The sequence below is a fragment of the Pelecanus crispus genome, chromosome 1, assembly GCF_030463565.1.
Source record: "Pelecanus crispus isolate bPelCri1 chromosome 1, bPelCri1.pri, whole genome shotgun sequence".
Lineage (NCBI taxonomy): Eukaryota > Metazoa > Chordata > Aves > Pelecaniformes > Pelecanidae > Pelecanus > Pelecanus crispus.
The window spans coordinates 125,606,051-125,678,139 of record NC_134643.1 but is presented as its reverse complement, the minus strand read 5'-3'; the positions used below and the strand labels follow the sequence as shown (position 1 = coordinate 125,678,139).

General features: G+C 42.1%; 1 protein-coding gene across 1 annotated transcript; it reads right to left on the bottom strand.

Annotated features, from left to right (window-relative positions):
* Positions 1–14,773: 14,773 nt before the first annotated feature.
* PCP4 (Purkinje cell protein 4) lies at positions 14,774–51,497 on the bottom strand. Its single transcript, XM_075713421.1, has 3 exons — positions 51,480–51,497; positions 50,603–50,654; positions 14,774–14,901 (listed from the first exon to the last, which is right to left on the bottom strand). The coding sequence occupies exons 1-3, from the start codon at positions 51,495–51,497 to the stop codon at positions 14,774–14,776; spliced, it is 198 nt and encodes a 65-aa protein (XP_075569536.1).
* Positions 51,498–72,089: the final 20,592 nt, after the last annotated feature.

The following is a 72,089-nucleotide window of genomic DNA, read 5'->3' as shown; positions in this document are numbered from 1 at the left end:
AATTACAACAAAGAACAGATGACAGATTACTTGTTCATAAGAGTACCTCTTCTCTAAAAAAAAATATGCAAAATTATTTAATTCACAGCCACACATTTGTTCTCAAATAGCTGGATTCACATTCTAATTTCTGAGAGGAAAATTTTTGTTCACTATTTGAACTACATTTTCTGAAGGAAGGAAAAAGATGACTTTGAAAACTGTAGGCAAGTGAAAAAAAGGGAAACTTCTGATTGATTATGTTTGTTTGTACCATGTATGTGTGAACTGAAATATTAAGTAAAGCATGTATGTATGTTGGGGAGGGCATCAGGAATCCTGTATTAGAGAAGGTCAGGTTCTATTTTCAAATGCCTTCATTTTTCAGAATTCTAGCTTTCTCTCACACTTAATAATTATGTTATTTGCTGTGTAAATTCCTAACTCAAGTATATCAGGATAAAGATGACCTTGCCAGATTGCAGAAATATGCTAAATATTAAATCCCTTAAGGCTTTGGCTTTGCTCACACTTGCAAAGAAGTTTCAAGAAATGATTATGAAATGCAAATATGCATTACAGTTACACTGAACTTACATAATATCTTAAACAAGAAAGTAAAAGTTTTTAATAACTGAATTGTACATGTCACAGCCATAGGAAAATTCAGAAAAAAAAATCCTGGGATGCTAAAGGAAACATACTTCTCTGAAGGATCCCCTCTTTTTCATGCTGTCCCTTATTTTCACCCAAGAAAGGCAGTACCTCTCTTATCAAAGATCTCCGTCACTCATTTCTCCTTAGCCAGATGCCAAGGCAAACAGATCAGCCACCGGTTCCTGCAGCTATTCCTCTCCAGGAATTCAATTAGAGAAAACAACTGCTTGGTGAATATACTTCCCATTAGCTTCCCCTGGACCTTGAACTAAGCTTCATTTGTAAAGCAGAAATAACCCACTCAGGAGGGTTCTCCAAAGAGTAATTTCTTTCAAAGGTCACGCATGCACTTTTGAAAGAACTGAACACCTGCGCATGAGGAATTATTAGAGCTCTTACATGAAATGCAGATTTTGTACGCATCAAAATATCAAATCTAAATGCTTTTGTCTTCCAGAATTTTTAAAATGTACATGTGTTTGTACCCACATAGGCAATACGTATAGCTAAACACGACAGCTGGATGTGCTGACCAGAAACTCACCTCATATTCAAATACCTCACATCTAGCATCCTTTTAAATTGATTGTTTGTCCACAGAAGAGAGCTGGAAAAAAAAACTGTTCTCTGACTGACAATTTAGTTAATGAACTTAACTAGATAATTCTGTAAGGTCTGATGTTAAATACCATAGCTAAGAAAAGGTATTACCCCTGGCTTTCTCCTCACTCTGACTTCACTAAGTGTAACAGTTCCAAGACAAAACACAAGAGTTATAGTCCAGCACCCAGAAAAAATCCTAACTACTTAAATTGTTCCATTACTGAAGTACAAAGACAATCATCCATCAACATGTCGAAAAAGTTTTAAAAGGTGGCTCCTCATTCTTTCCAGGAGAAATAGTACTTTCTACGTGACTCTGGAAACTATGCTAAAAAAACAGAAAAAAAAAAAAGAAAAAAAAATTTTAACCCCTAAGACTGAGACATGCTTCTTATTTTAGCAATGCAGCTGTTACCAAGGTTAGGTAGCAGAGACGCAGTACACTGTTCTAAAACTTCAGCTGAATGCAGAGCCTCTCATGTGCACTAAGTGGGAAAATAATACAGTTATTCTGCTGAACAGGGTATTTAGAAAGCAATCTCTCTTATGTCAATTAATCTGGTTGATTGTATGTAGGCGAGAAACAGATTTCTGTAAAATATTTGGTCCTGGTTAATCAGAGAAGCACAGTGTCAGGCTGCAGCAATGAGCTCTTTTTCCTTCTTTCTTTTCAGGTTAGAGGAAAAAAGATTCTGTAAAAATTATCACTTTCTCACTGGCAATTTCCAACTGATTTTTGACTGTAGAATGAAAATCCCTAAATCTCTGTGAAGTCGTAAATATCCTGGGTTATATAACAACAGCCTCATATCCTCGTTAAAAGTGATGTCTTCAGTATCATTTACTAATTTCTCATTTTTTCCAAGTTTGGTGAAAACTGGTTTGCAAGTAGTCCACCTCCAACGCCTGGCCTCTGTTGTTGAGGGATTTATTAGATGTGTCTCCAAGTCTCCATTAACTGTGACTTTCCAGTCTATTAACTATTTACATCTGGTATCACATAAGCATTTCTAACATAAGCACTGCTGTAGTGAATGTAGATGCTATATAAATAAGGAAGGAGTAATGGATTGGATCAACTCCATCTGGAAACAGGATAAACTCCTCTCTGTTTCAGGCAGGAGCAATTTCCATGGGACCAAACCGAGGTGAGCTTCTTGCTGGGAAAGAGGCTGGATACTTTCAAGGCTGTGTTGGAAGGCAGCTTGCTGCAGCCACGGAAGCCTGCGGCAGGACCTAAATAGGCAATGGGTCAGCTTGGTTTGCCCTCCAGAAAAGGGAATTTCAGCGCCAGGAAAAGGGCCTGTTCCTCCAGAGAACAGCTTTAAAGCTGGACTCTACTGAGCAGATGTGTCCCGTGTGGCCGCAGAAGCTGAGAAGGACGGGTTCCCTCATCGAGCTCAGCCGTTCCTAATAGAGCAGAGACGGCAGCAAGGATCTCACAGGAGCACATTCACAGGCACAAAGATTACCAGGCTGCTGTACTCTTCCCCTGATGAAGACACCTGACATTCATCTTGCACTTTGCAGTCCCAGAAAGATGTCTCTAGTAGCTGTACCTCAGCAAAGCTATTGCACCTGCCAGGAGTTAGAGGCACCATTGCTCTGAGCTTTCAAAAGACGAAGCAGGTTTGAGATTCATTCAAACAGTAGTGAGGAAAATACATGTTCCATAATATTGGTTCTTCCTCAAAACTCTCCTTGCAGGCAAATCTTGCACAACTGCTAATAGATGCAGATATGTAACAAGACAGAATTTGTTTGCTTTTATTTTTGATGCAACAGACATATCAAAAAACAATCAGATGTCACAGCAGCTATGTTTATAAATGGATGGCTAATAACTGGAAGCTGGTGCAAATTAAGTCAGATTTATTTTGCTTTAGGTGAGAGCTTGTTAGTAACAGTGAAATGCACTACGAAGAGAGGCGCTGCCAAACCTCCCTGCTTGGCAGAAACCTCATCCATCACGGAACTGCTGCAGTTGAATATAGCACATTTACACAGTCTGTGAAAGATTTGCAAAAGCACCCAGGAGATTAAAGTGCATAAGTGCCAATGACTTTAAATGGTACTTACTTCTGCAAATTTCATCCCCTGAGACTTCAGTAAACTTAATAACACACAAAAATACAGTCTGAAGTATGATCCAGCTTTACTTAAGCTTGGCAAGTCTTGCTTTTGTTTTAATTTGACTGATATTGTAAGAAGAAAATAAAAATGACTGCTTTTTCAGAAATTATCAGACTGGAAAGTAGCTTTTATAATGATACTTAACGCCTAGGCTCACTAATACAAGCATTCCTAAATGCCAACAGATGAGAGATTTTTAGTAGCAATCAACATGTTCGTTTATGTCAGGGAAGAGACAAGCAAAAGGAGTTAACTGGCCTTGACTAATCATCTCACCTAAAGAATACCACTGCTGACAGAGGACATGAAAATGCCTTCACAAGAGGGAAAAACATAGCCTAAAGTGCACAAACAAAAGTAACCTTTTAAAGTTGATTTGCATCGGAGGCCTGGGCGTATTGTCTAAAAAGAATAACGTTGACTCCAGCAACCCAATCAAGCCTTATCTGTAGTGTATCAATAGAAAAGCTATTCATCTGGGAATGTTTTAGCAAGAAACATCGGGAAAATCGAGAGAGTGAAATTTGGGTGCTAGGACAAAGAAAAAGCAGCACAAGTGCATGCCTGTTCATGCCACAATAGCTAAGGCACTCCCTGAAAGACTCGCAGCAGCTGAGAAATCAACTTTCTGTGTAAGTGTGTCTTCCTTGACCACGTGGTTTTGTATTCCTGAGATGCAGAGCATTTTTCAGTGGCATTTGGCAAGTCTTAGATCCATTACCTACGTATTGTCAGCTGTTTCCAAGGCAGGGAGTTAGAAGGACACTCCGGAACTGGCAAGCAGGCTGCTGCTCTGCAGCGATGTGAATTGCAAAGGGCCCTGGCTGATGTCTTCAAGGTTTTCTGACGAATATCCATTTGAAAGAACCAGTCGCTTCCCCCCCAACACACACTTTGTGACCTGTTTTGTTATCACTCGGGTCTTGTTGTGTGGGAACACAGTCCACCTCCCCAAAGCTGCCCGTGGGCTGCCCACTCGTGCCTGCAGGCATGCTGCATCCACCAGCACAAGCAGGCTGTGGGGAGGCTGAGTTTTAGGAGACTCTCAGACAGATGTGGAGTGACAAATTTTGAGGTGATAACTTTCAGTACCACCAGTGGGGAAGCAGATCCAAGAGTTTTACCTCACCTTTATGCAGCACATCCTCACCTGTGCTGCAGTCCTGCAGCCCAGCCCCCTGCTCCACGCTGCTGGGTTGCTTGCGTAGTGAGGTGGCACGCGATGCAAATAAAATTCAAGGGCAGAATCAAAGTGTAAGTCACGCTGGTGCACCCAGGGCTGCTCTCCAGTGCCTGCCGTCCTGTGTAGCAGCTGCAGATCTCTGGTGTATGTTTGAGCCACAGCTCTGACTGTGCTTTGGCGCTGAAGGAATGCTGCAAAGATGAAAAAGGGATGTTTGTCATTTTGTGTTTGTTTCCTCAAAGGAGAACTGTCTGCTTCCATGCAGGCAAAAAATGTCATCACGAGAATTCCCCTTCTCACTGGATACTTTCAGGATTTCCTTTACTCTCTCTCTTTTTACTCTCTTACTTTTTTCTTTGTTGCTAGTCCTAACTTTGAAGCTTTGGCAGCTATAAACTATAAATACTATTGAAAATTACTTATTTAAATTAGCCTTATTGACTACAAAGCTTGCAGCATTGCAATTTCAATGTGCAGCACAGAATCAAGATAATGGACTTTTAATTCAGATGATGGGTACTAACTCATGTATATATGTAAGAACAGAGCAAATGTAGGTAGCTCTCTAATGCCAAGAAAAACTTACATTAATGGAAAGTGCTTCTTCAACGATGAAACAACCATTCACTTCTTTTGTATAAAAGTATCTAGAATATAATGCATTATGCATGCTTCTCCCTTGTGCGCATCCACACAGCAATACTGAAAAAGAGCAGAAATAGAGGACCTAATCATCCATCTTTTTGCTATGCAGCAGATGTCAATAAACTGGAGTTTGTGTTCCATTCTATTAAAATCCCAATGTCCCAGGCAATAACCTATCTTTCAATAAACACAGGTCTCATGTCCATTGAGATGTGAGCTAATGCAGAGTGGAAAATGACTTCTGTGTTTACCTACTTCCAAATTGTATTTTATCCATTTTCATTTACCAGATAAAAACAATTGATTGCCTTAACTTATCCTTTGTAAAGAAAAAGCCGCTGTGATCAGGGGAATATTGTTGGCTGAAGAATTCTGGTGGAATAAAATTTCTTTCCCTCTGAACAATGATTTTAATTGCTCCAAATATGATGTCTCCCAATTCACTTTTTAAGCCCTAGATGCAGGAGATGTTTCGGGCTTTCTCCAGCAACTGTAGGTACCACATGTCAGGAGAAAGTCTAGAGGGCAAACTACGGGATGACTGATCAAATACCGAGATTTTTATTTTTAACTCTAAGACAGAATTTACGGAGCACAGCTGTGATCCCTAAATGCCTGCCAATTGCCTTGCATAACTTGAACACATTGCAATGCCTCAGCGCTTGCAATGTTGCCCAGGTATCCCCTAAAGACAACACTACACTGTTTAGTTTTACATAACTGAATGGGAAATACCTAAGTAATTCATTATATCAGCAAAAGAGTGAGCGGGAAATGAAATGCTCCCGCTCTTCAGCATTAGGCAATCACCTCCCTTCCCCACCACCATTCCCCCTCCACCCACTCTTCCTGCTGTAATTCTCTACCCACACCCTATGCCTCCTCCTTAATGCACTCTCATTGCATATGTCCCCTTCACCTTTCCCATAACCCTTCCCTTTCCACTACAGCAATCACCTTCACTCACCCCTGCTCCCATGCTTTGCTACCATCTCCCACCAGTGTGTCTGATTTGTCCCCTTCCCCGGTTGCTGGGGCCTGACAAGAGGTGCCCAATGCTGGGACCACTCTGGGCTTTAGGGGAGTGCGTTGACTCCGCAGCCCTGTGGCTGATCAACTAAAAGGCCTAATGCTGGTGCTTATTTTTGGCCTGCCTGGTGTTTTGGCAATGAGGCTTGCCTGTTCCGGGCAGCCAGCCGCCCAGCTAGGCAGGCAGACGTGTGCTCCCATCAGCTAATGGATTACCCTGCAAGCAAGCCCCACCTTGAGGCTGTGCAGGACAGGGCTGAGTTTTGCCTAAATATCTGATAATCAAAGATTTAAAACAAACAAACAAAGTGTAGTCCTACAAAGGGGACCCCTGTACCTCCATGTGATATTAAAGTGGGGGCCAGACACATTTCCCACGTCTGGCTTGCGGGCAGCACTGCATCACCTCTGCAGAAGAGGGGAAAGTGGGACTGCACCAGCCCTGGGCAGGGGCACGGCGAAGCAGGGACGCGACCAGCAAGGTCCCTGCTGCCGAGAGGAGCCAATTTGCTGCCACCACAACGACAGAGTTTGGCCACACCAGGAGGAGGATTATAGGTATGCCCATGCCACATGAAGAAATGTGCCACTGTGGCTTGTGTGTGTGATCTGAACTATTTTAATGCATTTGGGAGAGATGCCAGTCTTCTGCAGGTGCGTCAATTTTCCCCTTGCTGTAGTTGTTTTGTTGTTGTTGTTGTTATCAATCATTGCCACCATCTTGTGGTTACTTTTTTAGATCGTTCACTATATTAAATGTGGACTTGGCTCCCAAGAAGAAATGACAACGGTTGAAGAAAAACAGTGATATCATTTTACCAAAAGCTGCAAACTAAGTACAGAAAGTCACTATAGTACTTTGTGTACTTGATGAGGCCAACAGATCACCCGCTCCCACACCCTCCCGCTGTCACATTAGTCCTGAAGAGTTTGCTGGGAATATTTATGGTGGAAACTACTGCTGAATGTGAGTAACAGTATCAGTCTGGCCTTTGTGAAAGAGCATTAAATCACAATGCACTGAGAAGGGGCAAGAGTCCTCAGGCTTATTTCAGGAGATATTTTTAGATATGGATATTCAGACTTTTCTTATCAAATAATTAGTCATCACAAGTAAAGGCAAGATCACTTCTGAAAATAAAATAGGAAGTCATTGAAACCTTTTCTGAGCTTCCAAAAAAGTTTGATTTAGAGATCATTGAAGCCTCTGCACCTGACTCTGATAATTTAGTTATAGGAAAGGAGAAAGCACAAAAAAAGTCTGAACCAATTACCATTCCTGCCTGATTTGAAGGCCAAAGAACTGCAGATAAACACATTTACCTGGATTTCTGTATCATACCAGTATTAGAGGTGCAGTGGGACTATAAAATTAAGAAAGGTGTTTTACAGCCAATATAGTCTCTTGTAGAAAAGAAGGGGAAAATTCTGACTAGACAGAGACACTGCAGAGAGGTTCCATATTCATGGGAAATGATGTTCTGACTATTAGCCAACAAAAAAATGCTGTTCCAAAAAATGCCAAAAGCCATATGCATTTTTGGGAAGGGGATCGTCACTTGTAAAATAGTCAAGATCATTATGCTGCTGTGCTTGCCACTGGTTGCATTTCATTTGGATGGATGCATTTCTTTTCAGGCACACAGATAAACTGGCAGAGTTCAACTGAGAATAACAAAAAATGAGGAAAAGGCTTGGAAAAGGAGACCTACGAGACAAGGTTAGGGAAACTGGGTATAGCTGGTCTGGAACAAATTAATCTAAATGGCAGGAGGAAAGATTTAGGTTAAGTACAAAACCAACCTTTATAGCTTTAAGAAAAGTTCACCCATGGAACAAGCTGCCAAGGAAGGTTTTAGCCTCACCATCACCAGAGATAATAAAAGGCAGGAGACCATCTGTCAGGGAGAGTTTAGGGATTAAAAAAAAAGCAAAAAAAAAAAAAAAGCACTGCCACAATTTAAGAGTTGAGATAAATAACCCATTCATCACCAGGCTTCAATGGACTAGAAGTGGCATGGCTTCTCTTTTTAGGGCAAGTTCCTAGATCTTTTCACTGTGAACATTGTCTTGATCGTATAAACAAATACAAGTCATTTCTGCTGGTTTCAGATTGGGAAGGATATCTGCATTTGAATATTTACAGGAGATAGACATCTAAATATTAATTTAATCACATCAATAACACACTCTCCTTTTTTTTCCATCAAGCTTTGAACGTGTGTATAGAGCCGATATTGAAAAAAGAATACTTAATTTAGGTTAAACCATAATTAAAGCCTGAAGTTTGTTGTTTAGAATTAAAAGTAAATAATGGGCCAGCCCAGACCTGTCCAGTGACCTGGGGCTTGTGATAATCACATTCAAAAAGATTTCAGATCAGGTGAAAATTGTGGTGAGTGGTAAATGATCAATAATGGATATAAAGGTGTTTCTATGTTGCCATACGATTATGTCACTGGGACAACACTGGAGTCTGAACATCTCTTGCAGCCTCACAGCAAACTGCTGACTGTCGGGAGTCACCTTCAGAAGCTTCTGCCTGCTGCAAGGCATCTGCTAGCCTGTGGGTCTTAAGGAAACTTTAAGCAACCTAGCCCAAATGGCCTTCAGTGGCGATTCCACTGAACCATTGGGACCTTATTTGGGAAGTTTCCACAGTCAGCTGCCAGGGCTAAAACAGGAGCTGGCAGGTAGTGACTGAGGGTAGCAGAGGGCACCTAAGACAACCCTCAGATACAGAGGCCTCTGGTTACCCCTACATGAGAGGACCCCCATGGAGGGCAAGCTGTGCACCACAGCCGTCTCCCAAAGGTGGGCTGTTATACTGCCTGGGTGAGCACCGTCTCCTCCCTCCTCCACACACCCCCCCAAGCTTTGGTTTTCATGAAGGAGAAACTGTGACAAACTCCAGTTGGTCTTCTGAGGTGGGTGAGCAGGGACCATGGCCACCAGCAATGCTCACCGCCTCACGTGGGAATGCCCCACGTTCCCTTGGGATCCAGTGGGCTTCGGACTGGTGTTTGAGAAGTGCTGGCTGGCAGGTAGGATTCACTGGGCTACATAAACACCTCCTGGCAGCGGCCAGCTTCGCACCGGAGAGCCTGTGCTCCTTTAGGTGTGAGCCCTGAAACAGGCTGGGCACGAGGAGTCAACTACCTGAGCTGAAGAGAAATCACCGTCAGATGCCTCAGTAAGTTTTGGCAGTGCTTGCCTTTCCCAGCTGTCCCTTCTTTTGCTCGGAGGTTTCCCTTCCACCTGTCTGCCTCCATCGCGTACCCCAGCAGATGCCTTCACTGACACATCTGGGCTGCTGTGCTCGGCCGACGTACTTTGGAGCAATTTCAAGCAGGCTGCAAGCTGAGGCGTTGCGCCAGGGCTGGAGCAGATGACAGAGCGGCTGCTGAAGCCCCTTTCAGTGAGCAGGCTGGTGGGCATGCCCCGCCGCGAGGAATCCAGCGGGGACCCCGCTGGACGTGCCTGGGGGATCCTGCCGATTTCTTGGCCTCGAAGCATGGCATGGATCTGCATTGTGCTGCAGCTCGGGTGACTGAGGGCAAATAAGCCAGGGGAGGGGAATGCCGCTTGTTTCCACAGGGCCTCTGACCTCCATATAGAATCATAGAATCATAGAAGCGTTTAGGTTGGAAAAGACCTTTCAGATCATCAAGTCCAACCGTTAACCTAACGCTGCCAAGTCCACCACTAAACCATGTCCCTAAGCAACACATCTATGTACGACCAGAAGCTATCTACATCCCTCTCTCCACCCTGGGAGGGACGCTGAGATATGTGGAGGGACAGAGCCCTGATGTGGACAGGGAGACTGCAGGGCACAGTGGGGCAGCCAGGGGGCCCCAGGGCAACTCCAGCCCCAGGCATGGGACACCTCCCTTGGGATGGGCCAAGGCCAGGACATGGGCCCAGGGGTGGGTCCATCCCAGCAGGGCCCGTGGCCAGGCAGGGAAGGGTAGCTGGATGCCTGCCCTGCTGTGGGGGTGCTGGGGCGGGAGCTGGTGGCCCTGGGAGGCTGACATGGGGTCCTGGGTCATGGTCAGGGTCGGGGGAGCCCCAGGGGTGGACAAGGAGAGTCAGGGCTCTCGGTGCCTTCATGGCCTTGACATGACCTTCTTCTCCTTGTGGGTCTCAGGAACCCTTCTGTAAAAATAAGTAGCAAGGAACGGGATTTTTCATGTAGAAAGAATCGATATAACAATTTGTCATCTAATTTTTCATCCCTCTTTTGAGGTGATTTGTAAGGACATTGTATGATAGAGATACTGTTGGAGTCCCACTGGTGACACCCCACTCCTGTGAGAACCTGACACACCATCCCACCCTTTTGGCTCCTGTCCCTTAACCATTTTTTTTTCTGCAAGAGGACCTGACCATTTGCTCCCAGACCGCTTAACTTCTCTAAGAGGCATTCACGAGAGTCCTTGTCAAAACTTGAAAATCCAGGTGCACCTGGGTTACCTTTACCCACCTGTTTACTCCATTAATGACTGCCAGCAAATTTGTGAATCACAGTTGCTGTCAGGCTGCCTTTGGCATATTACAGTTGTATCACATCATATCATAGTTTCTCTCGAGCCACCTAATGAAGACAGTCTTTGTAAATCTCTGAATCCTCCTAGAGCCCTTCCTAAAATCTGTTATTAATTCACCACCACCTATTCCCCTGGAATTGAGGCCAGCATGCGCAATGGGTTGAACAAGGCTGCTGCTGTGTATCTGAGCTCCTCTACAAGATGTGAGTGAACCTCATCCAGTCCTGACAATCTGTTGTTATTAATTTTGTCAGTTTACTCCAAACTCTCTTCTACTGACATTTCAGTTTGACAACGAATTCCTCAGGTTGAGTTATTACAAAAAAGACCCCTATTGTGGGAGCCTCTGCTCTGAGCGTTAACATAAGATTGATTTCTACTTTCTGCAAGGCCTCTGCTTCCCCACATCCCCACAATTCTCCAGTAGGCTACCAGTCTGAGGAGTGTTGAAAAAGGTTTCATTTATAACTCTGTACCTTCAGCAAGCCGCAGGTTGACTTTGGCTTGCCTTTCTGTGTTTAACTCAATAGAATTCCTGGCCTTTGCTGTTTTCTTCATTTGGGCATTCTTGTGCTTTCTGATGGTGTTTCTTTACTTCTAACAGTCTCCTTTGCTGTTTACTTCTACAGGTTATTTTACAGTCCAGGCAACGATGTGAACAAAGGATTTGTACAGCTCAGGCAATTGTTCTGATCATTCAACTGTAGGTTATTCTTTTTTGGGACAATCTGACAGTAATTTGGAGCAGAAGCAGTATGGATGCATGTGAGGAGGGTGCGGGTGTATGTGGTGGGAGTAATAACCCTGTTTCCTGCGAAAGCTACTGCTCCGAATAATTTCATATTACCTTCATATTACCTTCGGGAACTTCTGCTTTATCAGCACAGATATCCACCTAATTTAAATTTTGCTTTCCATGACTTGGTTACTCCCAGCTAGGTAGTGCCAGTTAACCAGAGAGCTCAGTGAGTCTTTGGAAAAGACCCATATAATACCTGGAATGTGTAAGTGTCCCCTTTTTCCTATCTTAGTGAAGCTCCTGGTTGAATCAAACTCCTTTCCCCACCTCAGAAATATCCAGACAGGTCTTTGAAAAATATGAATTAGTGGTAAGAAAGGAAATTAAAAACTGCCACCTTGGATATGAGCAAAGGATCAATGAAAAGCAAGACTCAGGAGCGAGAAAGCTCTCCTCTCCTGGGAACATGAACTGAATCTGTGAGGCAAACACATTTTCATAAAAAGGAAATTGTCGGACAGGGGCAGCCACAATTAATCCAAATTTCATGCCAGTTCACTACTTCCTCATCAAGTTTCACTGTATATTAAGACTGTATTTGTAAGATGCACTCTGAACTTCACATTAAAGAATAGCCTTGCTGCTGGAAGAGCTATAATTCATTTACTAACAGCCCTTGTTGCTGTGCTTCAATAATGTAATCATTTTCTCTGTGTCCCAACCATATGATTATTCCTGTTGTGCAGGAAATTGAAGTCCAAGGAATGTCAGATCAACTATAAAAGCCTAGTGCTTACCCATAGTTTTTATTCAATTAAGTAGCCATTACAGAGCTCATGCTATTTCAAATGACATAATGCAGAACGCAAATGCAGTCCTTTATTACAGATATATGTTCATCTAAACAAAATGGCACCAACACAATCCAAGCCCATTACAATTTTTAAATTATTATGCTAAGGCGATTATTATATGGCAAGCAGTCTCCTTGAAAGACAAGTGGGGAATCCGTGGCCTCCACAAACCATATTTTGAGCACAGCAGCAGTGTTATTTGAGGTTTATTTGCAAAATTCCTAAATGCAGAGAAACAGTGCTGCTAAACTACACTCCTGGAATGAAAGCACTGAGCTGCAGCTTGGAGAACTCTGACATTACAGGTGATGTGTGGTAAGTCATGCATAGATAGGGCTGGGACCTGGTACAGAGAGAGGTGCCTAAGGCAGGGTCTGGGCAGCGTTTCAATGTTTGTACCCAAACTAAGACCTAAAAAGCCCTGTCCATTCCCACCCAGTCTTGCTGTGCTTATTAAGCAGCTCACACGTTGTCTCTGCACATGCACATGCCTTCTGCACATGTCTCTGCACGTGCCTTCTACATTGCCCCCAGGATCCATAAGGCTTCCTCTGCCCAGCATCTCTGAGGGCTCCTCCTAACCAGCATGGTCCCAGAGCTCCTGTCACCCACCCTCAGGCTTGGGCTCCTCACTAAATTGTTGCCCAGCACCCTAAGTGCCTTAACCTGCATAAGGCTGAGGGCCTTCCCTTTGCAGTCCCGCAGCCCGCCTTTCGGGCACAGCTCTGCACCCCTTCAGTACTGCTGCTATGGTGGGCTCTCATGGGAAGCGATTGCCACCAGCAGTGAGATCCTTCCTTTCGCTCTAGTCCTACCCTTGGTGGTAGCTTTCTGTTTACAGGAGGGGATTAATGTGTGACTAAAGGGACGATGTGTCCTTTGCCCTGGTGATTGGAATACTCCTGTGGGAGGTGGGAGAGGAAGAAATTAATCCCTCTAGGCAGAGCTGGGAATTATACTTGAATCTCTCCCACCTGAAGGAGCCCCAGCTCTGGGCTGTTCAGTTAAAGGCAGGCAGGCTGTCACCACTCAGCACGCCTGCCCCTGTCAGCCTGGAGGTGAGGCTCACGCTGCCTTCTTGGAGAACCACTGCAAACACTGGTCCTTCAGAAAACACTTCTGTCTCTGATTTCCCTAGAGACAAAGATGCCTGCTGGAACCCCTGAATCTGCTGACGAAGCCAAGAAGATGAGATTTTTTTTTTTTTTTACACATCTCTGTGTAGTGTGTGTCCCACTTGCTTCATCTAAATAGCTCCTTTTGCTGAGTACAAGGTACCTGTTTAAACCTTTTCTGAACCTTCCTCCTATGCTATATGGGCAGCTTATTCCTGATCAGGTCTGAAGCCAGTCAAGATCCTTACTTAGATCCAGCCTGAAACTGGTCTGTTACTGTTTTACAACAGGGAGAAAACAGAAATACTTCCCAGTTTAAGACAGACATTGTTGTGGCTCCAGGGCTAATACAGTGATAAAGTAAGGGGCTCATATAAAGTTGAATACAGAACAATGCGAATGGAGACAGGGAGTCTGTTATGATTTACTTATCAAATACTGAAAATAATATGAAAAGAGAGATGGCATAGAAATAATTAATGATTATGTACAGAGTGAAAAGCTGCATCAAAAAGAGATGTCAGAGGGTCAGTTTCTATTTTTACAAATTAAAAAGAAAAAAAAACTTCCAAAGTTTTCTGCTGGAATTGGGTTTCCTATTTAGTGTCTGACTTTTTCCCCGCCCCCCCCCCCCCCCCCCCCCCAACAGTCAATGTCATCCAAGCTGGGTAATTCTGAACGTTATCATGCAAAGAGGAAGGACAGGGACAATTTCCCCCACTTCAGCCACTTTATTGGCATAATTGCAAGACAAAAATACACTCCTCACTGCTGCCTACACCTCTTCCTTTCATGCCAGCTTCTGTCTGCAACTTTTTACTTTCAGCTCATTACAAGAAAGTAATTTTATTGTCACATTTAGCTGGCAGCTGGAGTTCTCCGAATGAGGTAAGGAGGGCTGAGATGCATGCTCTCATCCCTCAGCAAAAACCTTGTAACATACGGTGCTGTTATTGTCTCCAGGCTTTACATGAAGAGGAAAACAGACATCTGGGCTGGGTTCATTTGTAACGCTGTGGTTGCTGGATTAATATGAAAAGACAGATGAAGGCAGACACTTTAATTACTTCACCCTAACTTTTTATTACAACATCAAGTAAAATGGTGAGTTACAGAGGATAATGGGCGTGGAACATCTGGGATGAAGTCACACACAAGCTCATGGTTTGTTATCTGCCAATGGGGTTTTAAATATTGATAATTTCTGTACATGCATCTTTGTGTTATTTCTGATTTTCTTGATAAATCATTTCAGGATTACTTTCTTTTAAGCTGTGAGGTAGTTACTAAGACTGGGACCCCGCTTTTTTCTTCTGGAATTTTCTGAACTGGGACTGTATTGCCACAGCCGCCCGCTCTGTCTCTGGCGCGTCCATGTCTATGTCAAATTCCTCTTGAACCTTCTTCTGCCCATCTGCTCAAAGAAAACAAAACAAAACATCAACAGATTTTTCAAACAGTGATAATCACTGGACAGCACAGGTGAAAAACCCTGCCCCTCTCTCCTTCACAGACACAGCCATGACGATGGGAAGGATATTCAGAAAAAAAACCCGGGACCAGTTTTGGCAAACAAGTTGATCAAACCCCCCACCCGCTCCCAACGGCAGAGTCTGTGACAGCCCGTTGGTAGCTAGGCACTGAGGAGTGACATCCAAATGGTGCTCAGCAGTCACGGAGCATCACCCTGACATCTGAGCAAGTCCTCTCCTGCCTGGGGAGCTAACACTGAGGGGCAGAGGGACCCTCCTGTGCCACCCTGCAGGTAGAAGTTACTCATATGCCCATGTTTACTCTAAAACAAAGGCAACTTAAAATATTTTAAAGCAGGGATTAAGACCCTGTTCCTATCACACCTCCTGCATTAGAGAAAGAGATAATACTTCCTAAGGCAAATTTCCGTCCTTTTCACTTGTTTCCTGCCTCATCCCCTTCAACACGTACCGCTCTTCTGCTTTGAATCATTTATGTTCAATCTCTCTGCCACTGTGCTGATTCCCCCACTTCTCTCCAGGCTCTGTTGTTGCCTATCAGCCTCCATCCTTGGCTCTTTGCCTTCCTTTATTCCCAGCCCTCAGCTTTTTGTTCAACCGCATTCGGCCTCCACGTGGACAACCCAGCTGACTTGGCTGAATTTTCCTTCATGCACCTACGTGTTAAAAGTGCAGCCCTGGGAAAACTCCTGCCCTCATTGCAAAGATAACCCTAATCTGCCCGAACTAACAACGTGAGAGAAGGCATTCACTCTCCTAACCTCATCATACCACTAAGTTTCTCTTCTCTATAAACTTGTGTGTTAAACTCACTTATATAATCATTGTACCCCAGTCCTGCAGTGAACATCATGTCAGGAGTCTGCAGACAACTCTACTTAAAACAGCTGTGGGAATTCACCCATTCTGAACCACTTTGCTTTTTATTCTTGAGATTAATACCTCCAGGATGCTCATCCCCAAGTACTGTTAATGCAAATCAAGGGAAACACTTTCAATGTGTTATTAAAAGAAACTTATTCCCCACTCTCTCTCTCCTTCCCACTAGAATACAGGGATACCATTTCATGATTTTAGCATGAGTCTTGCAGTATTTCTTGCCTTTACTTCTTGTTCTTACTCAGAACTCAATTTTTCTGTCCATTTTCCCTGACCAGAATCCACTCTAAACTGGGCAAATATTTGAAGGGAAGGTTTTGGCATATTCCATACTGATTTTTTTTTAACTACAATAACCAAATAAATGTAGCTATGTTAACATAAAAGAAATGTGCACTTAATATTTTGTTTTACTTAGAAGAACATTTAAGAAGAAAGATCACAGAATCATAGAATCTTTTAGGTTGGAAAAGACATTTGAGATCATCCAGTCCAACCATTAACATAACACTACCACGTCCACCACTAAACCAATTAAGTGTAGAGTAGTAATTTCATGTTCCCTGGCTTGGTGGCTGGATTATTTTTTACTGAAAGTAAATACTAGGAATTACTAAGGTTGGAAAGGACCTCTAAGATCATCAGTTCAACCATCAACCTAACACCACCATGCCCACTAAACCATGTCCCCAAGTGCCACGTCTACCCATTTTTTGATCACCTCCAGGGATGGTGACTCCACCGCCTCTCTGGGCAGCCTGTTCCAATGCTTGACCACTCTTTCCATGAAGAAATTTTTCCTAATATCCAATCTAAACCTCCCCTGATGCAGCTTGAGGCCACTTCCTCACGTCCTATCACTTGTTACTTGGGAGAAAAGACCAAAATGTAAGAAGAAAGAGAAAGTCTGGAGAGGAAGAATAGCTTGAGAGCTCTGTAAAACTTTGATTATACAGCATAATGAAAAGTTAGGTTATCAAAGTGAAGATTTTGTGGAAGAAAATAAATCATACTAACATTACATCACGCTTCCACAGCCATTAAATCCAAGAATCTGCATGGCTTGTCTAACTATTCAAGCAACACAACCACCTTAAGTACAGAAATACAATTTTTGCTTTATTTTTCATGGGGAAAGGGAGGTGAAGGTCGGAAGTGACTTTCTTATGCTCACAAGCTGTTGACATAGCTGAGGAGAAAACTGAACTCTCCCATTAAAGCCATGTTCTATGCTGAAACTTAGAGTGGCTTGTTAAAGAAACAGAAATGTCTGTACCTGTTCCTAAACTAATAACTGCTTGACCAACCTGATCTCCTTTTATGACCTGGTGACCCGCCTGGTAGATGATGGAAAGGCTGTGGATGTCATTTACCTGGACTTTAGCAAAGCTTTTGACACCGTCTCCCATAATATTCTCCTTGGGAAGCTGGCAGCTCATGGCTTGGATGGGCGTAGTCTTCGCTGGGTAAAAAACTGGTTGGGTGGCTGAGCCCAGAGAGTTGTGGTAAATGGAGTTAAGTCCAGTTGGCAGCCGGTCACGAGCGGTGTTCCCCAGGGCTCTGTTTTGGGGCCAGCCTTGTTTAATATCTTTATCGATGATCTGGACGAGGGGATTGAGTGCACCCTCAGTAAGTTTGCAGACGACACCAAATTGGGTGGGAGTGTCAATCTGCTCGAGGGTAGGATGGCCCTGCAGAGGGACCTGGACAGGCTGGACCGATGGGCCGAGGTCAACCGTATGAGGTTTCACAAGGCCAAGTGCTGGGTCCTGCACTTGGGTCACAACAAGCCCAATGCAACGCTACAGGCTTGGGGTAGAGTGGCTGGAAAGCTGCCTGGCCGAAAAGGACCTGGGGGTGTCGGTTGATAGCCAGCTGAGCATGAGCCAGCAGTGTGCCCAGGTGGCCAAGAAGGCCAACAGCATCCTGGCCTGTATCAGGAATAGTGTGGCCAGCAGGAGCAGGGAGGTGATTGTCCCCCTGTACTCGGCACTGGCGAGGCCACACCTGGAATACTGTGTCCAGTTTTGGGCCCCTCAATACAAGAAAGACATTGAGGTGCTGGAGCGTGTCCAGAGAAGGGCAACAAAGCTGGTGAAGGGTCTGGAGCACAGGCCTTATGAGGAGCGGCTGAGGGAACTGGGGTTGTTTAGCCTGGAGAAGAGGAGGCTGAGGGGAGACCTTATCGCTCTCTACAACTACCTGAAAGGAGGTTGTAGTGAGGTGGGTGTTGGTCTCTTCTCCCAAGTAGTTAGCGATAGGATGAGAGGAAATGGGTTTAAGCTGCACCAGGGGAGGTTTAGGTTGGAAATTAGGAAAAATTTCTTTACAGAAAGAAAGAAAGAAGTGGTCAAGCACTGGAACAGGCTGCCCAGAGGGGTGGTGGAGTCACCATCCCTGGAAGCATTCAAAAAACGGGTAGACGTGGCACTTTGGGACATGGTTTAGTCTAGTCTACCCTTGATTGGTTTAGTGTGGACTTGGTAGTGTAGGTTAATGGCTGGACTGGATGATCTCAAAGGTCTTTTCCAACCTAAACGATTCTATGATTCTATTCTACGATTCTATGAACTTATAACACAACAATGCTTTGTGAAAATTTTCCTGTTGCCAGATATCATCTCCTCCAGATTGCTGTGTACACAGCAGAGAAATTGAGATTATTTTTTTAATCGAATTTCAAAAGGAATTATCATGTTCATAATGACTTAGTACCATTTTTTGGGGGGTTGGTTTTGCTTTGGTATGTATGGGTTGAAGGGAACTAAGACAAGAAATCACAACATTTTATATGGAAACAAGCCAAAAGGACTTTAAATAATCCTGTAAAAAACTAATAATTTTCAGTCAGAACATGTAAATCTAGACTTTTCATTTGAAATTTTTGAGGGAAAAAATATCAATAGCCTGATCAGCTAGTTCTAACAGTAACCACTTTACGATATCAGTAATAAGAAAATAAAAACTGATTTACTTGTCCATATGTCAGAATCTCTCCTCTATTAATAGGGTCCTATTAACTTATTTTAAAGAAAAGACTTATGGAAAACTTATGGAAAAATACTCTTATTTCTCCTGGAGAAATATTTTGTCAAAATGTTTATACTAGTAATGTAATAAACATTTAATCATTTTTGAAATTCATGAGACTAATGTCTTCTCATTGCTTGATGGTTTTCTTTTTTGTTGTAATATTCTGAGTTTTAGGTTCCTCCCTAGCCACAGCTGCCAATCTTAACAGTAGAAAACAAAAGTGGAGTTTATGTATCAATTTTAGCTTTCCAATATATAAATTACTGTCCCTTGGAAATGTCAGTAGGGAAAGCTAGATGGATGGATGAGTAGACATAATTGGTTTCATACCTCTTGATTAAATCTGGCTTGTACAACTCATCTCCTATTGCAGCTAAATCTTAGCAGTATGTTAACTTGCAGTAGTGACTCAGCAATCTTACATTAAAATTTTATAGACTTAGAAAACCCAGCATTTAGTATAATTTTTCTCTAGAACTTCCAGGCCAGATAATCTTTGCTTAATGTGAATCATCATCACTGCCTTAAAATCAATTGTACTAAATGATTTACCATACCTGAAGATCTACAATAATTTACCATAGCTTAAGATCTATCTGACTTTTTATTTTTTGACCCATTCTTGTTGAAATCAAAACCAAAATTCCTTATGAACTCTTTCTGTATTTCTCTTTTTTCCATCACTAAGGAGAAATGGTAGGATGAGAGGTTTTCAGTCATGATTTAGACTTGTAGATTAAGAAATTAGAAGTGTTCAAAAGGGCCAAGAGATTTATATGGGTAAGAAAGAAATTCATGGTTAGCTTACAGATGGTATGGAAATATATATATATATAACGATTACACGTGTATGCACAGTGTACATTATAAAACAACATGTATATTATATATATATAGTGTGTATGACATACCCATGTTTTCTTTCTCCTTATGTCCATCTTTCCCTTTCTCTTTCTGTATACATGTATAGTATACCCGCATTTGAATATATAGAGAATATATATGAATATATATAGAAACACACAGACATATTTGCTTAAAGAGTTTTAAGTCCTGTGTTAAACTGAAAAGAGATGGATGGGGCATTTCCTAAATTTTGGGAGTGGATTTTCTTGGAGTTCTCCCCAAAACATTTTCTATTGATGATTGTCACAACACAGATACTTTAACAGATGGATTGTCAGTCTGGAGAGAGAATTAAGTCGTGTGCCTTCTTTGGCTTTGTCTATGCTAATGGAAAAAGATTTTAGCTTTTACCTTGAGTTGCTTTACTAAAAGTAGCCTAATGATTTAAAATATATCACACCACACTAACTACACTGTTTTTGTTTTACTGGTTAGTTAGAGTTAAGAGCATGAGTCCCAACCCCTCATGGCAGGGGGGTTGGAACTAGATGATCTTTAACCCACATCATTCTATGGCTTTATGATTCTATGAATTAGGAATTGACCCACTTAATTACAGTGGAATCCCAGCCTGTGCTCAGGACCTGCACTGACTAGAGATGACCCCTCTGCACCAATACGAGTGACTGAAAGCCTTTTTGCGCCTTTCCTACTATACATGCACCACACTAGCTTTTACCTGTCAGTAGTTGTTCACATACCTCAAACATGCAGGCTATTAAGTATGAATGCTCAAATTATGAAATTTATGTAGAGAACTGAAAGCAAGCCCATAGAAATGTCCCTGTTTCATTCATTATCTCCCACTCCTAGCTTTCCTTTCACAAGGGATCACTAGCTCAGAAGTGATCTGAAAACCCAGGAAATTTTCACTCTCAGCAGGCCAGAGCATCGATAAGCACTTGTACAGGCTTTACTCTTGGACTTGCTTTTTTCATTCCTACTGGTGTGGGCCAACCATTCTGTCTGATAGCAAGCCACCTTCTTCTAAGCTACCTGTATGTATCAATAAAGGTAGATCTGGATCCACTCCCCATCCTCAGTCACACGCACACACTTTTGTTGATATCTACACTTTCTAGTCTATGTGCAGATTTCTTCCACATGGATATCTGGGGATCCCTGGACTACCACAGGCCCACATGAGGAAACTAGAAGGAACAAAACAGTTGTCAGTAGACATCAATTCACAAGCTACTTGTGATTTTGAGGGACTCAGAAGTAAAAAAGGGTTGATAAGCACTGGCCTGCACTTCCTGCTTTCTGAGGCAATTTGGTTTCATTAGCACCATAAAAAATAAACGCCCTAACCTTTCTCACTGCACTCAGCTATTTCAAGGCTTTCCCTGAAAGATTTCTTCATATTTAGTCCAAATTCCCTCTCCTAGATAGTGACTCCCACTCTTCTTCTGAACATGCCATGACAAGCCGAGGGAGTCAGCATGTGTCCCTGCTGGGTTCTGATCACCACCGCCAAGGGAGGTGAACAGAACAATCCCACACCCACAGTCATGGATTGGCCATAACAGAAGTCTAGTATCTGGTGAGTTTTTCAAAATCATGTGTGAATCATTCAGAATCATGACTGACTCTGGATGTGTGTCAATTCAGGCAAATCTGAGTTGTGGTGGAACAAACTCCTTGGAGCACAACAGCAACTGCAGGAGAGCCTGAAACAGCATCTAATAGTTGCCTTCCGAATCTAACACCCTGAAAGCTCATTTCACATCATTGCAATTGAGAAAGATCTATTTATTCCATTTCCAGATGAAACATTGGAATGCTGTCTCTGTAATCTGCTACAGTGCCTCATAATCTATTGCAAACACTAGATGGATAATGAAACTGCCTGTAACAAGGAAAACAATCAAATCTTACACACAAATCTACCCAGCAAACTCTCAAGAAATGTGGTGCAAGTGTAATTATTCACAAATATGCCTTCAGCTATTTCTTTCATTTACTTTTCAACTATAAAATAAAATTAACTGTGACAACACTGGAAAAAGAAAAAACTGATTATTCCATATGGGCCAAAAGCCTAAAGCAGTCTTTTGTGACCTTTGAACACAGGCTAAATAGACTAGTCTTTCCTAAAAGTGTTCATGGAAGGGCAAAAGCTGGTGGGACGCACTTGGGGGAAAAGAGGACTCACTATTCTCAGAATTTCTCCATCCTCCAGATGAAACAGAGATTACTTGTCAACTTCTGGAAAAACATTCACGATGAAAAATTGCATGGGCTGGAGCCTCTAACTGGCATTTCACATCTTAAGTGCTATCCTCCGCCCCTGCTCACCCAGCCCACACCCAACAGGAATTACGGGACTATATTGAAGATGGAATATACTCATAAAAATATTGCATTTTTCAGGGGCTAAACTGCTGCATTTGGAAAAAGACTAAATGAAGTGTGGGACAGAATCACAGTGCCCCATAACACGCCAGAAGCAGTATTTTGCCTCAGGCAGGATCATTACCTCCCACTGCTCAAAAGATCATTCAAGCTGTGACAACCTTTATGCTACTCTGATCCCAAGCTATTACACCAGTCTGTCCAATGAGGCAGAACAGTCCCTAATTAAAGAGGACCAAAATGGGCAGGAATCTCACGGATGTTGACATTCATGTGGAGCATTATCTTTATGTGATGGGAAGAGTCATTTTATCTGACTAGAGTCCACAAAGCAACCAGCCAGCTAGAGAAAACATACGGGTGCTTAGGTGTGTGGAGGCCAGATTTAACTCCTTACAAGTTTTGAAAGCCAAGAGTTGATATGACCATTCTTCCCACTCTGTATTCAATTGAGGGGTGAGGAAATGAAAGACAGGGTGTCCTCTTCTTCTAGGGGAGTCAATCCAGCCTTTTCCTCCTGTGCAAGATGAGGAAAAATAACACCCTAACTGACCTTGTGGCTGAAGAAAGGAGACAGTCTACTTCTCAACCATAAAAGCTCTCCAGTCAGTTGCCAGGGCCACATTACCCAGCAGGCTGGCTCTGAGCCTTTGTGCTGGTCACCCTGCTGCTCCCCCCACTTCACAAGGCAGCTGAAAAGATGGCAATGCTGGTGGAGTGGATGTTGCCCAAGCCCAAGAGAAGAAAGGAAGGTAGTACTGGCATGCAGAAGAGAGCCTTAATCTGACCCTGCCTCCTTTTATTTATTTCCTAGCCTTTTCTTTTGCTGAACGACATGCCAAGTAGAGGCCTCTCTGAGATCATCAGCTCAGGAACTATAGTTTGTTGCTCTCTGTGGTATCAGGAACAAACATCTCCCAGAGCCTTGAGCATTGCACTAGTTTTGCAGCCTCAATAGCTTAGTGGATATGGCTTGCAGCTGTGGTTTGGGGAGACAGGCTGCTGTGAGGACTTTGCCCCAGCACCTCTCCAGTGATGGGAGGATCTGAAAAGAATTATTTATATGGGGAGCCTGTTATAGCACAGTGTGCTGATGAAAGCTCATTAGCAGAGTACCTATACATTTTGAGGGACAGACTCCATGACACTGCTGGTGTGATGCAATATTCCCACTGTCTAGAATGACCTTACTGCATCAGGATATTGTTGGCCTTTCTGTTAGCTCTGTCTGCCTCCTGAGTTAGTGTCTAGGTACAAGCCTCTCACAGATTACTTTTTTCACGTGCATGCTCCTGATGTCACAACACTAAACTCTATGAAATTTTGGTCTAACTTTCCTAGATTGATGCAGTAATTTAAAGCCGTTGGTTCTTGTGATATTACTGGCTAGTCTCCAGTTTGGTGGTCATTTGCAAAAGACCTGAATCCCTGGGAGCCTTGTAATTACTTGCTTTACCAACACACTAGCATAATGCTAATGCAGTATCAGGCCCCCGTGGAATTACCTCAGTGTGACGGTCTTGTGGCCCCATGGCCTCCTCAGCCACAAGAGGCACAGTCCTTTCAGTCCTCTGAGCAGTGACCATGGGAACTATGCAAGACAGAAACTCTGTCTTCTTCCCCTTCCTATCCATATCTGTGCAATGGGGTATCACTATCTGACTGTTATATAGATAACCCAACTCAAATGTTCAGCTATTTCATTTTCAAGGACAGAAATTTTCTCTAATTGGCTTAGGTATAACACAATAATTTTTCTTCCTACTCATTAAAAATGCTGCAGGGTGAGATACTTGTTTTGTGACAAGGACTAATTCACTACATTTGTTCTTGTTTCTTCACTCCATAATGAACTCGGACACTCAAGGGCCACCTTCCAAAGTCAAGGGCTGCCTGTTTTGTTTGAGTGTCAGTAGGTGGGCACTTGACGGTAGGGGAGGTTATGGGTTTATACAAGGGTGTTCATTTTCCACGGTCAGTTATTTGAAGGTGGTAGGTGCTGGAGAAGTATAACATCCACAGAGCAACCATCTCTGAAACTGAAGAGCAAACCCTGGAGCTCAGCAGTCTCCTGTGACTTCAAAAGCACAGTGTGAAGGGAAATAAAGGTTATCATTAGTGATCAGATTAAATGTAACAGCTATTTTTATCTGACCACACCAACTGTCCCCTTAATATCAGTCAAAGCAAGCCAGAAAAGAATTAACATCTTTCAATTCAACTGTAAATTACAATTTGGTATAAAGAAGATGACTTCATTAGGCAACCAGAATCCTTTCTTCTTCAAATTGACCTTTACTTTTGTAATGCAGTGTTTTTATCTCAAATTTGAAAAATTAGTTTTGTTGTAGAAAATAGTGGTTGTTCTTTTATCATTTTAAAAAATGTTATTTCAGCACGAGGCTTCTGAAGTGTCTGATCAATCTTTTTTTTCCTAGTTGTAATGATGTTGGAGAGTAGCAATACTATTTCTGACATAAGATAAATGAAGTAGCACAAAATTATGTATATTGTTTCATATATGTATATGAAACAGAAAGGAATAGTAATAAAATACAGTTTACAAAAATTGTATTTCCAACTAACTGGTAGCCAACTACAGATTAATTGATTTTCCTCAGCAATTAATACAGAGACAAATATTGTTTTTCTTTAAATGCTAATATTATTTAAGCAATCATTCCTTATCTTCAAAATAATTAATGTATCATTTAGACTTTTAAAATGGCTTACAAATGCATAATTGATGCATAGATAGGTACTAAGTGTTACTGGGGATCTACGAGGTATTCTGGGCATGAAACTAGAGGCCATAATTCACATCCCCACGTGGAGACCAAACTTTCTGGAAGTTTAACTAGGAACATAGCAAATTAAAATGGCCATCTTAGCTGTATAATCTATTTTGTTACTAGCTAAAGCTGCATCTGAGGAGTGCTAGACTGACTAGCAAATGCAATGGAAGCCTCTGGGAGCTAAAACGAAGTGGTGCTGGGGATCAAATGCTGGCACAGTCAGGTCCCTCTGTCACTGCAGAATGATGCCCTACCAGCAGGGATAATATACTTAGCACTAAGTCCTCTCCTAAGGAGAGAGTGCCATGATCCTCCTCACAAATTCAGTCCCCAGTTATGCGAGTCTCTTTCTGCAGCTGCACGCATGCGATCCCCTATGTCCCAGCCAAGTTTTAAATGGGAATTATTATGATGTCCTCTGCAATTTGCAGTTCTCACTTCCTCAGTAAACACTGTGCCTTTAAACAGCTTTGCTGTTCGACTGTGGAAAGAGCTGCATTTCAGCAGTGCGTGAAGCAAGCCACCCTCTTGTATTGCTAGTCAACTGCTTGATTAATATATGATCAGTTACTTTCCTATTATGGTAGCATTCAGGAGCTCCGAGTCATAGCTGGGAACCCTAATGTGGTTGCAAATGCTGAACAATAAATTCACCCCCTCCGCCACCCCTCAGTACTATGACCTTTGCAAAAAGTGTCTTCAGCAATAAAGTTTAAAATAACAAGAGGAGAACTTCCTCAAGGCTACCTCCTAGGCTATGGCTACACCAGCACGCTACCCAAGGCCACGGTATGGCTCAGGCACCATCCACAACTTCTCTACAGCATGCAATACTCGGCACAGCCACTGGCACGGCTGGGACTGTTCCTGCCTGCCTACTGTGGCCGCGCAGCATGGCCAGGACCCTACCTTGCAGGCAGGGTGGATGAGAATGCCCTGAGTTTTTGAGGGAGAGTTTAGCCTTATTGATGCAAGCCATGCTGCGCCACTTGGCATCAAAGTCAGAGAAAAGGCTTTAGCCCATTTTATTTTCTAATAGAGATGCAGCCTCCAGCACTTCAAAACACTTTGTAGCTCTAGACTGCTGGGGAACTGACTCAAAATGAGTTGGCGCTTGCTATTGTGTGATGACCAACAGTACCTTCCAAGGAAAATGTGAAAGAGGGATGTTCGTCTTATGGATGTTCATCTTCCAACGTGATATTGCCTCCTTTGTGTTGTATAATGGCCTCGCTTTCCAGGAATGCTTTCCCCCCCGCCCCCTCTCCCTTTACAGTTTGTAAGAGTAGCTAGGGAATCAGCTCAGAGAAATGGCAGTGATCACAATATACCACACAGAAGTAGCAGAAAAGGGGGCTCAAATTCATGCACTGCTAAAGTGAGATGAGCTGGGGAAGATGGCATAGGTTACAGAGGAAAACCTGTCAATCAGAAAAAGAAGGGGAGTCAATCAAAAGAACCATGGTATGGAGTCAGAAGGTGTTTCTCTTCACACACAAAATGAAGAAAACGAAGAGAGAGATTTTGCCCTGCTCATCTTCAAAGTGGAAAATCAGGGCAGTTTCTAGGCATCATTATATGCCGGCAGATCTCTGTTACCAACTAATGAGAGCTATTTTAAGTTTTCACAGTAACTTTAATAAAAACTGTTACATGAGAGCTTGGAAAGTCACAGTGAGAAGATATTCTCCCCTTGTAAAATCCATCACCAGGTCTTAATTACAAAATATTCAACCACACACTTAGCAGTGGACAGTGTAAGCTATATGAACTGAGCTTTGCCATTCAACATTACACTCTTAAGCAAAGGAGTTATTTCAGTATCTTTTATGCCTTACCACATGGTATCAAAAAACACCTTGTAAGTAAGATTATCTGTAAGAAACATTTACTTTACTGCATAGATTCAATGCAAGGAACAAACAACTTAAATATGTCCAAACACTGCAACTTTTATTTGCATGAACATGGGCACTGTTCTGTGCTGGTAATAGGATAATCACTTTTGACACAATCCCATCACTGCTTTAATACACATATGTACCTTGTGTTTTTAACATTTTGCACTACGTGCGAGCTTAGGGGTGCTTTTGGGGGTGGTTGGGCCATTCTCAAAGTCTCGCAGATAGAAGTGGAGCTTGTAAGGTTAAAAATGCCCAAGGAAGCATCTGGAGTCCTTTGGAGACAAAATTGTCACGGGGTACCTGATCCCTCCCACAGACCGAGTTGAACAATCGTGCTTTAAGAGATTCTTTTGGGAGTGTATTTGGCAAAAGAAAGGTCATCACCCTTCCATAAAACTAAACGCATCCCATCAGTAAAACCCCAGAGATGAAATAGATGTAAACACTAGGCTTCTGGAGCAGCTCCAAGGTAGTTCAGTCACAGTCTGAGGAAAGACCAGCATACTCTGACAGGCATCCATTTACCATGAGACTTGGCCTGCCAGTAGATCTTAGATGCTCCTGCATCAATTGGCTTTGTAACTTCTGCTCCAGTATCCACAAGTACAACCAGATGTAGTGCTGGATTGATGCAGTCTGGCCAGTAGTCTTACTGTATAATGAAATTCTCTCACCAAAGGTACAGAATTTTAATGTCTCTGACTCCTGAAAGCTGTTACCCAGCCGTAGTTTTCCACCATAAAGCAAAGAAATTCTGTTGCAAGAGGGTTCTAGGAAATTTCCGCTGTTTTCTTTTGCTTGGGCTGTTATCTGAACAGAAGCATTAATTTGAATTTACCATGTCTCCACTGAACACAAAAAGCCACATTATATGTTTATTTCCCCTGTAGGCTAGTTTGCTTAACTTTCTTAGGAAGAGAGGGGCACCTCAGGAGAATGCATGATAGCACTGAAATAGCAGTAAGGGGGAGACAAATGAAGATCCTGTGGCAATATAGCTCTGAAAGAGCGCAAAACGGAATTATATGCTGGAGGGTGTTGTCAGTGTATTCCAGGCTGTCTTGCCGAATAGCCATGTGGAAAGCCATGTTACATGTTGTGCAGAAGCTCATTAGGCTGAACATTTAAAAACTGGGTTCTAGATAAAAAGCTTTGTCCAATTCCTGAGAAGAATTCACCTAACCTATCTTAGAATCACAAAATCATAGAATCATTTAGGTTGGAAAAGATCTTTAAGATCATTGAGTCCAACCAACCAAAAAAAAAAAACCTGCAGGTATTTACATCAGAGCTCATCAGTTTGCTTTAGAAAGAAACCAATGGAAAAAAACAGGCGTTCTGAGAGTGCAATTCATCTGACCTACTTTAGGCAGACATTTTAGGATAGCATGAATCTCACCCTTGAATCCCCTTCCTATACTGGCTAATTCTCTATTAGCTATAAACGGAGCTCAGGGTGACTAGTTCAGATGTAGATATTGATACTTAATCAAATGAATAACATTCCCTGAGCCTGAGTGGTGCCTGAACTACACATTGTAGAATTTAATATGAACACACTTATCTGCTATTTCATGTGAAATTATTTCTCATCAACGAAATTATTTAGCCCTTATGAAAGGTACTACACTGAAACTGTAGCAGCTAAGAAATCTTGCTTCAGGAAGGAAGAAAATAAAATAGAGGCATACCTTTTCACACTACTCCATCTGTGTGCTTCCACCCCATTGCTAGCAAGGAGAGAACAGCTCACCTTCAACAGAGGGTCAAAACGAACATTTGTTCCCTCTGATGAGATTGCCAGTGAAGCTGCCAGTTGTGCAGCTGATCTGGATCCTCTCATGTTCCCTCAGTAGCTGACCGAACAGTCTGCCTACATTTCTCTTTTTATAGATATATAGTTGAACAGACAAAAAACCTGTGTCAGCACCTCTTGCTATCCTTCCAATTTATTCCAAGGATAGTGAATTTTTGTGCATGTATGTGTGTCTGCATGCTATGGAGAGATTATTTCATGCTCAAAAGCCTTTTTCTTTTTTTTTTTAAGTGTACATCAGTAAGACTTCTTATATTTCCCTAATAAGGGATTATAGTTAAGACCATGACAAGCAATATCAAATGCTTCATATGAACAACCAGCCAAATGACAGTTGCTGTGAGAACAATAATTGAATTTGCAAGCTACTGCAAACACCAAATCTCTGCTCTGCTGTTTAGGTAATAATGAGCCAGGTGACGGCTGCTGCCATTCTGCTGAAGAGTGAAGATGCTCAAAGGAACCTTGTTGCACCTAGCGTGTGTCAAAGGCAGACATTACTTGACTGCAGGACTGAGATGACATAAAGGAGAAGAAAAAAATGGGCAAGTCAGATGTACTGGATGTGCTGGAGAAGACAAGTACCTTTTGAAAGGTATTGCTAGCCATGCTTCTCATTGCTGATCCAAGCCAAGGAAGGCCCCCGCTGACATGAGATTATAGTCTGCATGAAGTGCACAGAAAACCATAGTGACCACTTCCTTGTACAGTTCCCCAACACAAATCCCCTCTATTTCCTTCCTGGGTCCTGTGCAGCACCTGTGGGTAAGGAGGAGGCATGGGCCACGGCCAACTGTATGAGGTTTAACAAGGCCAAGTGCTGGGTCCTGCACTTGGGTCACAACAACCCCATGCAACACTACAGGCTTGGGGTAGAGTGGCTGGAAAGCTGCCTGGCCAAAAAGGACCTGGGGGTGCTGGTTGATAGCCAGCTGAGCATGAGCCAGCAGTGTGCCCAGGTGGCCAAGAAGGCCAACAGCATCCTGGCTTGTATCAGGAATAGTGTGGCCAGCAGGAGCAGGGAGGTGATTGTCCCCCTGTACTCGGCACTGGTGAGGCCGCACCTGGAATACTGTGTCCAGTTTTGGGCCCCTCAATACAAGAAAGACATTGAGGTGCTGGAGCATGTCCAGAGAAGGGCAACAAGGCTGGTGAAGGGTCTGGAGCACAGGCCTTATGAGGAGTGGCTGAGGGAACTGGGGTTGTTTAGCCTGGAGAAGAGGAGGCTGAGGGGAGACCTTATCGCTCTCTACAACTACCTGAAAGGAGGTTGTAGTGAGGTGGGTGTTGGTCTCTTCTCCCAAGTAGTTAGCGATAGGACAAGAGGAAATGGGTTTAAGCTGCACCAGGGGAGGTTTAGGTTGGAAATTAGGAGAAATTTCTTTACGGAAAATGTGGTCAAGCACTGGAACAGGCTGCCCAGAGAGGTGGTGGAGTCACCATCCCTGGAAGTGTTCAAAAAATGGGTAGACGTGGCACTTTGGGACATGGTTTAGTCTAGTCTACCCTTGATTGGTTTAGTGTGGACTTGGTAGTGTAGATTAATGGTTGGACTGGATGATCTCAAAGGTCTTTTCCAACCTAAACGATTCTACGATTCTATGATTCTGCACTGAAATCTTAGCTGATGTGCACTCAGTAGAGAATTCTGATTTTACAGGACAAGTGCACGCACATGTTCTTTAAATGCCAAAGCACACAAGTTACTGCTTCATCATTTCTTACTGGAAGAAATACAAACCCCCCCCATACATCCTTATCGTCGTCTTTTTCTATTTCCCCTCCCCTACTGTAGAAACTGATGCTGAGGTTAATATGACTATTGGCTCTGAGACAGAACATGAGCATAGCTCTGCTCTTCCACAAATTTCCTCTCACAGAGTAATAGAAAAGACCTTATTGGCACATAGAACAATTTACTGTTTGGCATAAGGGAGTAAAAAATGGCAATGAACAGATTCTCTAAAAGAGTGGGGAATTAATCCAGAAGGGCAAGATGTCCTTCTCAGCAGCTTGTTCATTACTTATAGACAGTTACTGTATTGTGAGGCTAAAGCTTGGAATTCTAACAAGTCAATACCAAAGCTCTGTGGGATTTCTCATCCCTGACTTTAGTGTCTGTATTTATTGAGTGAGGACTGATGGTATAGGGTAATGTAATTTTCCAAGCCTTTTCAAAGTAGCAGAGATTAATGAGCAAGGTCAGGCACCAAAGGCACTAGACAGTACTTCAAATCCTGCTTCTACTTTTTTTTTTCCTTTTCCTAATCTCATAAAAAAATAAAATTCCAAACCTTCCAAGTCCCAGGCACTGACTCAGCAACATCCTCTTTTGAACTTGATGCTATTTCAGATAAAGGGTAGAGGGGTTGTTCTCCCATAAGAATGCAGTTATATGTTCCAACAAGCATCTGACAAGCACCCGACTAATGTGTAGATCATTAAGGCTGGGTTACAGTGGGCTTATTCTCAGGTGTGCAGCAAGGAGAAGGAGCATCCACTATTTTATAGCCTATGTATTGATTAATCACACCTACATCTTATTTTTAAAATGTTGGTAAAAGCAAGCATGGTTTTCCAGTAAAGTACCAGTGAAAGGAGAAAGTAGACCAATATTCTTAGCTCTTTATTTATATCAGGAGGTTATGGAGCAGGGAAGTGAAAATGGTCTCATTATCCTGACAGACGGTGCACTTAAACCCACACAGTACACTGAGGACACAAAGAAAGGTTGTACATGCTTGATGCGCAGTGCATTTCTGAGCTGCCAATGAAAGTGATGGCTGTGAAGTACCACACTGGCCCACCACACAAGCTGCCTTCCAGCCCTCAGAGCTGTAACAAATTACTTTTGTCACCTGGAGCATTCCCTGCCTTCTCCTTCTCCGGAAGGGACTGTCAACCCTTTCCTCCCTCTCATCCTGGTTCAGCAGCACCTCCTTTTGCTTGGCAATCCCACCTAACAGGGTTCACGCACAACCACCCCTACTAAAGTACCCTTAGTGCAGCCGCATTCAGCTTTACAATACACATGGCCTCAAGATGGAGGAATAGGAGAGTAGGAGAGCAACGGTGATCCGTGTGCAACTTGTTCCCCTGTATGTCTGTGACTGGCTTTGTGCCCCTGTAGATCTCTGCCTTGTGCTGAAAAGACTTATAGTGACAGTGAAACAGAGAGAAATGGCATTAAGCTGTACAGAGATTTTGGCAGGTGGTCATTACACACGTTCATTCGTCAGAGGTTTTTTGTTTTGGTTTTTTAATTAAAAAATTAGGAGTGTGCGTAGGTCCTTTATCTCAAGCACAATTACAAAAAAAAACTCCACACAACTTCCAGGCAATGAATTAGGAAGTAAATGTCAGCAAGGTTCAAAAAGAAATTCTTTGGTATAAATTTATGGTAAATGCTTTGTATCCTTGCAGATTCACAAGGTCTCCCTGAAACTCAGAAGCTGGTGGAGTGGTTTGCTTTTAAATATAAAATGTTTTAAGTACAAAAAATGCAAAGCCATTTTAAAACCAAACAAAACAAAAAGCAAGCTTTATTGATGTGAGGTTGTCTGGAAGAAAAGGAGGGTTCCTATTCATTCTGTCTTTGTTTTCACCTCACTAATTTTTCACCTGGTGCCTTTTAACAACTGCTATTTAAAAACAATTTTATCAGGAAGGGTGGGCATTGATTTGGCTAAGTGCTGCAATTGCAATTAGAGAGTTATTAAACCCAGTGCCAGATAGTCTAATTGACATGAAAATCTAACTGAGGCCAGGGAATAAAGGGCTCCCTCCTGCTTCAGTTGTATGTTTATTGCACACATAAAGCTATCTTAAAAGAATATTAAGGTTGCAAAGTTGAGCCTGAAAAAGTCAGTAAACGACAAACTACACTGATACCATCACACAATTAATTCAGTTAATTTTGCATAGACAACTTTAATTCCAGAAAATCCTGTTTCAAATTCTTGACTTTGCAACTTTCATAGTCTTAGGAGCACGTTGTGTTTCCTAGATTTAAAGAAAAAAATTATATTCTGCTACAACATATGGACACCCACATGGTTCCTCAGCACGACTGCTTGGAACTGTTAGATCCACCACATCGACCTCTTTAATGAAGTAACTGATAGCGGTAGCAGGCTGTTGTCCTCTACTTGAATCAGCAGGAAATGGGATGAGTTGCATATTTTGCCCATGGGTTTCACACGGCTGACAGGAAAGGAACAATGAGACAATGGAAGGTATGGGCTGCAGGCTTGGAGACTTCATCGCTCATTAATGCCTTCAGATGTGGTGGCTATTTCTGTTCCACCTCATCTGTATAAACTGAGGGCTAGCCCCATCTCTTCTCCAGCCTAGATCCTCATCACGGTTCCCATCAGACCTCAACAACGGCGTTTCTTTGTTTGGCTAATCTTAGTCCCCAAAACTGTACCAGGGCATCCCCTAACCTCAGAACTCCACCCCAGCCCCCTCCCACACTAGCTGGCTCCTGGCCCTCCTCTGGTTCTCGCATCCTAATTCATATTCCTCCCTCCCAGTCCCAGTGTCCATTCAAAAGTATCAAACCCTCCCTAATACTCTGGGATTCTAGTATCCTGATGAGACTTACCGAACTCCTTTGTCATTCCATCCTTTGACCTCCCTGCTCCAGCTTCTGTGACCATCTGGTTCCAAGCAAGGAGGTACATTGCCTCCTAAGCAACTATGGTGTCTTGGGAACACAGAAGGGGCACTGCCATGCTCTTAGTTTCAGTTCCTGGCCAAAGCATGCCTTACAGAAGCATGTAGCAGCAATTACTGAAAACTATAATTTCCTTAAGCCTTGCAAAGACAGTGTTAGTTTAGTTGTTTTAGTGCTTACTATTTGACTCAGTGATATTCAGTTTTCATCAAAAAAAAAATTAACTGCTTCACTAAACACATGCAAACGTAAGACTTGTCTTTCTAAACATTTATAACTTGGCCAATTTTGAAGATAGAAAAGTCACATCCCAGATGGCAAATCTTACAGTTCTCTTCAAAACGACAAAGGCTCAAAACAGTCAAAAAAAAGGCCACTAAAAGTTGTTTTTAATTGCTAGACATGCTAGCATTTTGTTCAAGCCTCATTTTTGGAAACAACTGGAATGACTTTGCTGAACCCTTCCAAAATAATTCTGCTTGAGGCAAGCAATCAACATGACAAATTTCAGCCTAAGCAATTGGATTTTGGCAAGGCTGTGTACAACTGAAAAGGGAGCTCTTAACCAGCAGAGTTCAGCAGCTCTGTTAATTGGCCTTTCCACCAGTCCAGATTGTAATAAACAAAGTAAGTGTATATGATATGAGTAAAAGAATGTAAACTAAATGAAATAAAAATAAAAGCTATGGATAGCTGGAAAACCTTTAAAAGGGGTCATAACTGGAGTGTGAATATTCCTATGCTGCTGTTTTTAGAGTTACCAATGATTTCTTGAAGTTTTAACCTCAGAAAAAAAACAGAAAATAGTTCAGTCACTTAAAATGATTACATGGAAGACAAAAATTAATCAAAGCTCTCCCTTATACATTCTGTGTCTGAGGATTTCTCTAGCATGTAACTCTGCTATTCAACTAAAACTTTTCTAGAAAACATTTTCCCCTGTGTGAATTTAAGCTTTGACAGGCACTTTTAAAGTTGTGTTTGGATTTACAGACATGTCAGATTGTCAATAAAGCTGATCAGAAACAGCACCTCAGCTGACACACACAGTTGACCAACCTCAGATCATTACTCCAGCCCATTCTAATATATATAGATTCATTTTTCCTTCCTCTATTTCTGAGGATTACAAGCCCCATGAGCTTACAAGGTTAGTATCTAGAAGAAGGACTAGAAATTTCATGCATTTCCTCTGCATCAGAAAACGCAAGCTGGGTTAGCGCAATCAAGGATTTAAGTTAGGACTTGAATTCCTAACTGACACCGCAAGTGTTGGCATATGCAGAATGCACAGCATATGGCACACCCCAGAACTAGTCCCTGTTGCACTAAAACCCACCTCATTTTCTTCACTGCTTGAATTTTAGACCTGAATGTAAACAGAAACAATTAAATATTTTTTTCTTCTCTTTTGTTCAGGAAACCCAATTTTTACTCCTTCCTTCCTTCCTTCTTTCCTTCCTTCCTTCCCAAGCTAATAAGGCAGACAGAACAATTAAAAGCCCTCTTGTTTCGAATCCTGCTATTTTAAAGACAGCTTTGTCTCCTTCTTAAATGTGGTACTCTTCTTCCAGATGTTTCTTTGCTGCCTACTCACCTGGCTCTTGCTCAAATGTAGTCTGGGAAACAGAAAATGTTTTGTGAGACTGGAGAGAAATGAGAGACTTTGGGGTGAGGGTTAACCATGACTCCAAATTAGAGCATTAGTCAGTAACCTTCTTTTGGTGAATGTATATTCTTTACTGAAGACCCAGACTGGAACTGCCTGGGAAAATTAGAAGAGGGAAAATCAGGCAGTTAGAGGGAGAAGTAGGATTTGACCTAGCTGTGCTGAAGAGACATGAAATTCTCTGGGGGAAGAGAAAGAATGAAGAGACAAACACAGCATGAGGGAGACAGTAAGAAAGCAAGCCAAAGAAGAAACTGCTTGTGGAAAAGATGAAAGGAAAACTTCAGTTTTTATGAAGATGGGAAGAAAGTAAGGAATAACTAATTTGACCTACTGCAGCAGCCTGGCCTGCCTGGCAGAGAGGACCAGTAGCTTGGAATGACCCCAGTGCATCCCACTGCATCACATGCTTCATCCCACTCTCATGGACACACTCACTTGTTGCTTGTGAGAATAAGGGGTCTCACTGGCAGAAAACTATCTATTTATACAAGACAATGACTGGTTAGAAGCTTCAGTATAGTGAATGTCTCTTGGGCCTTGCATAAACCAGCAGAAACGACTGCCAGAATAGCTATGGTAATTTGCACCAGCTGAGGATCTGTGTCTCTTTTCTGCTGCTTACCTCAATCTGTGCAACCTGTTCTGACTGGCAATAACCAGAACAATTTTTTTTTTTTTTTTTAAGCAAATTGATCAGACTTTCTTCTGAAACAAGCCACTGGGGGTGCAGAACACATTTTTTTTGAACTGCCTGAACTGAAAGTCTACATTGCTTTTTGTTTTGTTTTCTGACATGCTTGGTCAAGCTTATCAACTGTTTTGTGACATCCAGACAGCATCACTTACAACAACAAAAGGTATCCCTGACACTGGAAGAGGAGCCTGGCAGCTTTAGGCTGGATCATTCACTATCTCAGCAATTATACTGAAATGTTACACTGTGATGAACAAAAGTGGAAGCTGTACTCAGCCTCTTGCTGCTAGGCCAGAAATCTCACAAACACAGCAGAATAGAAGCAGTTGCTCTCTATCTCAGCTCAGGTTAATTAGATGCTAGCTTCTCTTCTGCAAGTTCAGTCAAGAGATCTGCCCCTAAATATTCTTCATGGTACTACATAATCCTGGCGAAAACAACTTACATGCATAGAAAATTACTGTGGTGTCCTAAGAGTTGTGCGAAGCCTGAAACTAGGGTCAGGTAGTTACAAAACCTTTCTATGCCAAGTTTCAAGTAAATTTGGATCTATTTATACTTTGGAGAGGAAAACAATAACTTAGTGATCTTGCATAGTACCCACTCTAAAAATAATGGCAGTTGTGGATGTGCTTACATTTAGGTTCATTAAAAATTGAAACTTTCTGAACCAAATGGAGTGGGAGTTACAAGCTCACACAAACAGATATATGGGGGAGAAACTACAAAGAAGCACTAGTATCCCTTGATGCAGCTTTCTTCACTGATTTTTTGTGTGCAGCATCTTCTATTGCAAGAAGACAAAGAACTAATAAAAGGAAGAAAATATATATTCTACTTCCAACTCACCCTGGACCACAGCCAGTCCACCAGGTAAAAGAGAAAATGCCAATGTTAGCAGCAGTAATCTTCTTAAGATGATGAATAAAGACAAAAAATCTACACTAATTCTGCTGCATCTGAGAATGGCCTCTAGATTGCGTTGTTCACAAGGTCTGCCTGTGGCATGGGAGGAATGGAGGGAATAGCCAAAAATACAGTTTCTTTTTGATGTTCTTCCCTAATGGAATGGTTTTTAGCTAAGACCTCCAGAGGACTCCATCCCATGACTCAGTCTCTTGCTTTTTATTTATGGGGTCCCTCATTTAAAAACCATAAATATTTAAACAACAGTTGTGACACTTTTCTCTGGCATAGGGCCACAGTTTCAAAGAGGTCCAATAGTCAGTGCAAACTGGGTCCATCAAATCTCCTGGACATGGGCAGAGCAGCTCCAAGTCTTGCACCTGGTCCTATGGGCATATGACATGGGCCTGTCTGCCAGTGTGCTAAGCCTATACAATACTGTTTATGGATCCTTAATCTCCAGATTGCTTTCCACTAGAGTCTAGCAGAGCTATTTCTTTCTCTTGAATTTGACAGAGAAAGGAACTTAAGCCAAATGTTTAAGCCAAAGTCTTAAGTTTGTCTGAGATGAGACAAAGTGGTGCTGATGGATAGAGTGATGACTCATGACTGCTTGGGAAAGCCTGTGTCTGTGCCTGCCACTGACAGCATCTATCACCCATTGATAAAAAGGTCCAAAACCACACGTCTTCCATTTGTCTTCTTACCTCCTTGGCTAAAAGAAGCCAGGAATGCCTTTTTCCAGCTTATCCTAGACAGCACAACATGTCTTTGCCTCCCAGAGGCAGACCTCACAAGAGATACACAGAGTTTAGTTAGGAATAGATTCATTGCAAAGGTCATCAAGAAATTTTTGCTAGTGAAAAATACAGCTGTCTGCTTTATGAACAAAATCAATAGATGAGGTCATAATACACCTGTGCTTTGCACTGTCTGCTAGTAATTAGTCTGCTGGCTGCTAGACCAAGAGGTAGCTGCTTCAGGATGCCAAACAGCCTTGAATCCAGCTGCCTCAGCTCTGTCGAGATGTCCTTCCCTATGTCGGTTCTGGCCCCTGGTTATTTGAGGTGAAGAGAAGGGGGGCATCTGATTCTCATCTATGCTGTATGAACAGCCATCTGTATAACCCAGGATGGAGGTATATGCACTCCCATCATACCCCAAGATGGGGCCCATATATAACTGGAGGTCTGGTATTATGTGTACCTCCACATCTTTTCTAAAGGTACCACACCTGATAACCTTTATTCAACTTGGTGAAATCAGTCTAAGGCCAGAAGGATAAACGTATCTTCAGGCTTTATTAATCATTCCCCTCCTACCCTTCTGTTTACCTGTACCACATCTGCCAAAAACCAGAGAATCCAGCCCAGAATTTTCTCCATAGCTAATTCTTGCTTTCTCTCAGAAGTTTGGGTCAGAAACTCTCTGCAGTGTCTATAGGAACCTCATCCCCAAATTCTTAAGGTGCTACCAATTTTAATGAGAATTAAATTATTTTATGAACATGGAAATTATTAGTAAAAATCATTTAGATACACTAGTGCAGCATTGTTTAGCTGGAGAAAACAGTGCCTATATAAAGAAGGCAGAATGAACATAACAAGCCCTTAAAAAACCTACAAAAGTAAAGGAAGGACTGATCAAGGCTCATCTAAGCTTCAGAATACCAGAAGCTAGCTACCAGAATACCAGAAGTTAGCTACCACTAACTACAGAATACCAAAGTCACAACGAATTGGAAGTTAATGCACCACCGCTGTGCAATAAAACTAAAGATGTTCAGGTGAGGGACACTCTCTCGTACACATTGCGTTTGAAAGAGAGCAAGCTGTTGCAACACATTCTCAGAAAGGATCACTTCTGCAGAACCTATGAAAGTAGAAATGACTTAGAGTAAAAAGGCCACTAGCAATCCCAAAGGCTAACTCTTAGCTGTCTGGCTATCAGTATGAGATCTGTACCTTAGATTAGAAACTGCAGAGCCAGGATAGTTACTGTTGGATTAGTACAGACACATAATGAATTCCAAAATCCTACAATAATGTGTTGTTTTTTCTGGCTATTAGCCTGGATTTTAATTAGTTTGTGCTAATGAATACATTTGCACATGTCCATTTTTTATTGGCAGCCTTTAGAGGAGCTAGTAAATCGGTCACTGTGGAGTGCCAGTGTTTCACTAAAACCTAACAAATAATTAATGCTTTCCCCACCTAGAGTCAACCAGCAGTCTCAGGAGTTTTTAGGTATAAATTAGAATGAAAGATGAGATACTCAAAATACAGTTGGAGTACTCATTCATCAGCTGTGATTAAATAATGTTACTGTGAGACCCTAGAGAAGTGCTGAGAGCTGAGTTCCAGTCTCTCACAGTATCTCCCAGGAGCTGCCAGAGCACCCTGCCCTATTTTCCACTGTGACTCTCAAAATGCCTTTTCCATATCTGGTGCTATCCAAGTTTCTTCTTTTCTTGAGAATTCCTCCTTGGAAAATAAGTATTTTTCTCAGTCCTTCCTATTCGTAACCCACTGCGATCTAGGGAAAAAATGAACCAATACCAAGTGTGCTTGACCAAAGCAAATGCTTTCATCAGATCCAGTATCCTAGCTAACAAAGACCCCAAGCCAGGAAATATTTGGATGTTTTCACATCCAGATTTCCATAGAGAAAATGGCTGGAAGAGATGACATGAGGTGGCCAGGATCAGCCAGATCTAAATAAGGATGGAGTTGCTTGAGGTGGGATTAAGGAGAAATTAAGTGCCCAGGTCCAAAACTCACATTCTGAAAAACCCCGTTGAGCATCCATTTAACTCCAGAGATATACAGGCTCTAGACTTTTATTTTAGTATTACCCACAAGTTCCTCAGTCTTGATAGAGTTGAGCAAATCAGAAGCTGTTTTATACTTAAATCAGATTAGGATCCGTAACACCAGACTCTCCAGAGAAACTCATTCTGGTAAGTATCATGTCACAAAAGAATACATTTCTCTGTTGACAATAAATGGAGCTTTAGGTCTTGCACACAGATGTACACCAATACAGCCAGGCAAGAGGAATTTCACCCCTAATTGATAGAGAGGGGCAGAATTTACTATTATTAATCCTAACAGCTCCTGTTCAGCATAGGAACCCAAGACACATGGGGGCTGAAGTCCCACTTTGAGACACCCTTCTATTACATTGCACTGGAAATGCAGGCACTTTACATAAGGTCCTGAAATCCACTCTGAGCACCGGGACTGAAGGTGCAGTTTTGCGCTGGTTCATGTTGTAGCATCTAATTCCTTTTTGCAGCCTTAACTGCTCTTTGTTCTGGTCACTAGTTCAGCTAAGGACCAAATTTTAATCATGTCTGTAACATTCCTGCTGTTCTAAATTCTGGTGCCTGCTTACACAAGGGAGCTTGATAACACCAAATTACAAGCTAATTTTGGAGCATCAAGCTAAGTGCATTGAGACAGCTGTGTGCTATAAATTAAAATCTTAAAACTTTCAGGAAAAAATGATTAATCATTTACCGAATTACTAACAGACAAGGAACTCTTAAGTGGAAAAACATTTTCATTTCATTTACAAAACCAAGTCTTCTGGAAAAGAAAAATAACAGAACAAAAGAAAAGCCTAGCATATGAAGTAAGGCAGACAGTGTGTACAGTCAAAAAGTGATGTTTCTGCAACAGTAAATCCTGGTAACCACTGTTGTGCATTGATTGTGTTCCTTTCTCATTTTTCACTTCCACTAAATTAAAAAACATGCTGCTGAGCTACATCCACCTCTTGTAGCCTTTTAATCAACTGTTGTTAGTGTCTGGGAACATATAGAGATAGATCTGCAACTTGTGCAAGTCAGTCCAGCTCCATTGACTTCCAGTGTAATTATGCTAGCTTACATATGCCATTGACTCTAGCCCCAAACCTCCCTTGATGATGTGGGGACAGATTCATCTCATAGGTAACATTACTGGTTTTACCAGGGTTATCTAGGGACTGGCTTGACCCGTGCCCTTCATTTGGGTTCCTACCAGCAGCAAAGCAGAACTAAATGTTTGTCTTCTCAGAGTATTGATGACAGCACAGTTTCAAATGAGTGCACATTGGTGGAAGCAAGCCAGTGCGTGTCAGCTACATGCCAGTCATGGCAAGAAGTCTCGTTCTCCCTGGTGCATAGTCAGGCAGCACACTGATAATTACAGACTGATTTCCAAAAGAAATATGGCACTTGTCAAAGGCATAATTTCAGTTCTGCCTTTCCTCATTAACACTTGACAGGAACTCCAGCATATTTATCATACATCTAAAAGGCAAAAACCACCAGCATCACCAAAGCTTTATTATTATTTTTTTTTCTTCATTTACAACTGACTTTTTTTTCCTAATGATCTAGCCTGATCTTTACAGACCAGCTTCTCAGAAAGGATTAGGGCTCCTACCACCTTTCAGGTGCTCAAACACCCACTGAATTAGGCACCTCCTAAGTGCCAGGATCCCAATACTGCAGGAAGCTGGATCTAAGTCACATTGGTGTTATTGAAAGGACAAAGAAACCGAGACAAAATCTTACTGAACAGGGAAGTAGTGGCTGTCAGCTAAGGGTGGAAACTAGGAGACAGAAAGGCCAAACCCGGAGTATAACAGGCCACAGTCAATGCAAATATCAAGAAACCCAAGGACAAAGGAGCATGTCAAGCTCCTTGTTGGTATCCTGAAGAGGCTTGGGTCTCAGACCTAAACAGTGCTCTTGCTACTTTTATTTTTACAGACTCCATTCTTTCAGGGAATACCATGAGTAGTGAAAACTACTCCTACATGTTCTCACTGAACCTGGTTTGCCTGACAACACAGTAAGCTTTTTGGGGGGGAGGGCCAGTGGGCACCATCTAACACAACAGGGCTGTGATCCTCCATTAAGTACTGAAACTAAGTTACAAGCGAGCATAATTCATGATTATTTTCTTGGGCTGCTTCTAGTCAAAATACTGCAGGAATGCTGCAGCTCTACTAATTTCCACCTCTTGCAAAGGTACAAAAGAGCAGACTGTATGAGTGACCATATATAAGTATATATACTTATATACATGTGTTCATTTCTCATATTTTTAGAAATGCAGCTGAATTTTTGGGTGCACTCAGTTGGAGAGCATCACATGTAAAGCAGGCACACAAGTTTCCCAAGTTGTATGCAGGCACTGTATGCAAAAGCAAGATCCCATAAATTAATCAAGTTATTCTTGTAGCAAGCTGGAAAGAAAGAAATGGACTGGGGCAAAAATTGTTATTGTTATCTCTATTTTTAAATACTTGGAAGACACTAAGTTACTATAGTGGTGAGAGAACCATATAAGTACCTAGACAGATTCATTTGTAGCAGGACTGTTAAGTGTGAAGGTTTTTCCATCTCAAAGGTGCCAGCTAGGGACCTTTTCCTCAAAGGTAAGAAAAGGAGAAATACATTTTGAAATAATTTCATATTTTTAAGCCCTTAAAAATCATTCTTCTATGGTTGTGCTGTTCTGCTTTGTTTTTTTTCCCCTATGGGACTTCTGCATTTAATTTACTCTCCTGGTACTCTATCATCAGATAGGAAACCATTCTTTTCCTCTCCAGTGCAGTCCCAGGGAAGAAAAAACCCCAAAACAACATGCAAAAAAAACCCCTGCATAATTAACATCATATAGCAACATATACACAGACACCCTTCACGTGCATAATGCTATATTCTTTGTGTCAGTAGATTAACTTATTTGGTAGTCATGATGTTATAAATGATACACATAATGAAAACTTGTGGGGAATTCCAAAGACAGAACATTGGCCAGACTACATGAACACTGCTGGCTCTGTTAATTGATGAAACTTTTAATACAATGCTTTTGTTTTAAAGATGCTTCTGCCTAAACATTTCAAAATGAAAGCTTCTCATTATCAGATGAAGTGCAGCAGTAACGCACAGTATCAAACCCGATTCGTCAGATAAAAGAAGAACAAGAACAGTATCCACTATCTTACAAGTATTACTTAAGTTTAGATTAGGTATATTCATTACTTTAAACTCCTCCAGAGCATGCTCTCCATGAAACCAGATGGCCACAGCATGTGTACAGACATGTGTCAGAGTAGGTGAAGTTTCAGTACAGAAGGTGTCTACTTTATCTCAAACACACATAAAAATGATTGCTTTAAAAGTTTTTGCTGCTAGATAAACATCAGAAGTTGTGATACAAAAAATTTTGTGAAAAAAAATCCCTCATTGTCATCATTGTCCCAAATAAATAAGCACACAGTATTCCTCTAGAGAGGACTTATGTCTGGCCTCAAGAAATGGAAATTCACCTAGGAGAGGAAATGAAGTTCATGTATAATTCCCATCCCTTCCTTTCAGCATCCTCTCTAAGGAAGATCTGTGAACAATCTGAGAGCCTTATTATTAAAGGCTCAATCCGTCTTTAGCTGAGACATGCTGGCTGCCTGAAGAGATGAACGGACTCCTTGATAAGCAGACCAGTCTGGGCAAAGGAAGAGATACAGACCAGTAGAGGGCCTGAGACTTAGCGTAAACTTTATGTGTAGCTGTGCCCAACAAAGTGCCTGAAATGACACTCAGCAGATAAGGTTGCCTGCAGTGTTTTTGCCTTGCATAGCTATGCCTTCAGACAGGATTCATCTAGAACTGTTTACTTTGAATTTTTCTCCTAACTGTCATCTGAAACACTCTCAGCTACAGATCATGGCATTGAGTTCACAGAGGATTTTTACACCTCCCTCTGAGCCCGAGCGATCTGTACATGACCAAATACAACTTATATAACCATGCTGGGGGTTCAAACACTTCTGTATTTAGGCTTTGTGAAGATGTTACATTATTTGATGGTTGCATATAGATCTAGGAATGTTGGCGAGACACAGACTTTCTATTTTGAGAGATATGGGATGAAGTACAGCAAATAATTCTCATCTCACTTCCTAAATCCCCACTAGTACCAGTTAGGTTGTGTGAGATAGGACAGAAATTGGCTCTAGATATAGATTGAAAGAAGTGGAAGAGAGACTGCATTACTGACTGGGAGACCACATGCCACAAAAGCACCACTTTGAAGGGACAAGAGAATTTTAGCAGAACACCAGAGTGAGAGACAAGAGGGCAAGGTAATTTTCCTCCCAACGCTCAACCTAATACCCAGGAAAACTCAGTATTAATTAGTTTCATACAATACTCCCCATTCTAACTTGATTAATGCTGTGGGCATGAAATACCAGAGAGAAGCAGTCTGAAAGGGTTGTCTTGGTGTTTTTTTTTTTTTTTTACATTGATTCAGCAGTTGCTTACAAGACCTATTTCATCTTTTGCCATACAAGCAAAGACAGAATGCACAAGGCATTGCAATGCTACAGCTCAGTCAATGTCCTTTCCTGTGACTAAAGAACATGACCTCTAGACCCGGGCAGATACAGTAAACCATGTTCCATGAGATCCTTTGAATATTTATACGAATTAGCCTCATGTGTTCCCTTCCTTTTCAAAATCTTTTTTCCACAAGTAAGTTTATTTGTAAGGCTGTTCCCAAAACCAGTACATTTTTACATAGTCATTGGAGAATATTAGTGGAAAATTAATTAAGTTCTTAAACAGATATTTATATTAGACCATACTACAATAATGATCCTGGCCTCTAGCCAGGAATTAGAGCACTATTAAGCTAAGCACTCTGCATAAATAACTATGAAGTTGATTATTCACTCTGTCGGGCCTAGCAAGATTCTTTATTCCTGAGTGCAGTGTGCAGAGTGCAGAATTTCCCAAATTCCTTGAGCAGATGAAGTAGGTGAATAGATTGTTGATAACACTGCAAGATGCATATCCCTCTACCAGGAAAGCTTACTAGAGAGCTATCTCTATTATACCATGCATGACTGTTTTACAATTCTTTACTATTACTGTTCATGTTTTCTAGAAGCATTCAGATTTAAGTGAGTTTAGATGACTATTTTAGATGTAAAAGAAAAATTTATTAACTCTACTCTTTCTTTATCCTTAGGTAGAGGTATCCCATGGTGTACTGTACGGAGAGGAAGAAACACAGAGCACTTATTCACTTATTTTCTGACCACACCAAAGCAGAGATCATAAGCCGGCAAGACAAATGCTTGAGAACGGAGGAGAAACTGAAGAGGGCTTCACTTTTTCAGTACAATTGACCATCTTGCCATGATTGTGTAGACCTCAACCACAACATGTAAGTTCATGAAAGACCTATTAATTTTTGTTTCACTCAAACCCAGGAAGTTATAGAATTCATAACATGAAAACATATATTTTGTTATCATAAATATTCATATTGCTGAATGCTAAATCTGGTATTCTGAGAAAATGATTAACAAATATCTATTAATAATCACATGACTTATGTACTTTCAGAAGAAAGGGTGAGATCTTTCTAATAGGAAAAAGAGTGATTCTAAATTTGAAGATAGAAATAATTTGTTCTGTTACAATTATTTCCCTGCCAGTTGTGTATACCATAAGAGCAGATTGTATGATACCAGCTTGCAAGTTACTTAGCAAAAAAACCACAGGTAATGTCAAACAGAACATAGGTTAACACTTGTCACTTCTCAAAGGAACTTTGTGACATTGTCAAGGTAGTAAGAACACTAAGGTAGCATGGTGGACTGACCCAGGCTGGACACCAGGTGCCCACCAAAGCCACTCTATCACTCCCCTCCTCAGCTGGACAGGGCAGAGAGAAAATACAACAAAAGGTTCATGGGTCAAGAGAAGCACAGGGAGAGATCACTCAGCAATTACTATCACAGGCAAAACAGACTCAGCTTGGGGAAATTAATTTATTACCAACCAAAATCAGAGTAGGGTAATAAGAAATAAAACCAAACCTTCAAACACCTTCACCTCACCCCTCCCTTCTTCCCAGGCTCAACTTCACTCCCAATTTCTCTACCTCCTCCCCCTGCAGTGGCACAGAGGGATGGGGAATGGGGGTTGCGGTCAGTTCACCACATGTTGTCCCTGCTGCTCCTTCCTCTTCAAGGGGAAGACTCCTCACACTCTTCCCCTGCTCCAGCATGGGGTCCCACCCACAGGAGACAGTCCTCCATGAACTTCTCCAATGTAAAGTCTTCTCATGAGCTGCGGTTCTTCATGAACTGCTCCCCACGGGGTGCGGCTCTTCAGGAGCAGACTGCTCCAGCATGGGTCCCCCCAGGGTCATAAGTCCTGCCAGCAAACCTGCTCCAGCATGGGCTCCTCCCTCTCCATGGGTCTACAGGTCCTGCCAGGAGCCTGCTCCAGTGCAGGCTTCCCATGGGGTCACAGCCTCCTTCGGGCACATCCCCCTGCTCTGGCGTGGGGTCCTCCCTGGGCTGCAGGGGCACAGCTGCCTCACCATGGGCTTCACCATGGGCTCCAGGGGAATCTCTGCTCCAGTGCCTGAAGCACCTCCTCCCCCTCCTTCTTCACTGACCTTGGTGTCTGCAGGGCTGTTCCTCTCACATTCTCACTCCTTCTGCAGTTGGTGTTGCACAGCAACTTTTCCCCCTTCTTAAACATGTTATCCCAGAGGTGCTACCACTGTTGCTGATGGGCTCGGCCTTGACCAGTGGCAGGCCCATCTTGGAGCCATCTGGCATTGGCTCTATCAGACACAGGGGAAGCTTCTAGCAGATTCTCACAGAAGCCACCCCTGTGGCCCTCCCACCCCACTACCAAAACCTTGCCACACAAACCTAATACAGGTGGGAACACCCTGTTTTCATTTAGGATGCATCTGCAAACATGGTAGGCCAGATTAATCATAGAATCATTTAGGCTGGAAAAGACCTTTAAGATCATCCAGTCCAACCATTAACCTAACACTACCAAGTCCACACTAAACCAATCAAGGGTAGACTAGACTAAACCATGTCCCGAAGTGCCACATCTACCCGTTTATTTGAACACTTCCAGGGATGGGGACTCCACCACCCCTCTGGGCAGCCTGTTCCAATGCTTGACTACCCTTTCCGTAAAGAAATTTCTCCTAATATCCAACCTAAACCTCCCCTAGCACAGCTTGAGCCCATTTCCTCTCGTCCTATTGCTAACTACTTGGGAGAAGAGACCAACACCCACCTCACTATAACCTCCTTTCAGGTAGTTGTAGAGAGCGATAAGGTCTCCCCTCAGCCTCCTCTTCTCTAGGCTAAACAATCAAACCAGGTGAGCAAAAAGGAAATTATAGCTTCTTATCCCACACTGAATCTATTAGGCCAAGTCAGATTCATATAGGAGGGGGTGCATGGGGATAGCACTGCTGTCTTCCCTCTGTCTTTTCTACCACAGAGAACAGTATTATATAATATAATTTACAAGTTAAGTTCATAATGGCGTACACAAGTAAGTATGTCTTGGTTTTCAGGGACAGTGAGGTCCTTCAAGACCCAATGATGTTATGGCAGCTAGAGTTACATGGCTCCTATGTACAAATTTTTTTTATACAGGTGCTTCTGGATGCATAGTATTACTGCTAATTATTAGGGTGGTGTTTCTTTAAAAATAGTCCTTCAATCAGTTTTCACCCAGGAAAGCTAGTTTATGTAATTTACTCACAATAATATTTTTGTTCTTCCCACTCTGACAACAGAATGGAATTACATAGACTTTCCTGACACCAATATAATATGGTGTGGATGGAAAAGCTACTCAGCTTTATACAGTGCCCACTGAAGCTATCAGGAGCTCTTCCATTGACTTCATTAGCCACTGATGTACCATGAGAGTACATTGTAATGAAATAGTCACTCTTCCTTTAGGAAGACATGAATCACCATCTGAGTTTGATCATAACCTGTGAAAGGACAAACTACAACTTGTTTAAAGGGTCAAGATAGAAAAATGTCATCTAGGGCTTGACCAGCATCCAGTGAGATCATTGAAGGTTAACAGCAAAACTCTTCGCATGAGTAAAAGTTACTCCAACATGAGTCATTATCCAATGTTTATAGTACTAGTACAGCTTTAAGAACTACCAGGCTTGTTGCTGGACAAAACCCAAGAAAATATGGTGGTATATATGATACAAAATATAGTGGAGAGGAATCCTGTCTGCTAATGACCTCTGAAAGAGGAGAAAAGGGAACTCTGTCCCCCACACCTTACCACCTAGCAGTCTGGAAGACTATTCAAAAAGGCAGCTGAGGGAAGATAACTGCTGATGAATGAAGGTCCCATGTAGGTACAACAGTCCATCCATCAACATGACAACCAGTACAGTTTGTGTACGGGATTTTCTTCTCCCATTATCACAAACTCTTGTACTGTGCCATATCACTGCTCCACACTACTGATTTTTCTGAAGCTTAATCTTCTCCACTGCCCATCCTCCTGAGCCAACAAGCAAGGCTGCTAGAACGAGGTAGTGCCAGTTCAGTAGACACTGGGACTGAGCCTGCATTTTGCGTGTTGGAAGGGAGGCTAGGTAAGAGAGACCACTGCTGTGGTGGTAGGAACTAAATACAACTAAGGATATAATGTTGCTATCTAACAAAGGTCAAACAAGAACATGCATTCATAACTGTCTACCAAAACTACCATTACTATAAAAGGAATCTTCAGAGATTGAATTTCCCTGAATGCTTTACAGTGACAGCAACACCATACATGTCTTCAAAGAAGCCGATTGCCATGGTCATTAGTTTTATTTTGTCCAGTTTTGAGCCAGCCTAGAGACAGGCCCAAAATTCATTTTCTACAAACAATGCATGAACAAAACCTGACCTATTGCAATGTCTCCACTGTACAAATCAAAACCCCTGGAAACAGCTGGGCATGTTTATTTCTTGTTAGGGCTAGTTTTCAGCAGCTTTTCCTGATGTTGTAATCAAGAGCAAGGACAGTGACCGGACTAGTTTGCCTTGCCAATATTTTCATAGCATGACTTTTTTTTTTTAAAACAAGATGAAAGGGTTTTTGCTTTCTCCCCCCCTCCCCCCTTTTCAACAAGAGGGAAAGTTTCCTTTTGACAAGGAAACGAACATCTGAAGAGGCTGATAACAGCCACAAAGAAAATTTAAGACATGGACATATTGCAGACTTCTGGCCAAAACCCATGTAACAGAGGATTTATATTGTGTATGTAGGTTTACAGCACACCCCAATTTTCAGAGGATTAAATCACTTCTGCTTGAGTTCTAACTACACAGAGCTAATAAGGCCAAAGAGCTATACATTTCTGCTTCAGGTACAGCAGGCTGTATCTATTTGTCTAAGATTAACTGCACATCTGCCTATTTATATTACACCTAAATTTACGCTACAACTAGAATCATATATATTTGTGAATTAATGATGCAGCCCTTTCTCACTCAAAATTCCCTTTGAGAAAAAAAGAATTTGCTTTTAAAAATGCTGCAGGATCAGTAAATCTTAGCTAACTTGACAACATGACAACTTTATTTGGGAAGAAATTCAAGGCAAATGAGCTCAGTTCATAATGTGTTCAAACAGTAAAGAGAAAAACATGCTTCCCATGCTGCGCAAATGGCTGACATAATTTTGCTTGCTTTCCTTTCCCGTTAACTTGAGAATGCAAATGGCTTTGTTGCCAGGGTACATTTGTTCACAGTAATTCAAGACTCTATAACAACCCAAAATATTTATTTCTTTTTTCCATTCTAATTTGTGTTTTATCATATTGGGAACATCATCTACAGATTTCATTTACTGTAACATTATGCAAACAGCCCTTATGGGAAAGTCACCTCTCTAATAGAAAGACTAAACATAAAGATGTCTCCTAATGTTTTAGGATGTGTTGCCTCAAAGGGCCCAAAGTTCTGTTCAGACCAACACGTAAAGGCCAAAACTCATATCCAAAATAACTGCTCAAATATCCCATCTCAGAAAACTCTTGGCTTTTCAGAGAAGAGACTTATATTCTTCCTGCTTTTCAGTAGATGGTATGGACTACCAGAACATATTCTTTTAATTAGAACTGGATGATCAAGCAGAAGCAGACAGCATATTTATACAGTTCAATCCTCATCCTGTTCATGAATGTCTGCAAACTGATGCTGCCTCATATTCAGCTAGGTATATAATAAAGCTGATCAAAATGTTTTTCTTTGAAAAAATGTTTCTGATGGTAACTGTATTTTAATCAACCATCTGTGTGTAAAGCATTTCTGCCTCCTATAGGAAATAAAATGAGATTTCAGCTAAAAAACAATTGCTATTTTCACTGAAAATTCAGTTTGACTTTCTTCAGAAAAAAAAAAATCAACATTTTCAATTTTTTTTCTGACTAGAGTTGTTTGTGTCACTTAAGGGGCAGAAATTGGTTCCTGTCAGCCCATTTGTTAAAGTGTGAAAAAACCAATGACTCACCCCTTAGAGCAGTGGAGCATGAGTCCAGATTCACTCATGTTGAGTGCCAAAGGTAGGAGCCTATTTGCCATATGGTCCTTCCATGTGAGCTGCTCCATCCATAGCCTCTCTCTAGCAACACTCAAATGAGCTCTATGCAAGTGGCTTCTAACTTTGGTATCTTAGTTATGGGCCTAAAATTAGGTGGGATGAATCAGACCACAGAAACTATGTTATGAGCAAGTCCTTTGTAGTTAGTTTACTTTTGTTCACCTTCCCCATTCACATAGCAGCTGCTCATAATACTTAACCTAGTCTCTTGGTGTCCTTTTCACGCATACCTAACACTGTCTTGGTCTAGCCTCATTTGTATCTGCACTGACTTCTACAGAGTCCTTTGGTTTACCATAGTACAAGCTCAGAATCAGGTCTCTACTTTAGCAGATGATTTGAACATACAAATATAATGCAAACAATCCCACTGAAGCCCTTTCAGTTTTAAAAACACATTCAAAAGATAAGATACAAAACCAAGGCCATTACTACCGATGTCTATCATTACAGTAAAAAATATTTTAGCTCAATTTGACTCAATATTCTCCATCAAGAAATACAGTCTACCCTTACCATTCTCACCAGATGTCTTGTCTTTTCCATTTGTAGCTCCGGTTCCTTGTCTCTGTTCAGAAAAAAAACCCAAATGGTTAGAACAAACTGGAATGTGCATTTTCCCCTTGGAATTACTAGCATTTACAGCCCAATTTCTCCTCGTTACCTTGGATAGTCATTCACCCTCATGCAATGTTGCTTTGAAATACTACCAGTCAGAACAGGAATGCTTAGTACCATTTAGGTACAGCTGTGTAACTATGTGTGCAACTGTATATAATTAGCACATTAGTGATGGGATATGTGTAATCAAGTTTCCAGCAGTGCAAGGGTATCAGCTACTGTACAACATCTCTTCAGGTCCCTGCTGTGCCTCCATTTCCATGATTATTCTGACCTGACTTTGGCCAGAAAACTCATCTTTCAGCTTTGGCCACAAGTGGAGATGCAACTTCCCACTTCAATTCCCTCTGTCCAAGGAATAGCCTCATGACTTTCCATTAAACAAACTGATTTAAGTTACTCTACTAAATAACACATGGCAAACACCAGTGCAGTCCAAATAACTTTTCACAGTGGCAAGACTGTATTAGTGTGGTTACACTGCTAGGTAACTTTCTAGCTTAGGAATGATCACTCTATGAAAATTATACTTCATCTCCCAGAGAAGACATCTCACAGGTTGAATTAGGGTACTTTAGTACATATGGCAAAACTTGCATTTCTTATGCAAAATTACTAAAGAATTTGTCCTCTAGGGTTGTACATGTAAAAAACCTAGGAGTATTAAATTCAGTGAATAAATCCAGCTGCATTCAGCCATCAGAGGCAGCACATCCTCATGCATCAGGAAAGTTAACAGCTACAGTAGCACTGCAAACCAAATGGTTTGTACCAAAATATGGACAGTCATACTGACTGTCTTATAAAAACTGATACAGGCATACTTATCTGAAGGTATTTACTCTAGAATATCTGGTTAAAACATTCTCTGCTGCTCTGGTTTCTGTCCATCTCCCACAGCGGTGGTATTTTCAGGGTATTCTGTATATATGGACCTAATCACAACATAAGTAAAAACCTTCATGTGTTCTCTTAGCTCTTATTATAGAAGCCAGAGAAGGAAAGCAAGCTCTTCAAACCCCTCCGAAGACAAAAAAGCTACATATGGTCTATCGTGCATCCACATGCCAGTGGTGGGCTTTTTCATCTTCTCTGTGGCAGACTTCAGTGCATGTATCTGCTCTACTGGCTCTGCCTCATCTCTCACTCTGTTCAATGAGACAGAGCATCCCTAGAGAAAACAACTCTGAGTCTATAACCACAGCTATGGTCTCCCCATGTGATGGGAAATATATTTGTTTCTCCCTGGAGCCCCAGAACTAAGACAGGAGAGAAAACTTGGCCAAAGGGATAAACATCTCTTACAAAAGCATCCAAAATCAATAAATCCATACAACAACCAGTTTTGCTAAAGATATTAACCTTTATGCCTTTATTTAAGATTTGGTTAATATTTCTATATTTCATTTTACATCCACATTTGAAACTAGATTTTAGTGTTAATTTATTGGGACCTCCCAAAAAACCAAAATACTGGATTTTTCCTATCTGTAAAATGGTAGCATTTGGGAGTATTGCTTTTTCCTCCCCTGTTTATTTTTAAATGCTTTTTCAAGTTGTCTTATTTCCTGAGTGTTTCAGGCTGTGCTACTTAGCCTTTATGAAAGCTTCTCTTTCCTCCCTAGGCTATACCTGTCAGGTTCAGTCTGCTATTGATGGAGTGCTGGAATATGGATCCACACATTTATTTCATGTCTCAGGATTTCCCCTCAGGGAGAGGGGAAAGCTGTCAAAGAAAGCAAACAAAAACTTGGCTTTTGTCAATGAAGGTTTTTCTATTCATGAGGTCAAGATTTTTCTTTAAGTCTTGAAATCAGTCTAAGTATTCTACAGCCATTCATTTGATTTGTGACCACTGGACATACACAGAATGAAGCCTGAAAGTCTGCCAAACAAGCTTCTGATAGTCTTTCCTTCAGTTATATACATATTTTGATCTATAAGCACTGTGCTGTCTTCCAAGTGAGTACAATGGATTTGAAAGTAAAAATCAGTTTCTCATTAACAAGGCACTGAAGCTTATGAAAAAGCAATACACAATGTGATCATCCACCTGCAAAGCCTTTCACCTTTTGTTTCAATACAGTCAGGGACCTATTTTTTAAAACATTTTCAAGATGCTGGTACTATTAGCAGCTGGAGCTTCTTGCTTCTTTCATCACCTTTCATGATGTTACCACAGGCTGTGAAACAAAGCTTAGTTTTTTAGTGTCCTTCAGAGCACAAGAGGACTAAACATGAGGCAGAGTTACTAGAGTTATTTTCAAGAAGCAACAGATGAAAGCCCTCCAAAAGCTGGTATAACAGATATTGTCCTCAGATGCAACAGATCAAATTAAAATCAATTAAATAGAAGAAAAACAATATTAATTTCTAGGGTTTGATTTTAAACAGAAGATCCCCAAGTTGTTTTCCATATTTTAAAAGATAAAAGCAGTCTAACACTTTGTTTCCTCTAACTTGTAGCCAGCTTCCTTCATTCAAAGATTGCTTCTGAAATTCCCCCGCATTTCCTAAGGCAAGCACTATGACAGAAGCATTGAATAATCTTTCCAATAGGTATCAAAGAAAAAACAGAGCCAAAATGAACATGAGTGCAAAACTGTAATGATTATACAGTAAAACAGGATAAACAGTTTTGTTGCTATGTTGCGTAGGAGGAAACATAGTTTATGACTGCTTGAGGCTATATTAATTTTTAACTCAGTGGTTTTACAGAACAAAGGAACATCATTAAAAATATCTCCAAAATCAAAGTCACTCCCAATTTGTCAGAAGAGGAAGGCAAAAGGACTACTGCCATATGCCCAAAATCCCAGTAAGAAAAGAACAGGTTTACTTTCCTGTTAAATTGTCAGTGCTATACACAGCAGCTAGTTAATGTGGTATGAAAAACCATATTAAATTAGTCCCCTAGGTGTACAAACTAAGGTCAAAAGTGAATATGCAGCCTGGAGGACTTTTCAAGAACGTTAAATTACTGCAGCAGCTTTTCTACTCATTCTTCTAGCCCCTCCTGCACCGCTAAGCCAAATTTTTGCCTTTAATCTTACATTCTGTTCTTATCTTGAAACAGCCTGACCTTTTCAGTTATGCTTCCAATTAGCACCACAGTGTTAGGGATTGTAGCCAGGTGTTGATTACAGAATTTTGGGGGGCATAGGGGTTGTTTGTTTTTCAATGAGCCACAGAAAGCCCAAGATCAGGGACATGAAACTGCCAGAAAGTTCTCTGACAAATGGGCTCTTACAGTAATAACATTATTCTGCTTCTTCACCTCAGCACAGGGCCAACAAGGTACAGCAGGCTGTATCCCAGTAAAGCATAGCTAGAGATTTTCAAAATTATATTGTTTCTACATCAAAGAATGAAAGAGCATCCAAAGGTAGAATTAAGAGAATAGAAACAGTGGAAAGTTTTGTAAAGTGAAGAGCAGAAAAAGAGTCAGTGTAGACTTGACTCAGAACAAAAAATAATTTCATTGACACATATGAAATATTATCAGGATGTTCTGTACTCATTGACAAGAACAGCAGTGAAGACTGCATATCCTAAGCTTTTCTTAAGCCTTGTTTTGCTACCAGGTCCATCCCTAACAAGAGGCATTACATGTGTGTGACAGAAGGAAATACATGTTGGTACAATACAGCACAAAAATGGCTGTGGGTCAGCCAGCTGTGTGCCAAGCAAGCCTTTATTCTGCACTACCATCTGTTCTCCATACAAAGTTTTCTCTATAAGAGATATAAATTAATATAAACTAAGCTATTTCATCAGCATCTTTTTTTCCATAGCCTTCTGCTTTCATTAAAGAGCTGCTTTAGCCTCAGCATGAAAAAAGTACTGAAAAATACATTTTACAAATTTATAAAGTTTATAACTTCTCTGCAAATACAAAATGTCACTGTAAATATCTGCTTAAGGACTTTCCATGTTTTCCAAGTAAGGAAAGCTTCCTAGTTAACAGCTGAAAGACCAGGAGATACAGCAATTTCTACCTGCTGTTTTTCAGGACTAAAAACCTCCTGTACAGTTCCTCAAATTAAGACAATTAGGGTTGACTTTATCCAGGAACAATGTAAGAAACAAAAGTTCTTACAGGCTGATCTGAGTGTTGGTTGATCTTTAAAAGTACTGAGAGTTTTAGACTACTGAAGTAAGCCCCAGTTGAGGTTCATTAGGCTATGGGCATAGGTAGATCCCAAAGCATACTTAGTATATGACCATTACTGCCTCAAGGTTCATAGCATGATTTTTAGTTTCCCCTAGGTGGAATTTTGAGGATATTACATGAGCATGCACACTTCCTACACACTAAAGAATGAATTAGAGAAATCTGTATTAAAAACACAGAACGGAAGACCCTATCAAATGTGGGACCTACATACTTCACACGGCCTCCTTTTCCATGTATCCCCTGTCCAGTCATATTATAGTCAACTCCTCTGGTTCTAAGAACCCACAGTTTTCCATGTTTTTTAATACCAGGTATAAATTTGCTATTAAAAAAACAGGAAGATAACCTATTCAACTGAAAAACAAGTAGTGGGCACCAAGGGAAACACCAGCTTTTGCCAGTAGATCAATACATTATGCATACATACCACTTAAAAATAATTACGTGATGAGGTGATATCCTGAGCCTACTGAAATCAACAGGAATTTTGCAATTGCTTTTCTTTCATGCTCTAGCAAAGAACACAAGCTGTATGTCAGAAACTAAATGAAGATCCAAAATTTAAGTAGGGGCAAGAACCAAGCAGCTATGACCTGGAACGAGTGGATACACTCTCCAGAATTCAGGATTTCAACTCTTTACTGGAGATTTCTGTTTCACTATGTTTGACAACCTCTTTCTAATGTCATGTATTGACTTGAAACTATAGCACTCAGCATTTCACACATTTAGGTGTGAAAAACATTACTCTTTACCACAACACAGTAAATAATTTGGTAGTAAGAAGGACAAAAGATATTACCATGTTTAAGGTAAAAAGTTAAGAGCAGGGAAAATGATGCTGCTGTGACAAAGATTTCTGTTTACTGAAGCTGCCAAGGGATACCTAGCCTCTAAATAATGGGACTGGAATTTAGCACCACTATTTTTTGGAATTATGTATCAAAAGCATGAAGATGGACAGCTGGGAGAGATTAGGTGTACTGCTGGCAAGCCATGCACAAGTTCTGCTGTTTCACTCATTCTCTCGTATTATAAGTCTTCTCAAAACTGGTCTGCAATACAGCCATATGGTAAATCCTAAGCCAACTTCTGTGACATACAGGTTCATTCACATCAGTAAACAGCTAGTCACCTAAAGAATATCTGCAGGCAGAACTGAAGAATCCCAGAGAGAAGCTGGAATATAGTCATGAAAATTGTGTTAGAAGCTACATAAGTAAACTTTCCTCACTGGTCTATTTGTGCCTCCTTTACAAGTTCCTCCACATTTTTATAGATGTGGTACTGAATACTTATGAGATAAAGTGTCCTTCAAAGCCCACATTTAAGGTAACTGCATCAAGTACAGAACATCTAGCTAATATTTTGTCTGAAAGATAGGTAAATCTGATAATGTGTCTGTTACTTCTGTCTTGCACATCATTGTAAGAAATCAGACCACATTTTCTGGGCACCTGACAGTAAGGAAAAATATTTATCAACATACACTTCAATACAAAGCAGCTCATACCTGGTCATGACCATGCACTTCTGGTACAAGTGACTTTCTGGAGACTACCACTTTTCCCCGGCTGCTCTCACCATGGGATCTCAGTTCTTTAGGATATGGCCTCTCACCTATCATAATCATAGAATGCTTTGGGTTGGAAGGGACCTTTAGAGGTCATCTAGCCCAACCCCCCTGCAGTGAGCAGGGACAGCTTTAACCAGATCAGGTTGCTCAGAGCACCGTCCAACCTGACCCTGAATGTTGCCAGGGATGGGGCCTCTACCAGCTCCCTGGGCAACCTGTTCCAGTGCTTCACCACCCTCATTGTAAAAAATTTCTTCCTTCCTTATGTCTAGTCTAAATCTATTCTTCTTTAGTTTAAATCCATTATTCCTTGTACTGTCACAACTGGCCTTGTTAAAAAGATTCTCCCCATCTTTCCTGTAGCTCCCCTTTAAGTACTGGAAGGTCGCAATAAGGTCTCCTCGCAGTCTTCTCTTCTCTAGGCTGAACAAACCCAACTCTTTCAGCCTGGCCTCACAGGAGAGGTGCTCCAGCCCTCAGATCATTTTGGTGGCCCTCCTCTGGACCCGCTCCAGCAGGTCCATGTCCTTCTTGTGCTGAGGGCCCCAGAGCTGGACGCAGTACTGCAGGTGAGGTCTCCCCAGAGCAGAGAGGCAGAATCACCTCCCTCGACCTGCTGGCCACACTTCTTTTGATGTAGCCCAGGATACTGTTAGCTTTCTGGGCGGCAAGCACACATTGCCGGCTCATGTCCAGCTTTTCATCCATGTAGCACCTTCTCTGCATGCTCCTTTACACAACAGGAATTTTCTATAGCCAGTTTTCTCTGGCTTGCATTGCCAGAGCAGCATAATATTGCCAGAGCAAGAGTGCCAGAATCCATCTTTCAAGACTGGCTGTCAAAACTAAACGATCCCTGGCACTCTGACAATTTTTATAATTATCTTCCTGGGTCAAGCAGTGTTCTACTTGACTAGCTCTTGATTGTCCTTAATTTTATTAAGGCTCTCCTATAGCTATTTTAATACATTAAAACTCCACAGGTGGGCTGAGATAAACTGATGGGATTCAAACTGCAGTGGCTAAAAGTTGGCACAGTGACCAGCACTGGTTTTCTATGACTTCTGTAGTCACTGAAGGCACATAAGCATGCACACTATCCTCCTAGAAACCACAGTAATATTTGTCAGAAATTAACAACAAGGCTGTGGATAACTACAGATTCTTTTCCTTCTAGGCACTGTGGATGACTACCGGGCTCTTGCTATTGCAATGATCTGGGCAAAATACAGTCTCTTTGCAATTTCCTTTCAGCTTTCTATGAAGACACAACCTGGACCTTGGCATTCATATCCTTGCATCTTTGACAGTTATTTACACTGGTGCAAATTAAGTCTCGAATGCTACTTTCAAACACAGAAGGAAAGCACTATATTCAAGGTATAGCTGTCCACAAAAGCTGCAGCCTGTGTGAAAAGCAGACAATTTACCAGGTTGACTGCTGATGTACTGGTTGCTACATTTCCCCAGGAAGGAGGACATGCAGGTTTAGGTACTGTTTAATCAGGGTGAACCCACAACTCCCATGAGACAGCACAGAGAGGCATGCTGGTATAAGGCCCCAGCCCTCCTGTTGATCCACTGGACAACCCTCACAGAAAAAGCAATGGGAACTGAAGGAGTAGCCGTGAAGCTGGTGCTTCTCACAGTAGTTGAAAGGCAGGGTTGCAGTCCCCAGTCCTGGGTGATTTTGTTTGCAATGTGGTCATTGTCCATGGAAAACACATTTTATTTACATGCCTATGCAAAATGCATGCTCCACCCGATAGGCAGAGTGCCTTAATGACAGGGGTGTTAGCACAGTTTAAGTGAGGCAAATACCCTTAAGAGATACAATTTGTTCACTTTCATGCAGACAGAGCTTTTGACTTGAGTAAGTCCTCAGAACCTGCACTTCTGAGCATATGCAGTCAACAGACCTTCAGCACCCAGCACACTTTCAGGTTAAATAAGGAGGCACCTGACAAAAATGGGCAGAGAGAATCACCATCTGGGATATAAGAACCCACTTACAGTGCTGTTTTTAAATATTCTAATAGCATAGAGAAGAACTGTCACTGTGCCCCACTTTTGCCAACACTAGGCTGTAATTTATAATGAGCACAGTGAGAACCTGCTGATTTTGTATTCAGATTCAATACAATGTTCTAAACAGAATATTTACACCAACACCAAATGTAATCAACATAATTAGCACAAACAGTAGCTTGCTTAATATTTAGGTTATTAGCATATTTTGAATTAAAACATTATTAAGCAGATATTTCTCAAAAAACATTGTAATCACAATTTTTTTTTTCCCCTGAGACAGGGATTAATGGAATCTTTGAAGTTAATTTTGAAAGCAGCAGCAAGAATGTCTTTCCGAAATCCTGTTAATTACCATGCCAGCCGTGGAAGTAATCCCTCTTTTCTGAAGGAAATGGAGGATTTGATCCTGCAAGGCTTATTTACAGGGGTAACTCATATGTGGACAAGTAGTGTTCTTCAATTCAGCAGAATTACTTGCGTGAGTAGAGCTGGAACCTCAGTGTGGTACTGTGGAATTTCTCTAAACTGCATCTTAAGTTTTGTTAAGCAAAGGGCAAAGAGGGTAAAATCAAGTACAGAATAAGCCTTCTCACACCACCTGCCAAAAAATTACCTCAGCTCTTATTTGGACATGGGTGATACAACCCGTATCCTAATTACACTGGAAGTTGATAAAGAAGAAACATCAAGGTGACCCAAGAGGAATATTTCAGTTACATAAAAATTGATTAAGCTGGATGGCATAAATGAAAAATGACTGGGGTTCTAAGGTAGTCCCTTCCTTTTTTCTCCTATTATTTCTTATCTATTGGAAGTATCAGACCTGGCACTACAGTTCCAGAAAGGGCATTTTTAGGCAGGAAACCTGCCTTAAGAACTCCTACTTCCCAGTCTAGCCCAATCCAGCTACACTTTCCCATCCCCAAGGCCTCATTTGTTTGGATACAATTGTTTGCAAGGTCATACAGAAAACAGGAACTCTAAAATTATTCAAGTTAAAAATAACCCTTCAGCAGAGCTGTGTTGAAAACAATCATTGACATGATCCAGCTAAAAAAATACAGAGTTTAATTGTTTGTTGATTATTTCAGTAACATAGTTGATGTCTCCGATCCACAAACAGTTGTACAAGGACAACAGAAGAGACAAAAGACAGTACCATGGGAAGAAGGCACTGCAATTTTGTGCTGGGAACTGAGAATCAAGCAAGTCAGTGCTTCATACCACAAAACACAGCACACTATCTCCCTGGGTTGTTGCATTACCTCCTAGCAATCTTTACTCTGCAGCAGAGCAAAACATGGAGCAACACTGGTACATCTCTGCAGCCTCAATTATAAGCCTTGGCCACCTGTGCAGGCAATACAGACAGTTGATAGCAACTGAGTGTGGTATCTGATTAGGAGCAAATCAGAACCTTGGGGATCTGGGAAAAGCATTTGGATTCAGATGGTATTTTGGGTATCCTTTAATATTATTAGCATGCCCAGATAGAAAGACTGCCCTAAGCCAATTAAGGGGTCAGGATCATTGCCTAGGCATAATATAACTGAATATGGATGGTGTTTTTGTAGCAAATATGTACTTTATATTTCATTCTTCCAAACCCTTCTGAAATTTAGGGTAATTTAATTTGTGAGCTACAAACCCAGCTGTAGTTGAGTTAGAGGCTGTCTTCAAGGGACAGCTTGGGTTATAAATGGCAAGTCTTCCCAGACTGCAAAAATTCTGGCATTTTATGTTGGCTTTTTTGGTTTTATTTCCAGTTGTAGAATTGAAAAATTTGTTCACACTTTCTTCCCATTTCCCTACATATTTCAGAAGGTATATAGATGTTATTACAGCCTGTTAAACTGCACTAGTAACTGGCCACCCAGGTTTCTAAATGGTATTAGTTACGGCAGTTTTACATTGCCATGCAAAGGAATTTTCTGCCTTCAGCCTAGGGCAAAGCCTTCCGATTTTCAAGACAACAGCAAGACAAAGCAGCAAGGATGTTTATGCGTCACGTAATCTACTCCTCAAACCCCTGGGCAGCCAGTCTGGTCATGGAGAACAACTCGGAGCAGCCCCAGAGCCATCTGCAGTTATGACAGTAACTTCTTTAGGGCTATTCCAGTAGCAGGAGAATCACTGGACTGAGAACATGCTGCAGCCTTGGCAACGCACCCTGCCTAGGGGCTGCACAGCAAGATGACGCAAACCTGTTATCTCTGGCTCTGTGCCACAAGGAGATTCATGCAAGGGGAACCCTGAATTGGCTGCTGAAGCTGCCTCGAAATGGGGCCTTGCTCAACAGAGGATTTGTCCTGCATTGTTCAAATCTGTATCAGAACTGACCTGCTGAGACTTTGTGGGAGCTGTTGTGTTTGAAGTGTGATGCACTTCAGAGCAAAGCTGTCTTGGTGCTATGAGTCTAAACAGCAGCCAAACTATTAGAAACAACCCTGCTGTACTAAAAAGGAAAATGGACAGGGTGATGCACAAGGTCACCTTGATTGCCAGGAATCAGGGACAGCAATCAAATGCACTCACATCCAGCAGGCAGAAAAGCCAGGTCACTAGCTCTGTCCAAGAGCTGGCTGAAAAATAGGGATTTCCACAAACCAGAAGCTCCCAGGGCCCTGGAGCTGCTCAGTGAAATTGATGTTGCTATCAGTGTCGTCATTAATAGCAGCAGAGAAGAAAGCAATTTTCACTGAGCAGCTATAGGTAGTTGCCAGGGTCCCTGGCCCCAGGACAGACCCAGCAGGTTACCTGCCCAAGACTAAATGCTCTACAGTTCCTGCAGTGCCCTAGCCATGGAACAAGTCCAGGCGATATGTGGTCAGGCAGATTCAGCAAAAGCTCCCCCACACCCTTTCAAACACCCTCCCTCCACAGAACTGCATTTTCCAATTCACATTCAATGAAAACTTGCAAGCTTCTCCACTCCAAGTAGTCATCAGTGATTCCTTCTACCTTCAGTCTCCCATTATGAACCAGGCTCCATTCTGTGCTTTGTGCCTTGCATATGAAGTGAAAGAAAAATGTTACCCAATGTTTTCACCTTATTCACACATGAACATGGCAAACCATCATTCAATGCCATTAAAAGAAGGACCCTAATGTGCTCCTCCAGAAAAGTCACGCATTCATTTTGTCAATATTCTAACATACCCATCCCATGACTAGACAGAAAATAGGTTCCTTAGAAGTTTCATCCAGAAAGCAGATAATAACATTCACTTAGATCCAGCTGTGTGCTGCCTGACACACCAGTCAAAAACATCTATTAAAGGCTTACATGGCATGACTGTGGAAGATATTGCTATAATTCAGATAATTTGCAACTTAGGTTTTTTTGCAGTTTACAACATTAATGCTAGATCCTTTGCCACCAATGTTTCGGCATCTGCAGATCCATCCCATAAGTCCAGTTCCAGAATGGAAATGCACCAAGCTTTTAGTCCAAAGAATACAAGGCAGCACTCAGAATAAAACCCCTGTGAAACAAGGAGAGGGTCTCCTGTCATCTTACTTGAGAGGTTCGTTCAGCTTGGCTTGGATGTTAGTGCTGTCCAGTAGCTTGCAAACTATGCTGAATGAAAGAAGTGATAGCTGCCAAGTCTGACTGGCAAACTAAAATTGGCATGAAGCTGGCCTTCCTTAGGCATTTAGCTGCCCTGCTTAAACTGCAGCACATGTGTGCTGGCACATGCATTTTAAAGTATGCAAAGCCAACAACATGTTTGCTCTCTTTTCTGGTGGTGTGTATCTGTCAGATCTGAGTGAAGCAGTGATATATACGAAGCAGCTATGAAGCCACATGTCTTATTTTTCTACCACATCACCTGTAGAAGGCTGCCTGCCTAGCCATCCCCTCTTGCCTCCTCCTCCTCATTCCTACCAAGTTAATGCTTCTAATTTGTAGCAGTTTCCAACTTCTGTCTCCCGTTTACCTCACATTTTACTAACACATGTTTGGAATTCAAGGAACCAGATTTCAGTGTTATGCAGGTTTTTCTTCCTGAACACCATCTAGTATCTCTCAAGTTCAAATAAAGGCATTCTTCAGAGTATTCCAATTAGTGTTAAAGTTATGTGCTTAAAAAAGTCAACATCCAGAGTATTCAGTATCTTAAAACAAAAATAATTTCATTCTGGGCATTTGAAAGAAAAGGTTTTCCTACAAGAGAAGTAAAGAACAAGAATCCCATTACTTGAAACATTCTAGCTAGAGAATGAAGATCCCTAGAATTCAAGTGAAAAACATGGTAGTGATTTTTGAGAATTATTTTTCTGTCTCTGTACCTCTCCCCTACTGCCACACCCAGACTTGGACTTTAGCTTTTTCAAATGTGTTTCACATTTAGCTAGGCATTACACTCTTGTTCATCTCGGGCAGGCTTCTCCTTCACCAGATTATGTTGCATCTGTCTGATGAAGTCTGTAGTCACTTTGCTTGGAATTGTTTGGTCCCTTTTAAAAGGGAAGTCCACCTTGGACATGCAAAGCCCAACTCCCCCATCCCCCTGTAGATTAGGGAACACTTTCCTCTGATCAACCCAACCTCACCCTACTGCCTACTGAGGGCTTTGCTGAAACACACACAGCTGCTTAGTAGACAGGCAAAGGTATAGGAGGAAATGGGTAGTGGCACCCGTCAGGACAGATCAGTTGAATACATTCAGCTCAGAAATACCAATTCACTAAAGCCAAACTATTTGTGGGAAAGTGCTATGACATCTATAGAAACATCCCCACAAATCACTGGTCTTCCTTTCTATCCCAAGTGTTACTAGGAAAAGGTCCAATATTACCAAAATTCTCAAGAAATCAAAGATGTCTTCAGATCTATTCAGCCTTTCCTCATCTGCTTAGTTACCCACTTGCACCACCTTAGGCATTAGTTATCATGATCTTGATAAGCTTTTCCTTGAAATGTATCTTCTCCTGTAGTCAGAATGCTGCCAACTACTATTTTAATGCCTGGTAATCCCTCTAGTGTTAGATTCATAAAGAGCAAAGCATCACCAAGGCAGACTGACAGCCAGGTGCCCTGACCAGTGGTACATGCTGGGTAGCAAGGCTTATTTTGTAGGTCAGAGGACACAGAGATGCAAAGCATCCTCAGGCATTAGCAATGGGTACTGTCTGCTTTCCAGCACTCTGCCCAGTGATTCAGAAGCTGTGCAGATCCCTAATTTCCTTGAGAGTTTTCCTCCATCCCCTACAAAACTAAGGCACTTTATGTGAAAAACTGCTTCTCATGTGCAATCCTGCTAGTTCCTACTGGAGATGCTGACTTAACAGGACTGTTGCAGCTGTCTCACTGATTCACTCCAGAAGAGCCAGCTAATTCTTGCAGACATTAACAAGCTTTTGCTCAACATGGAGTTGTCCTGTGTCCGAGGACAGCCCTAGTCAGTGCTAGCTTGGGCATTTCTGAACTGTGCTCCATCATTCCCAGAAAAGGTGCACCTAAAATCCCTATAAATACATCTATACCAGTGTGTACAGCTAGCCAGGATCCCAACAGGTATCTCTTCTTCACTTTTAGGACACTCATGTTGTGCTGTGATCCAACACACCCTTCTCCTGCTAAAGTGCACAGCAGCGCATGCCCCTTCTGAGTTTAAGCCATTATAACCTGAAAATTTCGTTCAGGTTTCTCTGGTTCCACCATTGTAGCTGCCTAGTTCTGCTGGCACTATCCAGCAGCTGGCTCCACAGCACAGCTAGAATCCAGCCTGCCAGCCAAGGAGCTGCAAATAAGGCTGGTGACAGAACAGCTCAGACCTTTCTGTCAGGCATTTAGACACTTAGACTCTGTGTTAAAAACGCTCAATACACACTTGCATACATTTTGCCACAGTTACAGCTCTGTCTCTCCACACATTAGAAAATCTGAAGCCCTCCTTCCTGGCACCACCCTTCTCATCAGCTTGCTGTCTCGGTCCAGGAATCTTTGAAGTCTCCAAAGTCAGACAAGGACACCACCTTTCATGTTTGTTTTTTTTTTTTTCTTTTTCTTCTTTGTTTCTTACTTTCAGCTTTAACAAAAGAGATCTCTAACATCATTCTGTCTACTGTCACAGTACCCACAGTATCAGCTGCACCACTGTTTCGGGTCATGTTTCATGCACTATATACTAATGTGATACTGTAAGAACATTCAGTGTCTGTAAAATAATACTTTTCTCTTTAAGCAAAGACAGTCCAGCTGTAACTAACATTCAAGGCATGTAGGCAGACAATTTTCATTTCTTCTCTAACCAAACTTGTGCTTCTTCCTCCAAAGTCCATGTTAGTGCATAAATAAGGCTATATCCCACTTGGTATGAATTGATCAGAAAAGATAGCAGCAGCCAAAGACCTGGCCTATGTGACACTTGCCCAGTTTACCTATAAGTAGATTCATCTGGTCTCAGAGGGAACAGACATAGAGAACAGGGATAAATTGTGATCTCAAATCCTGTCATTAATAACAAGTTTCACAATTGCAGCTCTTCTGCAGTTGCTTGCTCTGAGCTTATTCCATCAAGCTTGCCATTCATTTTCCTATTAAGAGGAAGGTGGCCTATATAGTCTGTCTCTTCCATCTCTTTCCATAAAAGAAATAAATACTGCTTTTCTTAATTGCAAGTAGAGGAAGAGGAAAAAGGATTGTTAGTTATGATTTGACCTAGTTTCTACTTACCTATGTCTTTTTTTATTCAGAAACCAAATGTCCAAACAACTGAAGAAACAGAACACCTTTTCTTAGAAAGAGGAAGAATGTATGTTACTCATCTTCATTAGAAGATCCTATGCCTTGCAGAGAAGAAAGCGTTACATGGCTCAGTGAATTTAAGGCTCTGTTGCAACTGACAGGCTGAAGAAAGACATAGCTTTCCTCTGATGCATGCAGCCTTCTCCTCTTCAGCCAAGAAGTGGGTGTCATGATTTACATGCCCAGTGTCTAGGCCTAGCCGCTATTACAAGTTCTTCTGTAGCAAAGTTAGAGAAGTAAAACATGTAAACACTGAGACACATTTTCCAAGTCACCCCTACAGAAAAAGCAAGACATGCAATAGCAAACAGTGGCCTGGAAATCAAATATTTTATTCAAATCAATAAACAAACACCCAGCAACCTTTGATGAGAAGGCCACCACTGTTCTGTTGAAGTTAACTTATACTATACACCACATTTCATCATTAGCATGATCCAGTTAATGTAGAAACCGTTGGGAGATTACTCTTATAAGCTTGCCAATGCATTACAAATTTAGGGATATAGGACTAGAAACTAACATGCCTTTGCAACCTGAAGTTATATTCAATTATCACTTACTGCAGTATGAAGGTTGGGGTTTTCCTGTTTTACAAATGCAGGAGTTTTTGCTTTAAGTTACTCTTTTACAGGGAAACATGGTATCTGAAGCATACTATTAAAGCTAACTGTCCTTTATTAAAGTGTTGTTTGAATCTGTTGGCATTCTATACATTGCAAGAAAACCAGTGTACTCCTTTCTAAACAGTATGTCTGCTGGTTTCACAAATTAAGATCAATTTCCAACATCACTTCTAAATGCTATTTTAGAAGATGCTTGATCCCACTGAAACCACACTGATGGAAGGAGTAGGCAAAGTGACAGATTAAAACTTATTGTTCCCCCTTCTTCCTCCTCTTTTGAGCTGCAATTTACCACTCAGCTAATAAGTGGATGCGAGTTAAAATTAAAAACTGATGTTCATGTGCCTTATCTATCCCACCCCCATCCTATAACAGCTGCAGAATTTCCTCCTCCACCCTGCCATGTTCTTGCTGTACTTTTTACATCTATACAGTTGGGTATAACCTATTACAGACCTATTGTGGGTATAATCTCAGTAAGGCCAATAGTTAACAGTTGGGGGGGTCATGGCAGTATCTGAAAAATCCATCCATAAGGGCCCCCCTAAGACAACTGGCTGGCTCTGACACCCCCCAGGACTGCAAGCATCACACAAGAACAGGAGCTCCTCTAAACAAACATGACATGTTTTCCCCCTACAAACACCAGCTCTTTGATTTAGTGCCATCAGGATTATTGGTGTACAATCCTCACTTCAGTGTTTAAATACATCTGGTTCTAAGACCCTAAATATCATTTCAGTAGAACTGCTTCAACTGATTTCAGGAGAGCAACCCATGAAAGAACCCCAGTTTTCCCGTTTAACTACCTGAAGTAGCTACAGTTTCAGACAGAAGCCTCCACATACACCTAATATTTCACACTTGGACATGTCCTTCTCCAACAGCCTCCTGGTAAGGACACTTGTCCAAAGTGATAGAGACATGTTCCAGGTTCTCCCTCAACCTGGAGGGAAGACAACACCCTCTGTTACTCAGCCAGCTTAGGGATATGCCCAAACCACCAGGCAGTGTGGCATTACTTGTTTTGAAAAGAGCCACAGCAGAGACTGCCTTGGTAATTAGCACCTTACACCCCTCACAGACTGGTGAAGCTCAATTTTCAGAAAAATATCTCTACCCCCAGCATTAGGGCCATGTCAGCTGTTCCAGTGAAGCCTCCATCTTTGCCAAGTTGGCTGCCTGGGTAGCTCCCACTGAAGGTGATCTGAGCTCCAAAACAAAGATTCAGTACTCCAGACTACAGAGGAGAGCTGTCTGGAAGAGCATACCCACATGACAGCTTATCCCCCCATGAATGCCCTGCACACCCCTACTACAGGGCACACGAGCACCCTTCGTCATCCTTTTAAAGGTGGACACATGGCAGTTGCAGGATTCAAGAGCCCAGAGGCAACACAAGGCAAAGGAAAAGAGCTTGGTGTAGCTCAAAGAAGAAACAAGACCTGGTGTTATTTGTACTCAAAGCCTGACAAAAATATTTATGCAGAGATCAAGTCCCCATCTCTCAGCTTCCCCAGTTAAGAGACCAAAGCACTCTACAGAGTCAAACCCCTAACAGCTCTCTTCTCTCTTACTAATTTCTTGTGCCTGTTGCTTGATGTCTGTTTCAAAAGGAGAGCTAGAATATTCTTGCTACTGTCTGGTAGCTAGGCTGCTCCTCAAATATATAAAGCCACTGGCTCAAACTCTGCCTTAGGTGGTACATATTAGCACCCTGGCAATCAGTATAGCACTTTACTCACATTGTGTAAGGCTCTTCCAATGCAAGCTCTTCTCTTAAATCACAGGTGCCTCAGGCATGTGGGCCAATTAAGTAGATTTCCTGCATGGCTCTCCCAAAGTCAGACACCTAAATAACACAGTAAAGCCGAACTCCTCCCCTACACCAGCAATATCACTCTGACCCTTTAATACCAAAAGGAAATAAATGCATCCAACAAGGCAATCTCTGCTAATGCTATTTTAAGCTCCAACTCCTTATACATGGGCTTCTTCCCTGAACCACTTGAACAGCATCCAGGGCTGCAATACCATACTGTTTAAATTGCACTCCTTCGCAAGTCCAGACCTGATTCCTGATGACAATCAGAATCATTCAACACAGGAGGCAAAAGTGGCAGTGAATGTTGTAAAAATGTTTGTGTGATGAAATGCTTCTTGTCAGGGGAGCACTGTCACCATGATCAGACATCATCTGCAACATGTCAGATAGTTAAATGACTGATAAGATGACAGGATTCCCTGTGGTGAATGCCAGTTGTGAGCCTGCAGGCTCACTGGTAAAACTACCAGCTGTGAATGGCCATTTGGCATTGGTCTATGAGCCCATTACCCAAGACGACTTCCCCTATTTCAGCCTATGTGACCAGAGACCTTTTATGGAAGAAGGGCTGCATCTCATGGGCACTCACTGACAGTAGCTGATATTTTCCAGCATGGCACTTCTCCCTAGGCTCATTAAAAAGAACAGAAAACACCTACAGACCTAAAGAAAAGGCTTCTCAGTTACTTGAGGACAGATTTTCAAAGCCACTTCAACACCTAAAAACATATTTCAGTATATAGTGATGTTCCTGAGAAGTTCCCCATAGAGCTAAGTGATCCATCTGCCACTAAACCAAGCAGCAGGAAGCACTAATCATGTTTTGCAATGCTTCTAGGTAAACTCTTGTATCTCAAGTTCCCTGCAACTAGTTACAGAGCCAGACTTCACTTCTGCCCAGCAGACAGAGCATCTTAAACACATTTTCAGACAAACACTGCAAAGGAAGAAGCATAGGGGTTTTCTGTAGAAAAGTTCTTTATCCTTCCTGAAAAAAAGTAAGTTAGCTGCTAGAAAAGTCCTATAGCCAGATGAGTGGCTGCTTCCTGTTCAGCTTTCTCCACCAGGAGACTGGTATCACTACCCATAATCAGGAAATAATTTTGCTTGAAGCAGTAAAACAAGAATCCATCCAACCTCAGCAAATAACTTGAGGGATATGAAAGCTCTCTTCAGAGATTCCTGCAACCACATTCCAAACTCTACTCAAATTCTGACAGTTGCTAACATAAAGCAAGAAAACCATCCCACCCTCCCAGCACCATTCTATTTGTGATAATCTTTTGATGGCTCTAGTTGAGCCTCTTTTCCGTCACCCTATCCTCAGATTTTCTAGCAGATTAAAACAAAGAAAATAAAACCATTTTTCAGTTATAGCATGACAAGTGAAATCCACCAAGACCCCCATCCAAATACAGCAAACCAATGTCTAAGGAGCTTGCTTTCTGCTAAACTTTTTTGCCTCATTTTTTAACAAGTCTTTTGCAGTGAGGTGGTTTGGGGTGGTCCAGTTGCTTTCATGTGCCTTTTGGAAAAAAGAATCATCTTTTGAGTAACAGCTGACAGGCAAGTAACAGCAAAGAAGCCTTTCTTCATTCGAGCTGTGAGTGATAAACTCTCCAATATTGTCAGCTGAATGACAATGACAGTAGCACTGAAGACACCGAGTGCAGTGCTAAGCATCATATATACAGGGCTTAGCACCACACCAGAGAAAGAGACATCTTCCAGCTCTGAGGGTTTGCTAGGAATACTGTTCTGTGAGGCACGAGGAAGTGTACTGTGAACAGAGAACCCCTATGCTGGTATTAGGGATGATCTTGACATTCATTGGGACTTTCAAAATCCAAAAGGCAAGCAAGCCAATTCAAGCTATGAAGGGGTAATTACTGAGCAAATACAGCCCAGCACAGAGCTATAACAAGAGTGCTTGGTACAGTTATAGTAACTACAGCAGTATCACCCAATTATTACTCCTCACTAGAAGATTTTTTCCCCAAATACTATCTCTAAGGAGTGGAATAGCATCTCACAGAACACTTCAGCTAGCCTGGGTGGCAAAGGGACAGCAACCACAAAAACCCCACGCTGCAGGAACTCTATCCAGTTGACAGAAATCCAGGCAGCAGCCAAGGAGAAGTCACAGAGAGCCCAGCACATTGCACCTGGACTGCCTGAACCCTGCAAGCAGCAGGAAAGGATGATGAGGATTTCCTCTGCTTTCCCCATTTGGCCTGACCTGCAAGCTAAGATGTAAGCTGCTCCTCATAAATCCTGCACCAGACACAACACTACTACGCTACTTTTTGTCTCAGATTTACACCTCATCTAAAAATACAGCTGAGTAACACCTGCACAACAACCAGTCAAAACTGATTTGGTGTCGCTCTTAATCTTACTCTTGCTGCTAAGAAAGGAATACCCATTGGTTAATGAAGCAGCAAGTCTTTTATAACAGGGAATAGCCTCCAAAAATAGTTGCTTGCTAAGGCATAGTTATAGGTATCTCTACTGATCCCCAAAAAGAGAGTTGCACTAGAGAATCTGGGATCTGCCAGCTGAACCTGCCCAGCATTTGATCAACTACATTGTCAAACAGTCATCCTGCCTGACAACACTTTTAATAACAAAAATACTAGTTTGTCCCAGGGGACTTTTCCACTGCAAAAAAAACCACAAGTGAAAATTTTCAGGTTATTTATTTACAAGGGTAAATGTGATCCTTACAGTATGGCACTATTTACATTTTTTCCTTAATTGTAATCCTTCCCAGGACATTATTTATAAAGTTTACATCAGCATCCAACTACAAATAGGGCTTTTCTTTTTCCCCCATGAGTTCTAGAAGACAACTTTCACACAACTTACTAAATCCTTCTTTCTGCACAGGAAAGCATTAGACATGTCTTTAAATTCCTAGGAGTTTTTTAAATAAATGATTCTCCACTGGTGTGCGTGGTGCTTCAAAGGGCAAAACGTCACCTTGTTTGATGTTTTGAAGGAGCATACACACCTGTGGAGATCCATTTATCAGAAGACAGGGTTTAACAGAAGCGAGATAGCTGAGACTCCCTACCCAGCAAAGGGACACCTCTCAGTGTCACCAGCTCTGCCGGCAAGCACAGCAGAGCCCCGCCGGGCTCCCAGCCCGGGAAGCAGCCGGCCCTCCTCAGCCGCCCTTCGGAAAGCGACGCTTTACGTCCAAGCCCAGGTGCTGCCCCCGCCCCAGCCTCCCGGGCCGCTTTCCGAGGGGCTGAGGCGGTTTCCACCCCCCAGACACACACAAACCCCCCGCCGCCGCCGCCCCAACGGCCAACGGCCGCCCCAACGGCCGCTCACCTCGCTCATGGCGCGCGGCAGCCCGGCTCGCGGCAGCCCGCCCCGCAGCAGCCCGCCCGGCACAGCGCTCCCGCCGCCCCGCGCCGCCCGTTAAGAAGCGGCGCCCCGCGCCCAGCCTGGCCCCCGCCAGCCAATGAGCGCCGCGCCCGCGCCGAGCCCCCAGCGCCCCCATCCGAGAGGGCGCGGCGCCCCCTGGCGGCGGCGGCGGCGGCTGGAGCCCTCACAGCCGGCAGCCCGGGGCCCGGGGGTCCCTGCCCCGCACAGCCGGGCGCCCGCCCCCACCTCCTCCTCCTCCTCCTCCTCCTCCTCGGTGGAGCGGGCAGGGCGGAGGTCCTGAGGCAGGAGCCCCCGCTGCACGCCCGTCCTCAGGAAACAGCGGTTGCCAGCAGCGGGACTGCTGCTTTCCCCAAACGCCCGGCACAAGCAGCGCTCCCCTTCGGGGTGGTCCCGCAGCACCCCTCCAGAGGAAAGCGACCGTCACCTGGCAGCTGGGGATTAATATCGGTGCTAACTCTTATTTGCGTCGAGGTAGTCGTTAGGGTTACGGACAGGGGCTGTGCATAGTTACTGTGCTGTGGCAGTACTCAAGGAACTCTGAAATAGATGCTGTCCTTTTGTGCTTGACGTTGGGCTCAGGGTTGCTTCATAAAGTTTTAGGCAGTCCTGCGAGGAGCGGGGAGTTGGACTCGATGATCCTTATGGGTCCCTTCCAACCGGAGATATTCTATGATTCCATGATTCTATGATTCCGGTTCGGGGTGGCAGTGGCCCTTCACATAGTACGTGCTGGACGTAGCCTGAAAACAGGAATTGATGCATACAGATCGGATGAAATAGTTGAAGTTTCACGGTGCTCTCTGCCACCTGGCCTTGTTCTTTACTGCTGTGGAGCTCAGCAAGTTATAACATGAGGCTCACTGCCGTTTAAGTTAAAATACACAGCATTTCTTCATCTAGCTGCTTTCCCAGGTATATGGAAGAGAGTCCTTTTGATAATTTTTCTTAAAACAAAACTTTGGGAAGTGTGCTGTTATACTCCAGCATCCATCTTTTG

What these genes read in the sequence shown, in the direction of transcription:
- PCP4 (XM_075713421.1), bottom strand. An exon ending in CAAGACATCTGGTGAGAATG is followed by an intron (nt 14,902 to 50,602) that starts GTAAGGGTAGAC and finishes TTCTTTGAGCAG; the next exon opens with ATGGGCAGAAGAAGGTTCAA.